This window comes from Condylostylus longicornis, unplaced genomic scaffold (assembly GCF_029603195.1).
Source record: "Condylostylus longicornis isolate FDR11 unplaced genomic scaffold, ASM2960319v2 ptg000031l, whole genome shotgun sequence".
Taxonomy (NCBI): Eukaryota; Metazoa; Arthropoda; class Insecta; order Diptera; family Dolichopodidae; genus Condylostylus; species Condylostylus longicornis.
The window spans coordinates 4,839,300-4,911,388 of NW_026578000.1; the positions used below are offsets into that span (position 1 = coordinate 4,839,300).

Sequence of the window (72,089 nt, forward strand, 5' to 3'; positions counted from 1 at the left end):
ACTTAAAGTATATACGGCAGAGAAAATTTTCTTAAATTGAGTCGTTTAAATAATGTTGAAAATTTGTTTTCAACATAACAACATTTTGTGGGCGTACTATATTATAACACTAGACTAGACTACTTAGACAACTAATACAATATTATGAATTATAAACAACCATATTAGATCGGAAATTTAAATTACGAGAGATTTGCGACATGAACGTTATTGGATTTCATATTTTTTTCTTTTGAGTAATAAAATTCTATTTAGGGTACTATTTTTTTTTTCTATTACAGACATTTTTCCGACTTAATCTACAAGTATGAGGTGTGTACAATATTAGAGTAAAATTAATACTTTTTTTATTTTATTTGTTAAAAAAAATTATTTAAAGTTTTGGGATACTGCAGAGATTTCAAATCTTTTTCTGTATTTTTGTTTTTTTGTTGATTGTAAAACAAGTTATTCAATTTGCTGTGATTTTTTACTTTAAAATTGCATTCTTTGGATTATCTAATGGACAAAGAATTAATAAATTTTTTTCAAATTTTTTTTCACCTTCGACAATATAATTTTGGAATGGAATTTTTTAAGTAAATTTTTCATGTCAATCATTTGTGGCATTATTATTGTTGCTATAAAAAAAAATATTTAAAAGTTTTAAATTGAAAATACATGTCTTGGGCTCTGGAATTTTGTGTGTGCAATTTATTTGAAGATAAAACTTGATTTATTAAAAAATTTTTTAATTAATTTACATTTTTAATACATGTAGATTCACAACATTTAAACATTTAAAATTCCAAATTAATTTTTTTTGAAAAAAACTTTTTTTCAATTTTAACAAATTAAAATTTTCATCCTTTATGCTATGGGGACTCACGCTGTGGTAATGAACTTAATTTCAATTATACTGCTGAATATGTTACCGTAAATATATCGGAATTTTCCTACATTTAACAATTATTGTTATGAAGAAGCATTGTGTTATTATTGTTTTTTAGCTAAATTATAAGAGATCGTGTATGCCAAGTCAATTTTAAAATGTGACATCTAGGAGACAATATAAAATATGTAAGAACGGTAGAGTCTAAAATTTCTACGTCCAGGGCGGTTTAAAGTTATAGATCGTCTCATCCCGTGATATGAACTTGAGAGACATGAGAAAAGAGAATCTGGCCATGTCTCTATGTATATTGGTGCGAGTTCTTAGAGTAAACCAACCTCAAATGGACCATGTAAAATACAGTAAACAAATTGTGACGAAAATTAGATTTATATTAGATAACTAAATAGGCGATCCTAACACGGCAAATACGTCGAGTTGATGGCCCACCCGGTAAACTTAAGATATGGTCAAGTAAAAGCACTATTTTATTGATTGTAATCAAATGAATCGCTTCGAATTCATCTAACGTCCTAGCAATTTATAATAAATTATTTATAACTTAACTAAACTAACGCAATAATGAAAATATTTTGTTCTTTTTTGAAAACTAAATATTACTTTCCCAATTTACGATTACAAATTTTCCAATTTACTGAATCACTTTCTTAAAAGTTGTTAATATTCTTTCGAATATTTTACAGAATGGAATCAAAATTAATGGGAAAATTAATGCTCTATAAAAATTAATATTTTTTGAATTTTTTGAATACTTAATCGAAATATTAAGACTATCATTAAGAATATGGCATTGACATGATACATCTTAATAATTTAATGATTTACCTATAATTTTCCCAAAAAATATTTTTAATAATAAATTAGACAGGTGCTAAGTAATGATTTTTGCTCTTTTCTTCACTAACATCCATACAAATATCATAAAAGCAGTATGAGAACACACTTTATATATCGTTAGATTATTTGATTGATTTTTCTTTGATAAGAAAAATATTTTTTCTTTTGTTTAATTTTTGGTCTACTCTGGATTCAAATGTAGCTACTTTATTAATACTTTGTTATACATTCTAGATGAATATAAAAGTTTGTTGAAAGACTAAACATAACTAATTATAATTACAAATTGATCGATTGATTTTTGTTTATTTCATAATAAAAATATCGGGGTGAAAGGAGAGAGAGAAATCGGGAAACTGAGGAATACCGAAGTATTAGAATCCTAATCAGAAATTTTGTCAATGAAGAATGAAGTAAATTTTTGAAGCATTTGGAACCTACTTAATTTGAAAGAAATTTTAATGTGATTTAATTTTGTGTTGAAGGCAATTTTTAAAAAGTTTATGGCCAATTTTTCAATCTAATTCCGACATTTTATTCGGAATAAAAATTTTCAGACTGCCGGAATTTTTCAAAAAAAAAGTGATTTGGAAAGTTGAGAGTTATAGTGTTAAGATTCTGGGTGTAAAGAGAAATTGACAGATATGGTGTTAAGATTCTGGGTGTAAGTAAGATGAGTTAGTCAAGTAGGAGTGAAATATAAACGTCACTCGGAAATATAGTCATATATTAGGGTGGTAGACGTACTGTGGAGTAGGATTTGTTATCAATAAGGACTTGCAAAAGCATCATAGAGTGGTGGGTTATATCTGATAGAATAAGAATAGAATGGAATGACCGTCCCTGACGACAACGGTGAAAACTAGGAGAAATATGTGAAGAACGTGGTATGATAATTGGCGGAACCATCGTCTATCACAAAACAATACATAAATATACATGAGTGTCATCGCACGGTAGAACCAAAAATCAAATAGAGCACTTTTGTATTGGTCGTAAATGGAGACACTCGCTTCTTGACTGCAGGACCTGGCGGGGAAGTTCCTGGCCGATGTATCCGCAAGAAGAAAAATATTGAAACTCACAAATTAAACAACGCGGATATAAAGCAAAAATTTATATCAAAAATAAGAGAACAAGCCAGTAATATAAATACAAACAACATGAGTGGAATAGTCCACTTTACTGCACCTTAGTCGATTTCGAAAGGGCATTCGACAATATAAAACATGAAGCCATCTGGAATGCGTTGAACTATAAAGATATTCCTAGAAAAATTGTGAACATGATTAAGGCCATGAACGAGAACACATCCTCCAGTGTGTTACACGGCGGCCAGAAGTATCCAGGTGGGTTTGACTAGCCGTCTGTAAGACTTTGAGTACGCTATCTGCCTCTTATCCCACACATATGTAGATATGCAGGACAGAAGGAAGCTGCGCAAGTCGGTCTCAGAATCAACAACAACAAAACACTATGAATAACACGCCCGTTCAACTGGACGACAAGCAACTTGAGGGCATGCCACAATTCAACTACCTGTGCAACATCGTGGCAGGTGATGGAGAAACAAAACAAGACATCGGTCAGAGACTGTAGAAAGCGAAAGTAGCCTTTGACACACGCTGCGGAAACCAAGTGCTATAGCCAAGGCTTAGACTGGAAACCAAATCGAAAAATCTTTAGGCCTGAAAACAAAAAAAACTTAGTTCAGAATTTTAGAAATAATTGACATTGAATTAAATTAACGGTAACTCACCTCACTTCATCTCCGATAACACCACGAAATAACACAAAGAGTAATAATAATAATCTTAAAAAAAAAATAATAATTTAGAAATCCCTTTAATCCATTTCGCAAATTTGATTTTCATCAAAAATTTCCATTTTCTGTTCACCTTATTTTGTAGATAAAGCAAAATTTAAGAAAACTTATCGATATTTAGTTATTAATTTTCTTCTTTTATGCTTGAATATTGATCGATATTATATAGAAATTTTTGGTAATTAGATTCAATTAATTATCCATTTTCGGAACATTTATTTAATAATATAATAATGTTAATAATAAAAATATAAGAGCAATATTATTGCCAATAAAAAAAAACAAGAGGAAAAAACGAACAAAACAAAAAAAGTAATATGAAAATCGATGAAAATGATTCATTCAATTTTTTGTTTTTTGGAACGTAACAGTACCTACACTACCATTTTCACGAAAGTTAAATCCCATTATCACTAAGATTTACGTGGTAATAAGATTGATGGCCATTCTTATGCCATACTTTAGTATTTATAATCACAACTCACAAGAAGAAAAAAAAGTAAAAAACCGGAAGAGGAGAAGAAAATTGGAAAATGTTTTCATAAAAAAAAAATTAAAGAATAACAAGAAAATTACGAAATCATCAAGGACTTTACAACAGGAGATAAAGAAAAAAAACAAGTTATTTGTTTTGAGTTTTTTTTTCTTGAATTTTGATGAAAAAAAAGTTATTTTAATGTAAGCAAAAGAGAAATTAAATAAAATTTCCCTTCATTACAAGGAATTATAACTGTAAAGCTCTGGCAAACTTAAATATATTTTCGAAAAGTAAATTTTATATGTGTAGGTACATAAAAAGAATTTCTTTAGTGGGATTCCAATTTCTTGTTACCAATTTGTTCGCAATAATGCACCACACAAACATGAAGATCTCTAAACTGAGATTTTGCACTTGAACTGTGAAAAGCAACTAAAGAATATTCGAATCAATACGAAATTTTAAACTTTTCAAGAAATAAAAGATTGAATATCTGTGAGAATTGGGATGTTGATTTCGAAAACTTTCAAATGGCTATTCTTAAACTTGATAGAATAGAAGTTTCTTTAACTTCCAGACAGCACAACACAAGATGAGAGTGAGAAAATAAAATGAGTTGACAGTATACTCAGCGGATTTTACATGAAGATCTCTAAAATTAGTGTTTCATGAAGAATATTTTCACCGAACATCAAAAGAATTTTAAATTTATTTTACTTAAAACGGTAACACTTTTTCTTACATAAATAAGGATTTAAAACTATACATAGTTGTTATTATTAAGGTAAAGAACTATAAGGTTTAAGGTGCATTAGGCAAAAAAGAGAAATAATGTGTTTAATGGTACAATTAGAATGAAAAATTTCTCTTCAAAATGGTTGTTACTATAGTTGTATAGAAATATAGAAAATTTCTACCGCATATTTTAAATTAGTTTCAGTTTTACATTCATTACAATGGTTAAACACATACATTATTAGTTAAAATATAAATTATAAATTTTGTTGTTCTCTTTAGTGAGAAAATTCACATCTGGGATTTTTCATGATTTTTATATTCGTATACCTAATTATTATTGTTGGGATGGTTATTTTTGCTGCTTACACTTCTATTAGCTAAGCTCGATTCCTCTAATTTTGTGAATTTTGGTTTAGTAGTAAGAGAGATGGTGGACCCACCTGAACATTCACGTAAAGTCCATGCACTAGGGCCTAGGCCAACAAAAAGGCCCGTCAAAATACCCTTAAAAACCTTATCCGACAATTCCCATGCAATCCAATTCGAAGAATTTCAAAATTTTAATTAGTATTTGAAAATAAGGTGAATTAGTGAAGGAGTAATATGCCAGTTTTGTATGTAAAAAAACTGCAACCTTTTACTATCCGAGTATAGAATTACGGATTAATTATTTGTCGAAATGAGAATTTAAAAAGACGTAATGGGAAAATGATGAACAATTCTCATTCTCCAGGACCGCTGTCCTGGGACCAGAATGAGAACGAAGCAATTTGAAGAGAGAGAGAGATCGCGGTACGTCAGCCAATTTATTACAGTATTATCAAGGGTAAAACAATTCCTGGTAATTAAACAGTGACGATTGTATTACGATTTGATAAAAATGCAACTTTGGCAGGATATGGAGCTTTAATAAATTCTGACAAATTAAACTACCAATTGCTGAGTTTGGATTATATTGTTATGGTAATGTGAAGAACTGCTGTTATGCGCCTAATAGAACATTCGGAATTACATTCCCAAAATGAATTCTAATTTTAATAATCTAAATCTTTGATTCCTATTAATTATAACAAGTCATTAGATTATTAACCTTTTGAAATGCAGATAATTTCATGTTAAGTGAAAAATTCAAGAAAGTTAGTTTTGTAAGAGCATTTAGTAAGTATGTAAATACAGTTGTTTAAAAATTTATTAATTTAATTTTATAAAATATTCTAAATATAGACAACTTTTTTTTCTTCTACTTTGTTCCACTTTAACAACTTGCATTTTACTACACCCTATTTTTTACGTATTGCAAATTAATTTTATTACAAATTGTTAAGAGCTAGGTGAGTAAAATATAAAAATAGAACAGGATCAACAAACTAGAATCAACTTGGTAGGATTTATTTAATGATAATGATTATATTGGTGGGTGAGTGTTTTTTTCATGAGAGAAAGGGAAAAAGAGAAAAATTTAATTTGTTTGTTGAAATACTCTTGTTACTTACCTGGGAACTTTTCTTATATATCCAACATTTTTTAATTGATTTTTATTTACAATGTTAAGGAAAATTTTAATATTTTATTTTTGAATAGGTGTACCTATTACATTGGAAGGATTTTTGCTCTAATTATTCTCAGATTTCAATAGAAATTAAAAACTAACTTGATTTCACATAAAAATATAACAGTTTTACATGATGTGGGAAAAAAGTTGATTGAAAATAAAATTTTCATTTACCATGCCAGTATAATGGTGTTGGAAAATTAAAAAAAAACGCATTCACTACTGTTATTACGGCTAGCCTATCCTTTACCCTTTGTGTGCTCCTCCTTAACCCTTGCAACTTTTGAATTGAATTTTGTCCTACCCAAAGGTTAATTCCAAAAATATAGGAACAATTAAATTTTTTTAATGTTTCAATTTGTATTAAGTATACGGTATGAAAGTATCACAGAGGCAGAAGTGCAGCTAAACACGCCAGTTTCGTGTATTCACTGGGTAGGAGAATATTTTGTATTTGTTATCCATATAATCCTTTAAGTTCTTCTATAAGATGTCGTTGCATATTTATAAGTTTTAGTTTCTATCACATGTTTGGACTAAATCAGCGAACAATTAAGTAGCTTTTGAATTCAGAATTATAATTTATAAAATTCGGATTAATTTGGTCTTCTAAGAGTGAAGTTATTGATACGGCAACATGTTGAAACTCATCTCTTCCTCTAAGCTAAATATGAAGTGATTTGCAAAGTAAAATATTCAAATATTATAATAATATCTACCTTATAAAATCTTCTTCACTTATTTCGGAGAAATTCTGCATTGGAATTATTATTACATATTCCACTGAATTTTAGATATCATTGAATTGCATAAGTATTAAAATTCTAGTAATCTTATCGCTTAACATTATTCTGACACAAAATAAATTATGGTGTTAATGTGTCAAATTTTAAGGTTATTCTGAGAAAAGAAGAAAAAAAATCACCCCCAAGGTGTTAGCTTATTTTTTTTTTCCGTTGAATGCCAGACATCTTTTATAAATCTTATGTTTTTCTTTCATTTTACTTAAAATCTCTTTGATAACAGCATAGAACAGACGAAAAATTTAAATATTGTAAATATGAAATAATTTATTGGAAATTTTCTAATGTTTATAAAAAAAAAAAATGTTTTCTTGGTTAGCATAAAAAACAAGCCCATAAAAATTCCATTTTTTTTTCTCTAATTATGTAGCAATTTAGAGAAAATCTCTTTAAAAATATCAGTGTTTACACTATTCAATGTAATTGATAGAGTACATTATCATTTGGAATGCACTTTAAAAAAAAAGAACAAGAAAAACGGAAAAGGAATTTTATCTTGAGTTTTTTTTTCACTTGAATATTTTTATGAAAGTCACGTCCGATGTTGTTCATTTTAGATTTTTATAACCAGCTGGTTTTTATTTATTCCTCTTTATCGAGATCAATTATTTTAAAAATTAAAAATACAAGATAACGTTAGAGCATGTTTGCATACTAAATTTTATATACTTATAAAGCTTGTGGTTACATTGAATAACACGAAAATAAAAAATTCTACTGAATCTAATCCATTAATAATTTTAAAACTTAACTGTTCCTGATTCGACCTGTTCTGCGGGAACCGAAAAAGTGATCACTTACACATATTAAATTGTAAATTAACTTTTAGTTTCCCGTGGTTTATAAAGCGCCGGGCTAGGGCTCTATAATCCTCACATAATTACAGATTGACCGTTTCATCTTCATAATGGCAAAATTTACAAAACGGTCCCAGTGCCCGAATTTGCGTAAACGATAACCCAGTCTTGAATGTCCAGTGAGAAGACCTCCCATCAACTAGCTCCGAAAAACTTACTGGTCTTCTATGAGAAAAATCAGCAATGAAGATATTCGTGGCATCATTTCTGACACCCGATCGTAAAAGTAATACTCCGACCGCTTCGGGTTCGGTCTGTTATGTTTAATGTATTTACATATCAAATAATTGAAATATAATTTTTTGTCATTCACTGTATAAATTTCTTAAAATCGATTGAAAATATTATTATTATATAGCCTATGCACATAACGTATATATACTTATGTGAACACCAAATTATTTGTTCCAATTTTTTTTAACAAGAATATTTTTTTAGTTCGAAATCAGATCCAATATCACAAAAAAAGGCAAAAATCCAAAAAAAGCACATAAATAAAATTAGCACTTAATAAAGTAAACATAGACCTACATACGCTTACACTTATACCAAATTATACACATATGTAGACAATTTAATGTACCTATAGCATAAATAGACTCCCTTATTCTACTGAAACCAAATGCACATTTGTTTTTATAAAATTTTGTTAGAAATTCGTTAAACACCAAAAAAAAAAAATTAAGCAAATAAATTTTTTATTTCTTCCCCCGATCTTGTTTCTCCATCCTTTTCATAATGCATCGCTATTATGAAAATTTTTGGAGCATTTTCAATAACACTTACAACTCATTTGAAAATATTCAAACTAATTAGTTAATAAAAAAAAAAAAAAAAAAAACAAAAAAGGAAAAACTTCAGCTACTGCATAACATCAGCTGCATCATAAAATTTTCTCTAAAGAAAATTATGCTCAGTTCCAATAAAATCAATTGAATTTCATTTGTTCTTTTCAGTTGCTTTCAAATGAAAATTCCAAAATTTAAGGGAGACTGAAGTCGTTTTTTACCGACCATATTGTGTAAAACAATCGAGGTTATGTGATGGAATCAAATTCCGGATGTTGAGTTTTCGAAATGAATGTATACTTCTCCATGGTAGGAGAGCGCAAATAAACACTTTTTTAAAGGAGCCCATGTGTCTGTTTGTCTGTCTGTCTGTCGATTTGTGTGTGCACGTATGTACCTCCAGTTTGGCTGAACTGATTTTAACGAAATTTTATATGTGAGTTTATTTCGACTGTATCAAGGATACAAACTACGGTAGGTTCGTCACCTACCTCGTAAACTCATTGACGTTAGAAAGTGGTTTATGGTTATTTACAGTAATCATGCACTCGCCCTATGCTACTCCTAGGAGCAAAGTAGTATAAAAAATAAATTAATCAGGTTTCCGGGATTGAAACTTTTTGGGGGTCGATTTTACGATTTTGCGTATATAAAGAGAGATAGCCTTGAAATTTTATACTTATATTCGAGGTGCTAAAACTATGAGCCTATAATTTTTTTGGAAAAATCAAGGCTCGGAAACCGAACTGGGGGTCGATTTTAAATTTTGTACTGTATCTACGGATCGGATAAATTAAATTTCTTGAAATTTGATATTTGGGTTCTGATGGTTACTAACTGGTGGAATTGATGTGGCACAAAACCGAACTAAGAGCCAATTTTTCATTTTTTTATGTATGTTAACTATAAGCTTACTAATTTCCTTAAAATTCGAAAGAAGTGTTTAAAAGGCATTTTCATAACCTTCTGTAATCACTAAACTTGGCAATATACATTGTGATCGGTTATGTGCTGATCACATCAGATTTTTTTTTTAATAATAATTAATTTTTCATATTTACAAAGAAAATTCAAGAGTAAAATTGAAGGCAAAAATTTCCTCGTTTAATTTTCGTTTCAATATTTTACTTAAAGAACTTTGGATCCGTTTATGAAATTGAATGAATTCAAGTATGAAATTTAATGTAATTTGGTTGTGATTGAAAATCAATTATTGAAGAAATAAAAAAAATATTTTGAAAAAAAAAAATTAACAATCAAAAATTCTCTAAAAAACCTTTGTTTAACTTCAATATACTGTATTTTACGTTTAACCTTATTGTAGAACCTTATTGTATATAAGGAGCCTAAACTAAATGGAAAAATTATTTAGCATACTTCAATATTGAACCATAGAACTGATTGATCACACCTAATTTGATATAATTATTATGGAACCATGTTCCAGACCAAATGACCGCTTAGAAATTGCAAAAAAACATTGAAAAGAGCTTCATCCCTAAATATAAGATTTGTATACAATCTTGACAGCTCAAAGAATTTCTAAAAATATTCGAAACTTACAAATTTAAATGTTTTTGTTTTCCTGTACAAATTACATCTTTCTCGTAGGAAAAGAAAATTCACTCAAACTATACAATTTTTACCCAATCATATGCAAAAATTTAAAATTTTTTACACTATTTCTTTTCATAACCTTCCGAAAAGGTTCTTACAACTTGAAAAATAGTTAAATGAAGCCAAAAATAAATCGATTTATATTAATAAATTAGACCTGCTCATCATTTTTATGAGAAAAAAATAACATTTTCCTAAAATTTTTCTTTTCAAAAACTTTGGATGACCAATTTTTCCTAAAGATTAATTTCATTTTTCAAATTGAATAATTCGTTTCGTACCATTAACAAATTATCTAAAAAAAAAACTGGAAAGCAAAGCTGTTTCAAACTTTTAATGTTATCAATTTTCCTTTTTTTTTAAAGAAAATTAATTTTTTGTGCTTGTATTACGGAAGAAAGAAGAGAAAGCGATTACAAGACTTAAAAAAACAAGAAAAAAAAAAAGAACAAGAACTCATAATTCTTCTCCCATTAATAATTTTTCTTTTGATTTAAAGAGAAAATGATTTTCCATTAATTCCCAAGAACGAAAAACAAAAATTAAAAAAAGTTTTCGATTGATTTTTTTTACTGTTTGTCCTTTTTTTTCACAATTGAATTGCAGTCAAAAAATATGAAAAAGTATGGTTAATAAGTCTAAAAACAAAAAGAAAATTTTATATTATGTACTCCTCATGCTATCGAATTTTCGCAAAGTTTTTTGAGAAATTTTTTAACGTTACTTGAAATCAATGTTTGATTTGTAACAATCTTTACAACATGTTTGATTACAAAATAATTGTACACAATTTGATATAAGCGAATGTTGTAAGCATTTGAAATCAAACTGGTTGTTCACATTACATTTAAAATTCTCTTTCGAACATGTTTGATTACAATATATTATTCACAATGCAACATGTTTGATTTACAGTAATATTTACAACAATTTTCACACATATATGCAAATCTTTTACGATTACTCAATATTTTCTTGTTTTTATTTTCAATTTTTTATTTTTAATATCCTTTTATTTAAATATAAAAAGCTAAATAGAAAAAAATTAATTTTAATAATGGCCGACATCAGAATTATAGCCAATATCAGAATTAGGAAAAATTAAGAAAATTTATTGGAAATTGAAGAAAAAAAACTATTTAATTTTTGTTTAAATTGGCATGAAATAAAGGATTTTTTTGTTACAACAGGAACTAAAAAAAAAAATAAAAAAATAGAAAAGAAAACAATTTATTAGAACAAACCCCTAATAAAATATTCATTTGAATCTTAGTCAAGAAATTTTTTCTATTTATATTGGATCATTTATCGTAATTATATTAATGGAAGAAAATTTTTTTTTTTGAGACACTCTCGTTTTAGACACTCCGATTGAAATGAATATAATATACTCAAAGTTCCTAAAAGTACTTAGGTGCTTGCCCATCCCTATAATTTTCTTAAATCGCTTCTGATCATAATCTCCCAGGAACTCCTTGGCTTGCCGCAGCCCCGAAAGACTTCTCCAGCGCTCCGACCTCCTTCTTTCTGATTCCTTCCTTGCTAGCGCATCAGCGGCCTCATTTCCTTTCACGCGCACATGGCCCGGCACCCAACACAGTGTGACCCGGTTGCATCTGCCTAACTCATTGAGTTTCTCAAGACAGTCCCATACTGCCGCAGAGGATGCTGAAAACGTGTTCAGCGCTCCGATCGCAGCCCGGCTATCCGACATAATCATTATTTCCTGTCTATAAGGATACATAAAAATATAACAATCTCATGGTTGACTGTTATATTTTCATGTATCCTTATTTGCAATATTCTTGTGTTTTAAATTCCATTTCCGTTGTAAATAATTGAGGGGGGAAATTAATGTCATAATATTGAATAAATTATTTATTCAATATTTTTTTCTTCAATTTGGAAAATGGGGATCTTATTGAACATTTTTATAATTAGGAAATGATGGAGAAAATTTTGTGTTTTATTCTTCTTCTTCTTTTTTTTTCTGTATATAGCTATTTAAATTGGAATAATTTAAATATTAGAAATAATTTTTGTAATTGAATTAAAAATTTATACACCACTTTAAAAAAATTACTTTTTTTTTCTCGTTTTTGTTTTTTGAAAAAAGGATAAATAAATTGGCTGATTAGTTTATTTTACAAAATTTTTTTATCATTAATATTTAAAATTCAAAAATTTCTCAGGAAATTTTATAAATTTTTTTTTTTAATTTATTAAATTGAAAAATAAATATTTAAGTTTATGTTTATAGAATTTTGTCGAAAAAATAAAACCTTTGCCTTTTAGATATTCAACATTTTAAAAAATAAATGGAATTGAAATAAAAATTAAAAAATTTTCAGTTAATCAAGTCAAATGTCACAAATCCAGAGCCATTAGAGGCTCTCAGCTCAAATTGTTTCGCGGAATCACGAGTTTAATAGCGACTATAGATTTACACTAATTTTATTTATGTGGGAACCATCTGAAACTTTGAAAACATTAAAATCAAAACTTTTTATCTTAAACTTTACAAATATTTGAAAATAATTAATAAAAAACAGAGTAACTCTCTATTTTCAATTGGCATAGTTAAGTGTTCAGCTCAAGTTCACTTTCTAGTAGGCGACTCTCTATTCACAATAATCGTGATTAACAAATTCATAAAATTGCAATAAAATAGCCATTTTTTTTTTTCGTTTGTTAAAAGTCATTGCTTTTGATTTAAATGTTTTTCTAAATTGCTATAAAAGAAAATTATTTTGAGTACATTTAATGAGTATGTTATGTGCTTGTAAGTATGAACAATCACAGCATAGTAAAGTTGTTTATCGTATGTCTTTCAATGTGTTGAATATATGCACATCAAATTGCTTATTTAGAAGTTACTACTTGTCGATAATATTGAAATATTGTGTGTACATAATAAAAATGTTAATAATTTTTGAAATTTATTCATTGCATTCACATTTAATTTTCATTTAGCATAATATCACCTATTCTGACATCTTTTCAAAATAAATTACTACAAATTAACCATGTTAACGAGTTTTTATTGTACAAGCGTACAATTTTTAACTTTCGAATTTTAATTTATGTATGCGAGCATATTGTAATCACATTAAGCATTAAGAGTACTGAAATAACCGAATGAAAAATTATTATTAATGCTATTGGAAATAAGTGAAAAAAAATTTCTGGCAAATATCCAAAATATAAACGTGAGTGTTTCTTTAATAAACTCAATTTTACCCGAATAGGCAATTTGTTGTTAGTGGAAATGGTTAATTTAATTACTGTTATTCTTGCAATTTTCGGAAGAAATTCTTCCCTAATTGGGCAATATATTTCAGAAAAATCACATTTTAAATATAATTGTATGATTAATCAGTTTAATTTCAATAAAATTCTTGTGATTCCCTCATATTTTGACAATAAACCAAAAATTTCGTTTTGTTGTGAATTGAATTTTCTCTCCAAAAGAATAAAAATGAGAGAATATTATTTCGGCAAATTAAAGAAATAATTAATTAAGTTGTGCGAAAAGCAACCACTCTAAAAATTCTATAAAATTCAATATCGGTTAAACTCAAATTAATCATCAAAATTGCACATACCCACTTATCATTAATACAAAAATTCAATGTAAATATTTAAAGAAAAAAAAAGCCAAAAATTTAAAATAATTTTTTAATTTACAAAAAAAAAAAATATTAAATAGAATTTTGTGGTCATCTTTATTGGTTAAATTAATTTTTACAATTTCAAATAAAATGTGTAAAGCTGCAGCTGTAAAATGAAGAGCACAGACCACATTATAAAACCAAATTATATTTTAATTCATTATTTTTATAAGAGCATATTATTATTATAGTATGTATGTGAGTATTTCATTATTAAATACAATGAATTGATTAAAAAAGAAAATTTTATAATATTTCACTTCAGTTGTAGTGCCTTTCATATAGCCTGTATTGTATATAATAAGAGAGGTAATGTGATGGCATCAAATTTGAGACGGCGAATTTTCAATAGAAATACAATTCTTATGAAAATATAAAAAGATTGTTAATTATTTAAATTAAATTTTTTATCTAAAGCCTGCATCTGACAATAAGGCGAGCAAACTAAATTTTGAAAGACATGAGTTACCAGAAACTGGTAAAAGTACGGTTCGAATTCACATATTTGATTAAATTTTGGGAAATAGATTCCGGATTTTTTAAAAATTGAATATTTGATTTCTGGTTGTTACCCAAACTAATTCCTGAACTTTCGAGGAAATTCGGCCGGCATAAACTAAACCTTTACTAGCTTCCTTAAAATTTAAGAGTATTCCTAATGTTGTGTAATACTTTCGACAAACGAAAAAACCGGTAATGTGTCAGATTTTTCAATTTTCCTATCTTTTTTTTTCTCCATTTTAAAAGCTACTCTCAATTCTTATTTAAAAAAAATACAAAAAATTCCAAACATTTTTCAAAATAAATTTTTCATTCTTGCAACTTGTCATTTAGTCAGTCAATTAATATAAATTAAAATTTTTTAATTCCATTATTATTGTGAATTTGTATGTAAGTACTTGTATAATTATTGTAGTATGGTATTATGAATAAAATTTTAATAGTGTATAGAAATTGCAATTGACAGATGACAATTTGATTGAAATTATTTATTTATATACAAAATATTATATACATATGACGCGTGTTATATGGTGCACATACATTCATCCATAAAATATTTTACTATTTCATTTTATGTACATATATTTTATTAATAGTTTAATACCAGAAAACCATTGCCATCAAATTGAATTCAATACTATCGTATATGCATACTGTAATTTATCAAATATCAATCACTTTAAAATGTCAATTGCAAAATCAATAACTATAAATTTTATTTATAAAATATATAAATTGTAGATTGAACGTACATAGCACGTTCTATACATAATATTATTGCAAGGGTATGATAGAAAGTGGAAAAATCATATAAATATGATTTTCATTGTAATATAGCAGCTCTCTATAGCTAAGACGATAAATTTTCATTTATTACATTGTACACACATCACCACGATTGTACTATTGTAAATAAATGACTTTGGCAACGTCAGCTTTAATTCAATATGTTAATTTATGATTTTTCTCGAAATTTGATCATGATTTCAAAAATAATGTTTGCGTATAAAAATATTATGAATAGTGTGTTGTTTTTTATGAAGACTGTAAGAAAGGCATTCCAGATGTATAAGGCAATTATAAGAAAAATGAAGAAAATAAATTAATGTTTGGTTTCATATTTAATAGTTCATGGAGCATTTTAATAAAAAAAATAAAAATAATTATTATATGTGCTTTTTAAATCCAAAACTATGTAAGGGTTAGGAGTGGCGCTAAAATTCATTTGTTAATATTTCTTGTTTTATTTTAATTGTAATGATACGTTCAGCGAAGGCAGATATTTTTATGTGAAATTTTAATCCGTGGAAACGCAATATTTTAATGTGTTTTATACAAGTATAACAACAAAACTGTGATTAATATAGGAAAAATATTTGAGTATAACAAACCTCTTTCGTCATAATCGACTAAATGTAATTTAATTACTAAATGTAAGTTTTATTAAGTGTTATATGTATGTATTTTGTTCAAAATATCTCACGTCAAATTTGGCAAATTTATTTTTATAATATAATGAAAGTTTGTTATTCTAAAACTCTCGGTTAATCTCAAAATTTCATTAATATAATTTTAAAAACGGAATACCGGCTAAAATTGGCGTACATGAACTTTGCGTCCTCTTGAGTGCGAGGCGCGACCTTACAGCATCCGCTCGAGATTCATTGCCCTGATGTACTCGAGCAATTTGTCCACCCAGTATTTCCATTCATCGCGCGAGCTCTGCAACACTCTCTTCCAGATGATGTACTGAAGTTTCCCATCGTCCTTACAGAACCTGCAAGTATCTTCACTTTTCAGGCCCAGCCTGTTGAGGTGCCACTTAAGTCTACAATGAACCGACAAGACCTAGGCGAGGATCCTCATGTGATTCTTACTCATCCCTGTAGTTTTCTGAAAACGTTTTTGGTCATAATCTCCCAGAAGCTCCTTGCCTGCCGCAGCCCGGGAAGTTTTCTCCAGCACTCTGACTGCCTCTTCTCTGCCTTTTTTCTTAGTTCGCAATGAATAGTGTGTGACGCAACCCCGCAGAAGGCCTTCTGCCGTAGGAGGGGTGTGGAAGCCTCTCTCCACTCCGACGTATTAGCTTCTTCAAAATAGAATGACTTAGTAAGGAATAAAATTTCGAAATGACAATGTGAAATTTTTAATGCGGAACTTTATATAATTTCGGAACAAATTATATAAAAACGAAATTCTAATAATGATATAAGTATATACAAGTATTCAACGAAAAAAATTTTGACCCGGAAAACTATGTTTTCTATCAATTTTTAAGGATTTCAGTCTTATGAATTCGATATGAAATTGTCAGAGTATAAGACACTAATACATTATATATGAGCCTTTTAAGTCATATCATGTGCATTTACATTTATGCATGTACCTCTCTCCTCTACTCTAAAAATTTCAAAAACCTTGTATCGCTTTTCCTATAAGTATTTTAAAATTTTTATCTTTTTTTATAGTTGTGATTTCGAATTTATTGTTATCTGATCACTAAAATGGAAGTGTTCCTAAGTTGTTCTGAATGGCATATAACAAAGAAAAAAATAAATAGAATAAAATTTAGTAGATATCATATTAGATGGAACGAAATAAAAAAAAAAAAGGATTTTAAAAAATTTATGGAAAAAATAAAGTGAAAGCAACAATATGCGATAACGTGCAAGGATATAAAATAGAAAAAGGATTTACTATGTTTCCATTATTGTACAAATTTTATTATTTTTGTATTGAATTTTTATAATAGTAAAATTAATTTCGTGACTCCTTTGTGTACACAAAATAAGTATGTAATTGTGTGAAATATGTTTAAAATTTTTGAAATCGTTTTGTAATAGAATAATAAAATATTTTGTATTTAGGTGAATAATGATGGTATGCATGTAGAAATTTATTAAGCAGAGTTTTGATATCTCTAATAAAATTTGGACAATTTTGTGAATGTTTGTGAGGTGATGGCTAAGATATGCGATATTTTGAATATTTTAATCAAAATTGTGAATAGTTGTATTTACGACTGGAAGCATTATTTTTAATAATGATTGTGGAATAAAATAACTTAATGAAATCCGAGATCCTTCGGTTCCTTTACCATTGGTAAATTTATCGCTACATATACTTACGTTATATGCGTATAAGTTTCAGTAAGAGTAAATGAAAAATTTGAAAAATGGAAAAACGAAGAGGCATAAAATGAAACTTGAACATTTTATATTAAAAACAAAAAATAATCATCAATATTGTTCAATATTGTTAGGAGGTTTGGTACACAACACACAATAAAGAATTCAATTCTGCCTAAATATATGCAAAAATATTCTTATATACAACAAACACATTCAATAAAAATTCAGTTTGAAAAAAAAAACAAAGTTTTATTTTCAAATATTAGTGAAATGTTATTTTTCAATTTTCCATGAGGACCATTTGTCCTTCAAACCGCATACATGTGTCTTATGAAGAAATAGAAAAAAAAAACACACCAAAAAATAAAATGAAAAGTTGCTTTTTTTTTTGTGTTACTTTGAATGTTACAAAAAAGACATTTTGGTTACCACAATTGAAAATTTTACATGAAAAAGGATGTTCAGTTCTTCTTTAATTCTGTTGTTGTCCTCTTTTTGTTGCTCTCGTTCATTTTTCTTTTGTGTTTTCATATTGTCTACCACAATTTTCATAAAAGAAAAACCTTTTTTTTTTTTTTGTTGTTGTCGAGAATGATGCCGTTTTTGTAGCTGTTTCAAACCAAACAATTTTTTTTTTTTAAATATTTATACACTTTATTTTTTAAAACATTTAATAGGATTTTGATGAACGTGATCAGCCTTGCACCCCGAGCCTTTATATAGCCATATACATAGATCCTTTTAGCCACACAGCAAAAAAAAGGCGAAATATTAAAATTGAATCAGATTAATTTTTAAAATTGGAAATTTTTGTAACAAAAAGGGGAAAGAAGAAAAGCTGAAGCTAAAAAATTTGTTATTAAAACGAGGCAATCGTAAAAGAAGGCAAAACGAAAAATGAACAAAATTTATAGGTTTTTGTATCTTTTAATCGAGAGAGAAAGGAAAATTTATATAAAAAAAAAACAAAAAAATGAAACAGAAATGTAAAATGGGAGTGAGAAAGAAAACAAGATTGTTATTGTTACCCACAAGATTTTTTAATTTCCTTAAAAAAATTTTTTTTTTTGTGTATTGTTAAATTTTAATTTATATGGTTTGCAACGAAGGATTTCTGACTAACTTATAGGGGACGAAAAAGGGTCTATAATATTTTGTTATATTGCGGAGTTAATTTTTCGGACTACATATCAAATTAATCGATCCGAACTATTCCCTTTATTAGAAATATTTCCAATACATCGAAAAAAAGTATTTGAATTTTAAGGCTGTAATTTTTAGATTTTAATAATAAATTATTTAAATTACCTATGATTCGGCTATTTGACTTTGGATTTACATAGATTACAACCTAAAATTTCAATTAGTATGAAATCTGCAAAACAGGACCCATCCTAATCTGTAAAGAAATTAGGTCTCTCTTGTTAACTCAGTATTATGGAGAGAATCTAAATCTCTTCATAATGAAAGTTGGTGGAATAAATGAAATTAATTAATTATATTACATTTATTTTGACATCATCCAGGCTATTAATTACTTTATCTCGGTCTCGGTCTATATGGTGTTAATTATAGTGTTAATCTTTGTCACATAAATTGAATACCAATATCTTTGTTAAGAAGTTGAATATATTATTAATTGAATTCAATATTAAATTTTATGTTAATAAAAATGATTTTAAATATAGTCAGAAATAATTAACAATAGATTTTTTCTAACATACTCGAACATGCGTATATGTATTTATAAATGTGTGCCCCTAAATAAATTTTGTTATAACAAAACATTTTCTCATCTCATTTTAATTTCCGTTGATAAGCAAGAAAAAAAAGTTATATTTTATTTCTTTTTAGTTTTTTTCATAGCTTTGAGTAAGATTTATAGCTTTAAATACGCATCCTTACTGAAAGCATACCTATACAAATGTTTATTCCGTATGCTATATACTTATATATTATGACATTCATTTTAATAAAGTTTTAAAACTAGAAAAATCCAAAGTGGTTAATTCAATAATGTTAATACTCGGCACTAACCTTGGGAGTCGAACCACAATGCTGTTGGTTTTTATAATACTCAATTTATTACTGGCAATATTTTTAGTAAATGAAGGAAAATATTCGGCTTATTGATAGATTAAAATGTTTGCCAGATTATTATAACTCATATTTCTATTTTACCCTATTTCGCCTAAAAATATGCAACTAAAATTTTTATTTCAAATTTTATTCTATTAAACTTTTCTAAAAACTAATTTTCTAAAATATAAAATATTAAATATTTTTTATAATAAATTTTTGTTAAAATAAATATTATTTAAAAATGAAATTTTAAATAGATTATTTTTTTAAGAAAAAAAAAGATAAATTAATAAGCTTTGAGAAAGTGTGCTATAAAACACAATTATTGTTTTCTATTTTTTTATAATTTCTAAAACCAATATTAAATTTTCAACATTTTCAACTTGCTTATTTTATTTTAGAATAAAATGCATAAAAAATAATTTCATTAAAATTTCAAATTATTTATTTTATAAATAAAATAGTAAAATCTAACATAAATAAAAGAAAAGTATTATTTAAATATTTCTATACTGGTGTTGTAGATTATAGATTATAGTTTGCAAAGAAGTGGCCAGGCCTTCGAAGCCCTGGCCCCTTCAGCGCTTTGAACATCACTTCTTCATTTCTTTCTTTAATTCTCGTCAAATCGTATGTGGTCCGATTCCGTAGAAGGGCTCCGACCAAAAAGGTGTACTTACCCTTCTTCTCGCCAATGAGCCGGACGCCTCGTTTCTTTCTACACTCACATGTTCACCCAGCGCACTGTGACCGGTTTCATATACCTAATTTGTTGAGCTCCACAAGACAGCCCCATACTACCTTGGAAGATAGTGAGAAAGAATTCAGCGCTCCGATAGCAGACTGACTGTCCGATTTGATCATCATTGTCCGTGGTATCGTCTTTCAAGGTTGAACTGCAAACACATATCAATGGCATGCCTCTTCACTGATCTTTGATCCATCCGTGTACCACACGATGGCATGTGAACCGACCGGGTAGCCCGCAAATTCTTTCTTCCAGTTGTTTGTGTTGCTCAGCAACAAGGGAAAGTTTTTCTCGAAGCTATATCTTCTAACCATATCATCGCTAGGAAGTGTGAGGAGCAGAACTTGGCTTGTGAGACGTTCCCGATCCCTCCATCCTCCCGATCCATTCTTCTCAACCTCAACTTGGCCACCTTCGCCGGCATTTAAACAACGAAATGTAGACAGGTTAGTTCCAAAATCACCTCATTCCCGCGGTTGGGCATGTTCTCATAGTCTCAGTGGTTCAGACACATGTAAGTCTCTGCAAACGTTTAAGGTTGCTTCTTGTTGCCTTAAGTACAACCCTTCTGCCGCAAACAACCACCCCGTATGTAAGGAGCGGCACCACCATCATGTTATACATCCACCTCATGATAGAAAGAAAATATCCCCACGTTCTATCTGAAATGTCTCTGCACACCTTGAAGGCTCGGGTAAACTTTGCCCTTTGTCTTCGTGAAAGAAGCTCACTGTCAAATACCACACCAAAGTATTTCATCTCCGTTTTTCTTTTTACTGTTTCTCTGCACACCTGTATATTGCGCAGATGTTCCAGCTTTCTTCTCCTACAGCAGTGCTGGTGATATTCCATGCAACCTTGGAGCCTTAGAAGGCTGCAAGGTGCCAATAGCCCATTTCACCTTCAGATACGTAAAATTAATCTTTCCACAAAGTTCATGGTAGTTCATTTGAAAAAAAAATAGCAAAATTTGCTCAACTTTCTAATTTCTGGAATGAAATTTTTAAAAAAGTATATTTTTTGGACCTTTTGATATAACCATATTTATAACCATATTTATTAAATTATTACGAGCATACAAGAAGTCTTAGTGTTTTACTTTTTTCTCTCAAAAATGAATTTATAAAATCTCTTTCAACCAAAAATATTTGGGTAGATTAAATTTAATTTAGAATAAGATCTTATTTAAATGACATTTTTGGGCAAAAAATTAAGTAGTTGGCATCATATTTAAAAAAGACTGCATATGTGTTTAAGAATGATAAGCACGTGCTGCTGTTGTTTTAGTAGTTGCTAAGACAAGTTTTATATTTTTAATATTGTATATTTGACTGTTGTGTATTAAAAATAAAAATTAAGCATGATAAAATATTTTGGAATAAACTTTTTTTTATATATAATTGTGAATAAGTTATTAAGGATATTATGTGCAATGTGTACAAGGTTCTATGCTTAAAATATCTTAATACTCGTATATGCCTCAAGAAATTTATTTATTTAAGTAGTACACTTACCAGAAACAAAAATATATAAATTTTTTATTTTTTTAAATAAACATTTTAAAATTTTTAATAATTTAGAAAGAATGAGAACTGAACCATAAATTTCTTTTATTTTTTTTCCCATAATATTTTAAAACTAAAATTTAAATTCGAGTGAAAACCATAATTGAATTTTATAAAATTTCATCTTAATACAAAATGTGAATTTCAATTTATAATATTTTTTCTAAGATATTTTTAGGAGCACATTTGGTATATTCCCGTTTTCTTGATATGACTTGTGTGACTAAAAATAATTTTTGTTAGAAGAATTACAAGATTATGTTCCTGAACACAATATTAGACACCTAGTGAAATATAAATTTTTGTTGAATAGTAATTGTGAGTTTTTGTTTGACTCGTATCCTCTAATTCCTTGCAAAGCTATTCATTTCACCATGGGTCATATAGGACTGGTTTTCAAGCATGTTTTCAATTGAAATGGCAGTACGGCTATATTTGTTAAGTTTTATTAAACAGCCTTCTGCGATAATTTCCCGAGATCTCAGGTATCGCAGAACTGATTTCCACATCATGTTCATAAAATCAAAGTTTTAAAGCTCTTCAAGATCAATTCAATAGTGCTTCATATAACAATCTATGGTAAACAACGGATTAATAGAGCTGTTATTGAAGAAAAATTTGCCTACCTGAAGATCCTGCCAATTTCTCGTTACTCAAATTTACCTCTAGAACCAAAAAGAGAAAAAGAAAAGAACACAGCAAACAATATACACTAATTTTTCGATATAAAATCAATAGTTTGTTATTTATTAAAGGATTGCTTTTCTTAGGAAATAGGTAAAGAATTGAATTATTTTAAAAATTTTTGGGAATATTTTTCAATGTTCAGTTCCCTTGTGACATACCTAATAATTTCTAATTCTTCTTCTTTTAAATAATGTTGTTAAAATCCAATTCTTTCTTCTGAATTTTTCGAATTATCCATTAGTTGTCAATTGTAAAGATTATTTTCCTTTTTGGCTATTAACATTAAGGCAACAGAGTTCTCCTTTTGTTCTCCTTAATTTTGACCTGCTTTTTATTGAGTATTTATATTAAGCAACTGGAACACAATTATATTTAATATAACTCAGCATTTTGTTTTTTGGATATAAATATATGTTAATCCCTTATGGGCAAGACAAAGTTAGTTATCTCGTAATTTTCTTCTTTTCATTTATTTCGTTTTTAAAGAAAAGTCTGAAAAGTTTATTTTTTTTTTCTTTTAGTTTTCCTTTATTAAAATACGGAAAATGAAAACTTTTTTTTTAGGAAAAATTTCTATATAATATATTCTATGGAATATGTTGATGTGTGTTTGTGGATTTGCTAATATTCCATTTTTTTTTTCCTTCCTTCATTGCAAATTTCAACACCGCAATGAAACTATTGCTTTTTGAGAGGAAAATGTACTAAGGTTTAAAGAATTTGGGTATATGCGGGATTGACCGAAAAAAAAAGAAAAAATGGCAAAGAATTAGATGAAGGAAGGAAGGAATAGAGGCACAAAATAAAAATTTTTTGGAAAACAAAAAACAAAGGAGGAATCTTTAACGAACCTAAAACTAACAAGAAGTTTTATAAAAAAAAAAATTAAAACTACAAAATTTTCGTTTTTCTTTCAAATTATTTTTGGAAAAATTAAATTTAAATTTTCTTGGAAAAGTTTACTTTAAGAAAAATTTTTCATCTTATTTATTAATATTCTTTATGTAGGCGGTTCACAGGATATGAAATTGGTTTTATGAAAATTCTTCTAAAGAACAGTTATTCATAACTTTTGTTTATAGTAATTTAGAGACAATCATAATTTGAGTGTAATTTTGGATTTAATATTGCGAGATCTCAAGTGTACTAAAATTTAGTAATGAACTTAATATATATTCCGTCATTTTATGAAATCGTGCTTTCTTTCATCTGAGAAATCGTTTTCATTACAGTATATGTTTCATTGGTAGTAGAAGTAATGAAGGCCATAGTAGTTGGGAAAATGTTTCAACTCCTCAAATAAGTAAAAACTTCGTTTACTGTTAACAAAAATAATTTTAACATTTTTAAAAATAATGTCAATTTTTCTAATAAAGCCCCATGTCCTAATTTATTTGTGAAAAAAAAAAGCTAAATTTGTTCCCACTGTTGTACCCAACTGTAATATTTTAGATTTGTTACGCGAATATTGATTTATAAATTACCCCTAAATAATGTTATCATCATCCCTAATAAATTCTAAAGTATGTCACTGACCATTTCTTTTCCTAATTCTTTAAAACAATAAATCTGACATTTTATTTGATAAAGAAAGAGAGAGATAGAGAAAGAAACCTAATGAATATAAATAAAACAGTTAATAAAAAAAATAATAAATAAAAAAAAATTATTTTATCGTTGTATTCCATACAAAAAATATATTTACGAATTTAAAACAAGGATTCATTACAAAATATCGTAAATAAGATAGAATAGAAAAAAAATACAGAAACTGAAAAAAAAACACAATTAGGTCAACTTTATCTGGAAGCTATGTGATAGTTTGAAAGAAGAATTTTATAAAAAGAAAATATAGGGGTACTCGACACATTAAAAACATGGTAAAAAAGGAAGAAGACAAGAGAAATAGTGAAATCTTTAAAGAAAAGAAAAATATCAAGGAACACAACTGAAGATTGTATCGAAATTTTGAAATTTTCATTGAATTTTATTAAAAATATTTTCATTATTGCTAGAAAGCAATTTTGTACACTCTGCTTATATCTAGAGTAACTAGTTGTCATGTTCGGGCGCCATCTCGTACTTTTGATATCTTGCATTTAGTTTTTTGAGTTTTAAGTTAGATAGTTTATAGATTTACAAGAATGGAGTACATCCATATAGGTGAGTGCCAATTCATTGAATCAACATGGTGTTTATGTGACACAGTTAGAAAAGCAGAGTTTGTTGCCCCTTAACTATTTTTTATAATTGATTTAAGTTCCGAGATGACAAATTGTTTTCTATGTATCGGCATACCTTTTGAGACCTTCTGTTCATTGATTTATTAAGGTAGTTCTCAACGTGTCTTAATACAACATTATCGTGCAAACATAATAATGTGTTGATGCAGATGTGGTAATAGCACATGTGGTAATGGTACATTTTTATCAACAGAGCTAATAGTGGCTATCTCAATTTAAAATTTTAATTTATTCTATTTAATCAGGTAGATTTATTCGATTGGCAAATTGCAATTCCTTTATTGTAATTTCCGTATTCATTATATGAAATTTTAATTTACAAAATCAAAACAGGAAGCTTATATGTTATTTATTTTGCTCCCTCATATCTACATAATATCCACATACTTGTAGAGGTTGTTTACAATTTTGTATATCTTTGCCATAGAATTTATTTTAGAATTTTAATTAGTAACATTATATAAGTTTAAAAATCAGGAACAATTTCGAAACAACTAGAATTCTTTTAATTCTAATATCCTTTTGTTTTATTTACGGGCATTGTTTATACTATTTTTAAACACAAAACAAAAATCTCAAATGGAATTTCAAATTATATCATTAAAAGTGATTCGGGTTTAAGTTCTTTTTTTTCCATATTGTTTTTAATTTCTTGTTTTAGTAAAATAAATGGAAATTTTGTATCCAATTTCTTTTAAAATAATTTCCATTAAATGAAATAGAAAATAATATGGAGTAAGCAATGTCAGGATAAAAAATTTTGAAATTTGAAAAAAATTTATGTGTATAAGGTGCATCATATCTTGTATCCTTTGTCTTTAAAAACAAACAAGACATTAAATATGTTCTCATTAATATTTTGAGTATTTCGAATAGTTTTTAAATCAGTTTTTAAGTAATTATTTAAGGTATGTAAGGTCCTGCTCAAAAGATTATCATTGAATAATATGTAATATACAAATTCATATTTTGGAAGCTGTGATCACAATTACGCCCCATTTACAAAATCACAGTATTCGTCAAAATGCAATTGTCCTCCTATTAAAAAAATTACCTCTCCTAGTATAATTGTTTTTTGAATTTTCGCAACGAATACGCTAATACACGATTTTTTTTTTGTACGATCTTCATCGTAAATCTTGAAAATGAATATATTATTCGTCCATTATCATGAAATGGTCATCTCTTGTGGTACATATGTGGTCTGTCCAGATTTTGTGTCCCACTTTAGTGGAAAATATTCTGTGTGTCAGGACGCGACTAATATATCTGCTATACTTTGTATGTCTAAACGTTATAGTAGCATTTTTGTCTATAAGGAATCACATTTCTCTTTAGATACTCCTTTTTTCCTTTTAGATGTGTCAATTATTGTCTTGATACCCTATACCAATTAAAATTCTTATATTTGCCTATCATTCTTCCTCTATGTGGTATTCCGAAAATAATTTTGTATTAAATTGTAGCGCTTGTTTGTGCTATTCTTTATATGTTCCTGTTTCATTGTGCTGTGAACTTTAATAAGAAACCTTAGTGGTAATATAAAAACTAATTGAATAAATTGTTTTAACACAATCATCTGAAAATACAAACACATATTCTAGAATTCTAAAGCCTGAATTTTATGTTATTATAATGAGTTTTTTTTTTTCCATACAAGTGTTGTGGCAGTTTGATTTTATATATGCTATTTTAAATAATATTAATTATTGCATCACGTCATCACTAATTGAAATTAATTTTAAGCATATTAATATTCAAAACATACTGAATAATATTAATAATAGAGCGTGAATTCAACGGAGAAACTAAGGAATTTTAGCCATGTGAAAATCTGTAATTTACTGTGTTAAGCAATGTAATTTTAGAATTTCTTGGAAATAACAATTTTGTTATGAGAGTAATTTGTAAGTGCTGGCTGAGAATCTTCTTTTTCTAAGTATAATGTCAAGAGAATATTCTTTGAAGATCATTTCAATTTTATTTTAAAAATTTTTGTTTAAAATTATTCTATAATTTCAAAGAATTTCCTTTTTTTGATACAAAAATTGAGAGTGTTGACTTCTTTCTTACCCTTAATAATTCTTCTTTATTATTTTTACATCTCTGTGTTGTACATAACCTCACAGAATGATAATCACCTCAAACGTCAGTTCTTTTTTCTCTTTGTATATTTGGTAAAGTAAAAGAGAAAAATTTTCATTTGTTTATTAAAAGAATAATGTTAGAAAGTTACTTTGAAAAATCTTCAACTTTTTTTCTCGTTTCCTCAAAAATAATTCAAAAGAACTTTTTTTCTACCCTTACACAAATTTTATAATTATTTTATTTTATAATTTTTTTGTTTAAAATTATTATTATTGTTTTGTAAAGTTTTATTTTTTTATATAAAATAAAATATTTTTCATATTACATAGGAAGTAACTGGTACGGTATAGGTACACCTACTTTTCTTAAAAATCTAATTAAAATTTTCACTTTTTATTTACTTTTATAATTATTATTATTTTTATTTCATCTTTATTCTACTTTTAATAAGTTTAATAATAAAAAGTTCTTATATTTTTTTAAGTTTAGCTATTTTTATCTTAATTTATTAATGCTATCATTAATATAACATTAAAATTTTTCCCTTATAATTTTTATATACTTAATATAGAGTAGTAAATATCAGTCTATTCATTCTATGAATACGAAAAGTATTTTAAGAAAAATATTGTTCTATTTTTAATAAAAATAAATAAAAATGAGAAAAGGTAAAGTTGACCGTCTCAACTCTGTGATACCCTGCACGAATAAGTTTAATTGATTGCCAAACTGTTCGATACGTTCTCTGGTTTTTTATTCGTCTGTGTAATTCAACAGTTTGCATAATATTATATGTGCAATTAAAATGATTTTCGAAATTGCATGGCAGGTACAAGTCAAGGGATTCCAAATACTTTTAGAAAATATAGGAGCCATAATAAAATATATGCTTGTGGGAAATTTCAATACGGTAGATTCTGAGATTTCTGAAATATAGTGAAATAACTTTTGAAGCTGTAGGGTAGCAACACAAAACCAGTACCTCCCCTACATTCAATTTAAATAGGGTTCCGAGATTCACTATTATGTTATATCATATGAGAAAATTTGGTGCAAAATGTGAAACAAACAAACATGGTTAAATTGACTCGGAATTCGACGCTGATCAAAAACATATACTTGAGTCTACACCTTAAACCATTATTTTTTAGCGTTGAAAATGGTAAGATAAATTTAGTATACCCTTCGAACATACGTTCGTACAAGAATAATAAAAAAAGCAAGTAGGTATTTTACCTCAGTAATAATATTTTTTATCATTTAAATCCCACTAAGTGTAAATAAGAGAGGAGAAAAAAAATAAAAAAAAGTCTTTTATTTACAAAATAATAAAAAAGTTCTAATTACTTTCGTCGTATTAAAGAAAAAAAATAAAAGTCTAGTGTCAACATTTCTTAAATTCATCTGAAAACCGAATATCAACGTCGTCGCATCGTTTATGTACTACTTTTTCTTTCTTCTTTTACTGTATTAAATATTTGTTGTTCTTTATAGTTATTAAGTTATTTATAATTATTATAATTTAAGGCTACCAGACCTGTCTTTTTAGAGGCTCGAAATTTTGTTGTACATTTGAATATTTTCGTTAGATATTGAGCTTTTTTTTTTCTTTGTTCAATCCTATGAGGAATATAGGGCTAGTGATATCATAGACAGTCATGTCTCAGTTTCATTGCGTCATAGAGGTTTTTACAAAGGTACGTGACTTAACCACTGCAGCACTGGTCAGATATTAACCTTTACTTAGGTAATAAAAACAATTTCAATGTCCATTAAATTAAAGTTGACAACAACTGTATAACAGGCATTGCATTTAGAAACTGGTGGTGTTCGTTCAAACCCCGGTCAAATCACTAACTCCTTCAATAATTTCCCATCGCTTCCCTCTGAAATAAAATTGGTTATTCCGTATTGTGGCTTTTTGTTAAATCAAAAATCTATTACGGAAATTCGAAAAGAGGAAGCATGACCGTTGCTTTTTTGGATGTAAAAAAATTCCATTTTTCCACTTTGGCCTTTCGCAATATTCGATTTCTTTTTGGTTGAAAAAAATGTGTAAATCAAACATTTGGAAGTCATATTTTAAAATAAATTGTCTCGAGAAAAAATTATCATGTAAGAGGTCGACATTCAAATGTCTCAGTCGGGAAATAATTTTGTAATTATTTTGGCTTTTACAGGTAACGCTGTCAAGTAATAGTGTCCTCGAAAAAAAGTTGAGTTCGATATGGGTCATCATTTTCCAACTCCTTGCCAATTCCATTTTTTCTTTGTTTATCATGGCAATCCTAATAGATTTCACTATTTCATTATTAATATATCTTATTTGCACGAACAATTTTATTTTTCTGCCAAAATGTTTTTATTTACTTTCTAAAAAACTTTAAGTTGAAAACAATAAACCGAACAAAATCCACCTGCTGTCAAGTTGGTCAGACTCGCTTATGTACTTAGTGAAAATTTTTTGCCTCTTTATAATATTATTTTGACTAAAGTTCTTTGGCGGTAAAATTAATTTTGTTACTTTTGGCTTTTTGTCTCTTGTTTTTTTTTCTTTTTCGAAATGTCTGAATTCTAAATGAAATGAATGAAAAAAATATTTTGAATTTTTTTCTTTTCCCTCTTAGCTTGAGTAATGATACAAAAAAAACAAAATAGAAAATGAAACAGATAATAATGTTAAGTATGGAAAATTGTACACTTGTACAAATTATATACCAACATTACATACATATATGTATAAGTCAATTATAATATAAGTATGTAAAACTAGTAGATGGCGCTATATGCAATCATATTTAGAACAAAACAGAAAATGAAAATGTTTATATAATATGGAAGGAAGCCAAAGCAAGGGAATGAAATACTTGGATCTTTTCCAAAAGTTAAGATGAAGAAAAAAAGAATAAAACAGAAAAAAATGTCTGGAACAGAAAAATGTTGTACACAAGCAGACAACATCATACGTGAAAAAAAAGCAAATCAAAATGGAAAAATGAAAGAAAAAGAAAACTGAATGAAGATTTTTTCTTTTTCGACTTCCTTATGAGAAGAATTTATGCTTTGATTTTTATAATTTTTTTTTACATCATTTTTTAGCTTCATAGCTGAAAAATTTAGGTCTATTTAAGTTTCACACAAAAAAAAAAGGAGATTGCGCCAGTTGCATTTCGAAGCACGAATGGAAACGTGTAAAAAGTGTAAAGGACAAAAAAAAATTTTTTTTTTGTAACTCTTTTACAGCAATTTTTTATTATGTGCATTGTATGCCGTCTATATCTATATAATATTATGAAAATGCTTGTAACCTATCTGTATAAACACACACATCCGAACACAAAAATTCACAAATGTGTCTATGAAATTATACTAACGGAATTTGTTTTAAGAATTCTAGGATACTTGCGAAAATTAGATACTTAAATTTCGCTTCAAATTTTAAAACCACAATGTTTACGTTACTCCTCCATTTAGAGTGTCGCAACTTCTATTCTAAGAAATGACGCGATGAATAAAATTGCTGTAAACCAAATTCAATTTGGGTGCTCTACTTCTCAAAATTCGTAAGATTTTGTAGCATCAAACATTTTGTATGAATCTTGTTTGATATGATGAAAGTTTGATTAAAGTTTGCTGTGTGTAAAGGTACTATAATGGTGTTCGACAAAATATTTCGTTTGATAGAAAATTTGGAATGTCACTGAAAACTTCACATAAAACATACTATAAACTTCACAGTATTGGCCATCTGTATAGTAATCACTGTACTTATTCTATTCAAAAACCAGGCATGAATAAATTTAGCAAACCGTGAGCTTTCTCTAGATTCCATCGCAGTTGACTGATATTTTTATATATTTCATGAAACCGGTAAGTTTTGGAGTGAAAATGAAAACGTTCTTATTTTTATATTTTACTTAATCTGTAACACCATATACATTTTGAGTTTAATAATGTGTCTAGAATCATATAAGCAAAAACAAAGTGAATAAGTGAATATTTTATGTAAATAAAATTTACATACTGAAAATTACAACTTTTCCATACATGAACACAAAAAAAATTATTCCAATTTCTATAATTTCTTTATCCATAACATATTTTCACTCTGCAATATAGAAAAATAAATTTTATTGGATTTTAGGATTTGCAATAAATTTTTATGCACAAGCCTATAAGTATAATTTTAATAAACATCAGAGTAACTCTACGTACACAGCAAATATAGAAACGTATAGTAAATACATAAATGCAGTGGGATCATGTAGAGCTCAGGACTTTTGTATATTCATAATTTAAAATAAAATAATAAAGATAGGTGGATCCATATTTACTCCTTACAATTTTCAAATTAATGTTATTATTGTAGAGGATAACAGTGTGAAAATTATGCTTTTAAACAATTTCAACAATTGCATAAATTTTATATATAAATTTGTTACTTATAAAGCATTTTATAGATATTGAGAATGTTATAGAGTTGCAGCAAGTCAATTAAATAAAATTTTTTTGTTTTCCTATATGAAAATTTTTAAAATTTTTTAATCAATTATTTTATTTAAAAAAAATAGCAATATTAATAAATTTTAATTTTTTTTTCTCATTTATTTCTTCTTTGTAGGATGTTGACATTTATTCAAGATCATATAACCCTGGGACACTTACAAAACAAAAATTTGAATTACTTGGAACCCATGAAGCAGTTAAAGAATCGCATCGATCATATTTTGTTAATCAAAAACATCATAAAGGTATTTATAGAAAGAAATTCATTAAAAATGTTTAAAATTTTCAGTATTTGAATAAAGAGGAAAATAATTGACTATAATGTTATAGTCAGGCGCCACTTCACTAATACACTATTTCGGGCTTCAATTTAGTATCAATTAGTCAGTGGGAATGTTCACATATCTTTTTAATGTATAGAGAAATTTTATATTACTGCAATGTGCTCGGTATATTTTACGGCAGGCATTTTTTGAACCAAACTTGCATTCTAAACATTCAGTTTAGGATCATTTTTCTCTTTCAACCGTGTATTCACTTAAAATACTAACTATATCAGACTTGAAAGTTTAAAAATGTTTGCTACATTATAGCATAAATCAATGACTTATGTAGGATATGATAATTATATAAATTATAAAAGATAGGGATTATTTTGGAGGGCTTTATTGCCTTTTGACATATTGATTTCTCGCCGACAACAATTTGCCGACATTTAAATAAGTCAATATTTTGAGTCAACGTATGCAGTGTAGTGCAAACTTTTGACTTTTGACATTTTCAAAGAAAATGTTATATATTATTATGGTATGATGTATATGTATGTTGACTTCATTCTACAGGCACCAATTTTGCTTGTTAGTCAACTGTTTAAGGGTAAAATGAGCATTTTTACTGAGCACAGTTTTGCGAGCACTATATGAATTGCGTTCACCCGCTAAGGGCATTATGCTGGTGTGAATTTGTTCATGATGATACTCCAGAGAATGCTGTTCATAAATTTTAAAATGTAATTGCACTATAGAGCTGGTCATTTTACAGATAACAGTTAAATATTCGCGTGTCTTTAAAATTCCATCAAACTTATGTCAAAATGTGAGTTTTTCTTATATTTTAAATTTTCTATGGCCGAGCTATCGAATTTAATGTGTTTTTTTAAAGTTTAATGTGGCAAATTCAATTTTACAAAATTTATACTGCATTTTTTTGTTAAGTCATACACCTGTACAATATAATAATTATAATATATATATATAAATATATATATATATATATATATATATTTATATATATAATGTAATTAAGCATAAAAAAATTCAATTAAATTTACAATTAATCTTTGTTTAGTTTAGAAAATGAAAACAAAATTATCTACCATTTTATTATACACCGAACATTATTATGCTAATTAAAGTAACATGAACCACTTAGAAAAAACAAAATCATAAAACGTAAGAAAAAATGCAATGATAACCGACTGATTTTCATTTTAAAATTTTAATTTCATTATACAAGCTCAATAGTTTTTGCAATGCTTGTGTTCATGATACCAAAATGATAAAAAGTTCACCTATTATAATGGTATACACTAGTCTATTATATTAATTAAAATGTAAAAATTCTGTACCTTGTTACATACTTACCATACATAACAACATGTGTGAGATAATTGAATATTGGTTGGTAGCAAAAACATAACATTACAAGTTTCTCCCCCTCCCACTCCTTTCTCTTCCTCTTCGTTTAAATTTAAATTATGTTTTTTTCTTTTTTTCTCTCTTTCTCTCTCTTTCTCTGTCTTTTCACGGATTAATTTATTCATTTCAATTCATTTCAGTTTCCACAATGTAAAATATATTTATGGTTTGATTATATCTCGGATATTATAGTTGTGGTTAACATTAGTTTAAAACGAGAAAAAAAATAGAGTTAACCTTGTCAACTCTGTGATACCCGTACGAATTTGTTATCCTATTTGCGAATAACTAATGTGCCATAACTAACTATGGGGCAGACTATGACTTTAAGTTGCCGTATTACCATATTAATTTATGCAAAATTTCAGTACTATGTGTTATTCAAAATACTGGTTGTGCCAAACTACTAATGATGTTGTATGGCAGCTACCAGAAAGAGCCAAGAAATTTTAGCGAATTTTATCAAGCACATCGGCCCTACTAATATACTCACTTGTGTGAAATCTCAATATCACAGCTTTTATAGTTTCTGAAATATAGTCAAATAACTTTTGAAGTTGTATGGCAGGTACCAGAAGGAGCCAAGTAATTTCAACGACTTTTATGTGGCATATTGGCCCTACTAATATATTCACATGTGTGAAATCTCAATATCACAGCTTTTATAGTTTCTGAGATATAGCCAAATAACTTTTGAAGTTGTATGGCAGGTACCAGAAGGAACCAAGTAATTTCAACGACTTTTATGGGGCATACTGGCCCTACTAATATATTCGTTTGTGTGAAATTTCAATACCATAACTTTTATAGTTTCTGAGATATAGCCAAATAAATTTTGAAGTTGTATGGCAGCTACCCGAACCGGTAACCCGATCATGTCCAATTTAAATAGGGTTCTGGCACTTACTACAATAAATCATTTGTGAAAATTTGTTGAGCTTAGCTCAATTAGTTTTTGAGTTATCGTTCGGACGGACGGACGGACGGACGGACAGACAAAGCTAAATCAACTCAGAATTTGACGCTGATCAAAAACATACACTTGAGTCTATATCTAACACCGTTATTTCTTAGCGTTACAAACGGTAAGGCAAATTTAGTATACCCTTCGAACATACGTTCGTACGGGTATAAAAATTTTTTTTTTAAATCATTCATTATGGTACATACATTATGTACATACATGAACTAAATCTCATAAAATATTGTGTATTTGCAAAATTATATTGAATACCGATGTTATTTAACCAGTAATGTCTAATAAATTTAATCTATTTGAATTTTCCATAGTATGCAAACTTTACGGATGTGCTGATTTTTATAGATACAAAAATAACAAAAAATTAAAATCGGATATAGTCGTCTAATTGAATTATTGGTTAATTTTTAGAAAAACATGGAAAATATGAAAAAATTTTAATTTCCTTTTATTGGAAAAGAAATCCTCCGGATTATGGAGGTACTCATTGCATAATATAATGTTCGACATAAACTTGACGAGAGTAGGCAGACTAACCGTATCAGTTCGTAGATGTTCGACTGAGTTATTTTTTTTAAGGGTGTGGCACGAGTTTAAAACTATTCGTTTCTGAATGTTGGCCCCATTGTTACATTTTCCTAAGCAAAACATTTTTTTTTGTTCCTGCTTTATTCCTCTTGGGAGCATACGGCTTCCACAAAGCTTCTCCAATGAACTCTGTTAGAGGCTATTCTTTTTACTTCTGCCCATGTCACATTAGCCGTGGCGATTTCTTTCTTTATTGTTCTTTGTCACGTATTCTTTGGCCGTCCAGCACTTCTTCTACCCTGCGGACTCCGCTCCAATACCTGTCTTGCGATGGTTTCAGGCGGACGTCGCAATGTATGGCCTATCATCCCCATTTTTTCTTCCTTATAACCCTTGCGATTGGTTCTTGGTGGGTTAAAGCCCAGAGGTCTGTGTTGCTGATTCGTTTGGGCCGGAATACATGGCAGATAATCCTTAGGCTCCTATTTATGAATACCTGCATTTTATTTGTGTATTCATTTTTCACTAGCCATGTTTCAGAGCCATACAACAGGACCGGCTTCACACATGTATTGAATATTTTCAGTTTTGTATTTCTGGATAAGTTTAAGGATTTCCATATGGTCCAAAATCTGCCGAATGCCGCCTTAGCAAGCTTTAGTCTATTTTCAACATCTTCTTTGACCCCTCCGGTTGTCGATATTATACTGCCGAGGTAGTTAAATTGTTCGACATCTTGTGTAGCGGTTGTATTTATGACGAAGGGGATAGTGTTTGCTGCGTTGATTCAGAGTGATTTGGTTTTTCTTTTATTTATTTTCAGATCGATATTCAATTTTGCTTGTATGTCTGAATGCGTGTGGGATAGCAGAGCGATTTCCGTGTCCAAAGCTCTCTCAAAGTCGACGAATGTTATGTATAGTGGGGATTTCCATTTAATCGATTGCTCCACAATTAATCTCAGGGTGGTTTGAGTGGTCAGCTTGCTCTTTCCATATAGTGTCTTCAATTTTCTGTTCAATTCTGGACAGAATTATAAGTTCCAGGACCTTGTTGGCTCTGGTCACGACAGCTATATCCCTCCAGTTGCCGCACTCTCTGAGGTTGTCATTCTTCGGGATTTTGATAATTATCCCTTACTTCCAGGATTCCGGGATTCTTTCACTCTCTCGCATATTTTGCAATATGGGCTGAAGAATCCAAGCAATACTTCTTATATCGACTTGTAGTAATTCTGCGGGGATACCATCGGGGCCCTTTGCTTTGTTGTTCTTAAGTTTCTTTAGTGCGTCCATGATTTCTTGCTGAGTGGGAGGGCCTGTGTTTATTTGAGGATTCTGACCCTGGGGGGTTCGGGCGCATCTTGTCTTTGTTGTTTCCCAACTTCTTTGGGATGCCAACTTCTTCAAAGTATTCTCTCCATCGTTGCAATTGTTCAGGTGTGGAAGTTAGTAGATTGCCATTTTTATCTTTGACTGGCCAATTTATCTTGGTGTTGTTCTTGGCGGGCGTTTTTACGCAAAGAATATTAATACGGTTATTTCAACAGAAGAGCGAATACAGTCATTTGATCTGTCACCAGGAAATACTCATGAACATACGAACCGATTACCGGATAATAATACCTATTTCAACTCAAATTTCAACCCTGAATTTCAACACCTGTTATTTCACACCCCTACTTTAATACTCTGTATGATATTCTAGCAATTCTTAAAATTATTCTAGATATATTTTATTTTTAAAATTTAAATTATTTTCAACAAATAATTTATTGATTTTTCTTAATTCTTTCATATATTTATAACCATTTTTTTTTGTTTTTTTGTAGATTTAGCTACAGCACATGTTACAAAAATAAATCGTGAAGCTAGTTGTTCAATACCAAAACCACGTATCGAAAGAATACAAGGTGATGCATCAAAAAAATATGTTCCACATTGTACAATATTACATCGATGTAGCGATGATACCGGTTGCTGTTCATCTGATTTAAAAACTTGTGTTGCAAAGAAAACACAAGAAGTGGATTTATTCTTTTATGTAAGTATTTAATTAGAATTCAGTAATCGTATATTGTAAATAACAACTTGTGGACCACTTTATATTTATTTAACTTGATTAAATTCAACTGTATATGAGTTTTAGTCATATTCATATTGTAAACTATAGCACAATTTTTTCAAATATATTAATATACTTCATATGGAACCCCTATTAATGTATTTATGATAATAACCATTATTCATAAATCATTTGGATTATACTAGGGTATTAAAGTGAGTTTTTAATTAAAATTTTAATAGAAAATTTGTTTTTTCATTCACAAAATTTTAATCTTGTAATTTGAAATATTTGAAAAGGAAAAAAACAAAAAATGATTTTATTATTCATAACAAGATATTAAATCAAATTATTCTATTCATATTTTCAAATTATTATTATTGACAAAATTATTTTTATAATAATTACTTTATTAATTAAATAATAAAATAATTCAAAAATTTTATTCAAACATGATAATTACAAATTAAGGTTTTTTGCTTCTCTTAGTAAATTTTTAATTATTTCAACATTTTTTTAAAAAATTAAAAGGGTGTTAATCACTCACAAAATTCCGTGTTTGAATTAAATTCAATCAATGAAGCATTTTTGGCGCTAATTCTATATCACTTCGTATAACATTCTATTATGCGGGTTATTTAAGTATGATACATAATGTGTTATACTATTATAAAATAATACACGCCTTACTGAGCATTTACATAAAATAATTAAAAATAAATTAATAAAATCACAAAAAGCTAGATAAAAAAAAATTTTTAGTTTTATTTTAATATTTTTGAATTTATCTTAAAAAATTATGCAATTTTTATAAATTTTAAGGCTTAATATTATAATTTAATTATGATTAGTTTAATAAAATGTCATTTGAAATAATTTATCTATGTCATATAAATTAATTAATTTTATAATGATATTATTTAAAGACAATATGGTTTTTAGTATAGAACAGATTTTTATTTATTAATAATTTAAAATTTTGTCAGCATTTTGATTAGTTTTTATCTAAAGATTAACAAAATTTTAAAAAAGATTTTCATATTTTTTTATAATAATTAATATTTAATGTTATTTGAAATATTTAAAGTTTGGTATTAAGAGATAATTTGATATTATAATAAATTATATTAAAATTTACATTACTAACCAAAATTTAGGTCAAATTGTCATGATTTAAAAATTTGAATTCTGTTGAATAATAAGATTTTGTTTAAATTAAATTTAGACTGAAGATGAATTATTAAATTTAGTATTCCAAAGCATATTTCTGAATCTAATTTAATAATCTTATTATGAAAAAAAAGCCCTAAAGTTCAACGCGTTAAATGTATAAAAAATTTTAATTTATTTTATAAGATTTAAAACAATTTCAGGTTGGTTTTATGTCAACAATTTTTTTTAGAATTTATTTCTTTAACTGTCCACTCTTATTTTGATTAATAGTGTCTGATATCAATGAACTTGAATACTCAATTTCCAAAGGGAGTACCTCTCTAATTCCTATTTGTAACAATGTTATTGTAAACGGGCTACAATAAAATAAAAATTGTTAGGAAGCCAATATAAGGACTTATAACATTATCTTGTGTTTGTTTTATCTCTAAAATTTCAAAACAGTGCAATCCATACCGCTTCTAATTAATTTAATATTATTGTTTAATTATATTTTTTTTTTAAATTGCATACTTTTCGGGGCAATTTCAAATAATTTATATTTTTATTCTATTAAATACAATTCACCATCATTATTACATTTGATTAATAAATTATTTTGAAATCCTCAAATTTTTCTCAAATCGTTGGTCCACAATAATCCAAATTTTTTACGTAATTTTAACAAAAATAATAAAAATTATTGAAATAATTTTCAATTTGTATAATGCAAGTGGCTAGGTTATTTCCACCATATTAATCTGCCACTTGTGTTTAGTAAATTTAAAATACTAAATAGGTTATTAGGCCAAAGTTAAAACCGGAATTAATCACTGAAATATGATTTGTGTAGTTGTTTTTTACTTAATATAGAAATAGGGTCAATAAATCTGAAAATATCACTTTTATAATATCACCTCTTAAAAATCAATTTTATAAAATGCACATATTTATAGCTCATATTCATATTCTACTCTTCTTATTATATTAGAGTTCAAATTTTTAATTCACGGCAATTTATCATTTTAAAAAGAAAAATTGAATGCATCTTGATCACTCACATATTTTCAATGGCTGTGTGAAGTTGAAAGAAAATCTTATTTAAATGTCCAAAAACAAACAAAAAGTAGATTTTAACTTTTGACTTAAGATGAAATTTATCACTTGCATTTTTTTTTTTAACTCATCTTCTTTTTTAACAACATCTTTATATCTAATTTACATAATCTTAAAGAGTTACTTTTGCTTCTTCTTCTGTCACTTTAACACTTTTTCAAATGAAACGAGTTTTTCACGTCATACCACATGACCTATCTATTTTCATTTTTTCTTTTTTTTTTCGTATTTTTATTTTAATTTCGTTTTTTAATACAAGGTCTTCTGTCATTTACACATACTACAACTCAGTATAGATATAAACGTAAATATTTACATGTTTGAATGCATGTTTGTTGTACACACATATTCTACGATGATAAATAATCGAACTGAACTTAATGAAACTCTTTATAACGATAATGATGACGAGTGAATATTGTACTTAACATAAGAATTTTTCATCATTAGCAAAGAGTCATTTAAATATTTTTTTACACCCATACAATCCACTGGTAATTAATTTTAATAAAAAAAAAAAACAATTTTTTTTGTTCATATAACAGTATAGAGGGAAATAGAGAGAGAGAGAGTGACAGAGGATAATATCGGTATGGTATCATGTTACGTTGCAATTACAACCATTTTCAACAACATATTATAAGTACATAATGTGTCATTGAATATTTTATTTATTATGCTTATATGCGTACATATATTGTGTGTATTACTGTACTTACACATGTGTTACTTACTCGTTCTACTCGTATAATATTATGAGTAGAGTACGTGCAGAAGAGTAATAATATTTTGCAAAAAAATAACTAAAATGAAAGAGAATAATTTTTTTTTCGTTTTTTTTTTTATTTTTAACGTTGATCTTTAATTACAATGTTTTTTTTTTTTTAATAGAATATGAGTACAAGTACACATACATTGGAAAATAAAAAATTAAAAAAAGGAAAACAAGAAACTCATCATCAATATTATGACAGATATGTCAAAAAAAGAAAAGAAAATAAACAAAAACGTGTACCAAGGAGAGTAGTTGAACCGGTTAATATTAAGATAATTTAGATTTTTGAAAAGGAAATTTTCAGCATTAAAATTTATGCAATGCAAAAATTTATGCAATGAGTTCAGACGTACTGAAATGATTTCCATTTAAATCAAATAGATGGCGTATTTGGATTCCGAATAATTTTTTAAAATTTCAGAATTCATCAAAATTCAAATTATTTATTGTGTTAAATAGTGTTTATAATAATCTCTCTATACAATACCGGTTTTGTATAGAGACTCTCTATACGGTCTGCATAATAAGAAAAATTTGTGTACTAATAGTAATAAATTCCGACGCTGTATCATATCGTTAGTAAATTCACTCGTGTACCTCTATTTGCCTGCTTCATTCGGTCGTTCGTTATATCGGTCTTTCGGGAAAGCGGGTTTTTATTTTATACGAGCAAGTGACACTTGGTTTCTGGCACAAACACTTATTTTTACTGAAATTAAATTTGTTATTTGTGCAAATTATTTAAATCTTCTTACCAAAAAAGAAATTTACAAACTGTTTTCATGCGCTGTTCTATTGTTTTAAGGAGAATATTTCAAATTCAAAATCTTTTTTTGGTTTTGTAAAGTCTGCCGTAGATTGTTTGAAAAAAAATTTAGCAAATCTACTAATTTACTCATTTAGTGGGAATAAAATTGATTCATGGGAAGTACGAGTTTTTCATGTATATCGGGCTTATTAATCTCATATATTTCATCTATACCGGACTTTTAATTCAATACAAGAATTCAATTAATTTTATATATACAATTCACATAATCAAGCACAAAATGTTTTCAATAATAATGGTTATTATTCTATTAGTGTTAAATAAAATCCTTGAAAATTTCATATAATAAAATATTTTGAGGCCATATTTATTTTTAAAAATTACCCTCCAATCATTCATATTGAATATCTTTGATTTTATTCAAGTATCATTTTTGTTCTTCGTTTATTTTAATTAATATTATTACTAAAACTGAATAAAATTCATTGAAATAAATGGAAAAAAAAATATTTCACAAAATTTAATTACACTGAAAAGAACTTTTGTTTTTTTTTTTTTATAAATTGCTTAAAAAAAATATTGTAATTAAAAAATTAAGAATAATGATTGAAAATTTTCATGACTAATGTTACCATTTTTTGATTTTCTTTGTGTGTCTGCCAGCATGAAAATCATTGAATTTTTTAAATGAAATGAATAAAGCTATGTGGTGTCTAAAATAATGTTAAAAACTTTTCATTATTTTTCTTTGTTGTTTTTGAATTATTTTAGGATTAATGAAATTTAATAAAGAATTTATTAACGATTAAGAACAAATTAACAAACTACATGGTACACAACACTTACATGACAAAAGTGATTATTATGACTAATCTCGCCAAAGGCAACTAATATTCACTTAATCATGTTAGGTACTGACTTTTAAATTATAATCTAATTTTTCAACTCTGATATCGAAAGATTGGAATCCGATTTTACATAAAAATTTTTACATAAAAAATTTTTATTTATAGTTGCCATTATACGAGTTTGCCGGTAATTTCTTAATACCTCTGTAATTCCCAGTCTCTGTCCAGAAAGCGGTAGTGTACTGGCTCGAATCTAGTTTGAAGAGAAATTTTTTTTTTATTTTTCTGCCTTGACCCGTTTTTTTGATTACGTTTTTCATCTGTTTTGCAGTTTGTATGAAGGAACTTCCATTAATTAAACCCAAAACTTCAACGTGAACTCTTATTATCGTACAGATATATAATTCTTAATTAATGAAAGGTTTCCTGTAACAAATAGATGGTGTTGCATCATTAACATTTACGATACTACTTGTAATTTGCAACAGAAAATTAGTTTTTTTCTCCCGCATAATCAGCGCTCCTAAAGTTTTTTTTATTTATATGCGACTGCTGATACAATCCTCTGTTAAATTGCATAATATGTAAGTATATAAGCACTTTTATAACACACCATTTCTATTGCAATTTTACAATAAATAAAATGACATTAATTAGTTATCGTTTATTATACGGGCAATAAATTTCGTCTACGTCTATTATGCGTTCTATATTATTGCAATTTACAAAAGAAAACGCCTCAAAAATTCATTTAAATTTAAAGACAAAAAAATAAAACAATTTTTTTTCAAAACTATTTTGTAATTTTATGCCTTTGATTTTCCGCCATTTAAAATTTAAACTTTCGTTCTCATTTTTTTTCATGTTTTTTTTTTTTTGTCAAATATTTCTATTGATAAATTTAATATAAAAAAAAATTTCTCTATTATTATTTTAAGCTATTGATGTCAATGTGGAGATTTATTAAGAGGAGGCCTTCAGCTCTCATATTTAAAAGAAAAATAATACAAAAGAAAATTCATAATTCATTATTAATATGCTAAAGATTTTGTTTTTTATTATTATCACATTTTTTTTCTCTGTGAACATTGCTCTGGAGCGTTTTTTGTCATAAAGTACAAGACAAAATTTTCATATTCGAAAAGAATTAAAAAAAAAAAATTAACGGATTTGAAAATTAATTCATTTAATTTTAAATTTTTTTTTTTGCGTTACTTTTGATTTTATTCAACAATTTTAAAATTTTGGGCTTGGAAGAGAATTTTAAAAATCAAAGAAAAACAAACGAGGCAAATGCTGTTAGACAGGAAAGCGCATAAAAAAATATTTTTTAAAAAGATCTCTTAAGTTTTCTAAAACAATTTTTTCGTATTCGCTTTCATTTGATTTCGAACATTTTAAATTTACCGCGGAAATGAAATTGAAAGTTTTAAATCAAAACACTTGAAAAAAATGAGAGGGTTACCCAACCAACCTACTTTTGATTTTTTCGTTTTTATCACAAAATAAAAATTGGTGATCATTTCTGTCACTTAAACAAAAAAAAAATTTCTTTTTTACAATTTTAAGTAGATCAGCACGATTTGTAACAATTATTTAAAAAAATAACTTTGAAAGAACGAAAGAAAATTTTAAAAATTAAATAAATTAAAATAAAGTTTTTGATATAAAGAAAAAATTGTTGAAATTCATTAAAACTATAACATTGTCTCTGGAGCAAACAGAAAAAAGAGAAATAAAAAACGAGAGAAAAAATCCTGCACCCATAATTTTAATGTCCAAAAAAGGAAAAAAAAAATTTTTTTATTTGTCTTTCTTTCCTTTAAAATTATTCTTTAATTTCTTATTATCTTATTAATTGGATCTCATTTTCTTAATTGGAACGCTTATTTGCAATGAAAATAATTACTGAAGAAGAATAATGTGTGACGGACAAAAAAACAAAAGTTGGAACAAGCTAAGGGTTTGTGATAAAGAATTTTTACTTGAACAAATGAAAATACTGCTTAAAATATCTACATCATTATTATAATTACTTTCATTTAAAATATTTCAAGTTATTGCATACATTCAGGATGAAAAAAAAATTAAAAATTATAGTTTCCGATTCAACATATAATGCCAAGAGATGACATTCTCAGGATTTTTAAAGTATATATCTTTTAGAAGGAGGGGGACGGAGAGGAAAATTGATAAGAAGTTTTTTTTCTAGTTTTTAAAAAAGTTACTTAATAGAAGTTAATTAGTAAGTTAGTTAGTTAGAGAGGAGTGATGACACCCTCAACGCTGCTTTCCAGCACTAGGAGAATAGAAACCCATCGTCATTTCACGCAACACACCTCTTCCAACAAAATCCATTGAAGCCCCTTGAAAAAGTTTAGCCGATCAGCGAGAACTCTTCAAATCCGTCGAAACGATATCCTCAAAAACGTGTTTCCCCCTTCTAATCAAATCGGGGTGTTCGCAGAGCATGTGCCCGCACATAATTCGCATAACAGATAACTTCAGCCCCATTTATTTACACAACACTTTCACTCCAGTCTTAGAGATACCAGCGTAGATATAGAGGCTCCTGGCTTACTGGGGGCGCCATTCACTTTTTTTCCTTCTTAGCCAATATGTCGTAAGCCATAGGGATATCGTTTACTGGAACCGAATAATCAATCCGCGGATCCCCCGCAGCTAAGCCGTACTCCTCCAAAATACTACTGTGAGTGTAGCTCCTGATTCTCAGAAGGCCCGCCGCAAAAAATCTCAAAGCACTTTTTGCAGCCCAATTCCCACCAATTCTTATACCGTTTCCAAGTCAAGCAAAATCTCCAAACTCGAGATTGTCGTCCTGAGTGCCCCTGTCACCGTAAGACATGCCAACATCTACACCTCCTCGTGATTTTTGGGCTCATCGAAGCAACACACCTAGGGCCACTACTCCAATGCCCCATTAGTGAGAATAGGTCTCACAAAACATTTATATAACCAGTATGACAGCCGCGAACTAATACCCCGATTGCCGCCCACAATGTTTCAACAAATAAACGCCGTAGACGTAACGTACCTTGCTCTTTTCTCCGTCAGCCAAGCGCAAACCTACACCATTCGAATAGGGCAGCCGGAAATCCCGCAATTACCTTCTTCTCGTAAAAAGAATCAACTTCAATTTCAAAAAAATCATAAATAAGCCATAACCTCTTGCCTACACAACTAATTACTTCAAGCCTTGAAATATAAGTAATCTTGAACGCTATGTTGTACCAAAATCTATGTGTATCTCATATTTCCTTCCACTTGAGAGTAAATTATATTTTATTTTTTAATTTGCAATACATTTTTTTAAAGTAATAAAATCATATTGAAATTCAAAAACTTGTTCAACAAAAAAAAATTATTTTTTTCTTCAAACTTATTAAAAACTTTACAGCTCGCACTTCCGATCCAGTTTAACATTAAAGCAACTTACAGATATTTGTAAAAATTTTTGAAACGTGATCCTTTAGAACAAATTTTTCATGTGGAGATTTTCTTTTCGATGATTTTCTTCAACAGTTAACAATTTCAAACATCCTTAGGTGATTTCTTGAGAATTGGTTGATAATATCTCTTTTACCCAGGCGGTATACCCAGGAATTTTTCGGTTTACAGAAGGAACAAGGAAATTAGAAATTGTGTTCCAGAAATACAACTACGGAGGTATTGAAGCCCTTCTAAGCTTATCTGTATTAGTATTGTGAAATTTGAATGCATAATTTGAGAATACTCCTGTTATTATGTAAAAGGTTTTATTCAATACTCAACTATTTCAAATATCTGACGAAATTCCTTGTATTGTTAAACTTCTCAACGTTTTTTGCTTTTATTTTTAATTTCCATGAATCAATTTCGTAGTAAATTTTAAATACTCTTCAATAAAATATAATAATAGGGTCTCGTTATGTTCCAAATACATAAAAATTTTGTAATAATTTTGTCTTAGCTTTAAGCAGTAAGTCCTTTTTAGTTGGTTTTGCGGTTAATTTTACTGAATTTCCCGATGTAAACAATAATAAAAGAGATTTTTCAATTATCCTTTCTACTTAAAGATATTGACTGTGATATGGAAGTCCTATGCGGATTATGGAATGTAAGGCTACAAGTTAAAGTAAGAAAAGTTAGAATTTACAAAATAGTTGACATTTACAGATTTGTACAACCGCGGTAACAGATTTGCGCCCTCCTCTGAGAGTGGGGCGTTTTCCACAGGACGCGGTCGAGAAACACCACCTTTATGAGCTCAAGAAGCTTATGAGGCACTGAAGGTTGCAATACAACTCTGTGAGAGCAAAGTCTCCCACTATTTCCCTTCTCTTGCAAGCGAGAGCAGTACACTCTCTCAGAAAGTGTATTAAACTACATCTCACTTTTTCCACAAAATTTGCTGATGTTTTCAAGGCTTAGTCTACTGAAGATAGATGATTTCTTTCCCTTTTTTAGCACTCTTCGAAAAAATTTTTGAAACAAATTGCTTATTAGTTTCACTCTGTCCGTCCTTAGTTCTCTCTGTCCAGAAGTATTGGACAATAGAAATTGGTGGAGTTATCACAAATGTTCTCTATTTATATTCAAATGTATTAGTTACGGAGAATGTGAAAGCTTTATGTGAACTACACGCTAGTGTCAATCAACTATGGAAACTCAATTATTAATGACTTCGATTTATATTTATTTGATAAAAATTTGTTTCTGAGTAAATATCTCCAACTCTTTAACCGCAATTATAATAATGATCCCATAATATCATTATTATTTCACATCATTTTCTTTTTTATCGCGCATACAAGTGAACGTGTCATAATGGTTTTCGTTAAGGGTTTAATTCCCCGTAAATGGTTTGAGGGTTTCTTGCTTTTTTTTCCCTAAAATCGTATGTAATGAGTTTTATAAATCCTAATGATATTAGGTACTTAATGGGTGCACGTAATATTTACTTTGTAGAAATTTTGTTTTTTTCATAACAAAAAAAATTCAAATATTCCCTTTGAGATTATTGAAGTAGTTTAAGATATCCCTGCGAGAGGATAAAATGATAATGATGAAGAAAACAAAAACAAGAAAAATATAAAATAATGAAAGGGAAAATGGTGGAAAACGTGAGATAAAGGTAAAAATCGAATATCGTTATTATGAGTTTTTTTATTTAATTTATACTTTTTAAAGAAAATTTTTGGAAGGTTCGTTGTGCAGAAGAAAATAATGGATGCTGATCTGCTGACATCATTAGTGAAATGATTTTAGAATTTGATTTTATTTTTTTTTTTTTGAAACAAAATCATTATCCAAAATTTGTAATACAAAAATGCGAATGAAATTAAATGCTTTAACATTAAAATGGAAACTTTGTTTAAAATTTTGTAAAAGAGCCAATTGAGAGGAGGAATAAAAAAATTTATGGAAATCTTAATGATAAATATTTTTTTAATGAGAACTAATAAAAATTTTGAAATTTAAAAATAATGTGCTCATTATAACAAACAGTTAACATGCTTATTATTGTACGGCGAATTCGCGAAGAAATCTGGCGAAAGAAAATATGATGTGAATAGAAGAACTTATCATATAAAAGTATGGATAATTCTATTGTACTAGTTTACTTTACAATTATAAATGTTGTACAATGCTGCCATGGTGTAAAAAATTTGGAATAAATGCCATTTATATGCCGGCGAATTCACAACTCAAAATCAATCGGATTTTCGCTTTTTTGCCTAGCATTGTCGTTAATCTATTTGTTATCTCATTTGAATTTATTTTACTACTACACTCTTTTTTTCATCATATTTTGTTATGGCGGGTTCTTAATTCCTTCTTCAATTCCCGTTTTCCTTAGCGCGGATATACGAGTAGATTGCACGTCTTCCGCTTAAAACTAAAGTATCGTATTTAAAAAACATCACTTCCACAAGTGTTTAAGAATGAAAATTCATAAGTTAAAAAATTTAAAAAAATATTTTCAATGTTAAATTTAGCTTTTAAAATGAAATTTACTTAAGGAAAACTTTTAAAAATTAAAAAAGTTTCTTCGAAATCAATATGAGAAAATGGATCTTATTACTTGCTTTCATAGTTGTAGTTTTGTTTTTGTATTCAAAAAACGTTATAAAATTAAATTTAAATTTTAAAACAATTGTTATTTGCTAAAGGAAATAAAATTTTCAAGTTAAGTTGCTAAAATTTGCTGAGTTTTAAAAGCATATCAAGCAGATGTTTGCATATTCTGGCAACATGATTGATTGAAATTGAAAAGACTGCAGAAAATGACGATTTCCAAAATCAGCTGAACTAAACTGAACGTCGTACTTTACGAAAACGGAAAAATAGTACAACAGACGGCGGTCTAAAAATTTTGCATGGTATACTGAAAGTGCGATAGTGAACTGTTCAGGTACGTAACTTGAGACAAAACGTTAAAACGGAGCGGATATGATATATGGCGGAAAGGAAAACCACATCTAAGAAAGTATAACAAGAAGGAAGCTAGAATCTGGCTTGTGCAGACTTGAAAAATTAGATTTGTAAAATTAAAGTATAGGAAGAACAGTTTTTGATCCTTGAGAATTAAGAACAAATTTAATGATTTTCCATTCAATTTATAAGCCCGAATAACTCCTTTATACCTGTTTTAAACCTTAAAACTGGTCAAATAATTAATTTAAAGAGCCAAGTAGCCGCGTTATCTTCGTCCGTGTTCAGTAGGCAGTCCTTGTTTGATTTGTATATCTGCATGCTTTCATGAACTTCTCTCCTGTGTTTTCCTTTTACCTCTTTTAATACCCTTAAGTTATCTTCCGTGATTGCGTGATCCGTTTCATAAATGTGTTTTGCAACCATAGAATCGAAAATTAAATCCTGTTAAATCCTACTCTCCTTGCACGTTTTATTTCACTTAAATGTTCTTTAAGTGTTGTAATAACGGGTCTCTTCTTTTGTCCTATGTAAAATTTATCGCAATTATTACAATTGATTTTGTACACACCGCATCTTTTATGTATCTTCAATTTATCCTTAGTCGAATTTAACAAACTCCTAAGTTGATATTTACTATTGGTTTCCGATGTCCGAATATTGTGTTTCCTCAGTTGTTTATTTATCAATTATTATGCTTGTACAGTGACGATCATAACTCAAAGATGCCCATGTTGTTCTTTGTTCTTCCAATATCTTGTTCTGTTTAAACAATGTGCTCATATTCTCCTGCTCAATTTTTCGTTTTTTCTTCCTAATGAGTTTGTTAATTCGTTCAGTAGAATAACCGTTCTTCACAGCCGTGTCCAAAATGAAGTTTAATTCTAATCTATAGTCGTGTCTGTCCATCGGTGTGGTTAGCATTCTATGGATCATAGAGTTGAACGCCGCCATTTTATGTTTCGTTGAATAGTACTAATCCTTTGGAATGCATCTTTGTGTTGTTGTTTTCTTCCTATATATCTTGAATCCAATTTTTTCAGATTTTCTTTTCACCAGTGTGTCTAAAAAAGGTAACACTCCATTTTCCTCAATTTCGAATGTAAATTCGATGTTTCTATGTAATTTGTTGATGCATCTGTTTATATTCTCCAGTTCTTCCTTGTCCACTATCGTGAAGACGTCATCAACATACCGCATCCATACCCTAGGCATCAGACAATCCTCCTCCATTCTTTTTTCATTTTCTCCTTTTTGCTTCCCTGCTACTTCAGCATAGAATGTATACTTTTATTGAAAATATTTCATAACGCTCACTAAATTTTGTCTATTTGAAAATTAGTGGAACATTATTACCTTGTATTACGTAATTTTTTATTAATTGAATCTTACAAATAAAAAATCAATTTGCATAATTTATTATCATTTTTTCTCATTACAACATTTTTGATTTATTTCAAATTACAGGTGAAATCCATTAATTCAAAACAAGGTACAATAGAACGTCTCACATTCCAAAATCATACAGAATGTCATTGTGTTCGTAAAACAAGAGAAAAATCATCATTACAAAATTTATTATTAGAACCGGCATTATTAAGGCGTGCAACAGTTTTGGATTGTAACTGTCCAAAATTATTTGAAAAAGTTTTACAAGATGATGGTTATTGTAGATGTGATTGTTCATCTGGTAACAGTGATTGTGATTGGTTAAAACGTGGTATGGAACATTTTTCAATGGTGGATAGAAAGTAAGTTAATTAAAAAGGAATTTTACTTTAATTACACAAAAAAATTCTATTTTCATATAAGTTCAAATATTATTATTTGAATGAGGCAATGTTTCTCGGAATCGTGCACAAGCAAATAGTGCTACGGCTACCCATCCACAATTCTGACAAACATTAGAATTAGAAAGAATTTACCCCTTTTATTTGGAAAATTTTTAGTATTTTAATCATTAATAATGAAAATTCTCAATTATACAAGCCAAATCTGGTTGTAGGGACCGATATTGTGTTGCCGTTCCTATGACTCTGCTTTCAGTTTGAAAAATAAGAAGAAACGTACACAATAATTGCGTTTTATGCACCATAAATTTTTTATAAAAACTTGAATAAAAAGTTTAAAATTTTCAATGCTTCACCTACAATATTTTTTAAATGCAATTTAAAATTTTTTTTTCATAATTCGTTCTTCATGCTTACCTTTTTCATTTTAAACTTAAAAGTCTTTAAATCCTTTTAACACAAATAACATTTCTTTGGAGTGTCATTTTAATAAAATGAAAATCTCAAGTTTATTCTCAAAAATTTTTCATAAAAGAGAAAAAAAGGAAAGTGTGTAAAACTATTAAAAGCGTTTTATGGAAAAAAAAATAATGAAGAATTCTACAGAAAACTTTTTAAACGCTTGTAAACATTCGATACTCACAAAAATAATGATAAAATTTATAGAAACACCAGTTTTCAAATGAATTGTTACACAAAATTTTTCTAAAGAATTTTTGTTTTCTCCATTGAAACTTTAAAATTTTTTGGTGCACTTTATAGTTTCACACTATTTTATTGATTTCAAATATTTATAATAGGAGTTGAGTGCGGTAAAATGCAGAAAAATTTTGCTTTCATTTAGTAAGAATGCAGTTGAACCTGAATGAAAAACGAAAAGTTTAATAAACGAAGCAATTTTAGTGGTTAATTGAGTAAATGAAGTGTAACGTAATATGGTACAATCCTTCCAATCTACCATCTACAATGGTTCTCCTTAAGAATTCATTTATTAAGTTCTAAACTGTATATTTACTAAATAGTAGGGTGTTAGTTTGAGATTGATAAGTATCTGAAAGACAACATTTTTGTGTCCAACTTAAACCAATATTATGGAATGGCAATAATTTCATCAATAGATGAAACCATTCAAGTTTAGTGTACAAAGCCTTATACTTTCCCTATTGTTCACTCAAATTTTTGAAATTTTTGAAATTAAATTATCTTTTCTGTCAGTATTCTCTCCCAGTATAATTGTTTAATATTCGAACAGATTTCTGGAGTGAAATTTGACAATTGACAGGAATTTTAAAAATTTACGTGAATGTAAGAAAAATCTTATATTTGAATGACATTCCAATATGGTTGAAGAAATAGGCTACAATAAAATTTTTAATTTTACACAAAAATTAATTACAATTTTCAATTAATTAAATTTTTTTTCTCTTCTTCTTATAAAATATAGATGCATTTTGGAAGGACGATGTAAGCCACCAACATGTGAATTTGGTAGTTATGATAAAAAACATGGAAGATGTCCTAGAAAAGATGACAAATTATTTTCCCGTAGCTTTGATTAGAATTATTTACAAATTTTTAGTTGAAATGATAAAATTTATGATATTTTTAAAATTTCTTTAAAAAATTTAATTTTTTTTTATAATTTTATTTTTATATTTTTTTTAATAATTTTTTAACTTTTTGAAATGGAAAAATAATAATTTTGTTGAAGAAAATTGATCAAATTACAAAAAAATTTAAAAAAGTCTCAAAATATGAAGAGAGAACTCCTGTAAGGAATTGATGAAAATATTTCTGCATTGCCGCCTTAATTAGGACCTTAAAAGACCATTTTAGTCATTTAAGGTCCTAATTAGGGCAACCACTTTTATTTGCTCTTTCTTAAGCTTCTTTACTCTTCTTAATATTGGAAACTTATCTTTGTTTTTTTGAAGGGAAATGATTTTTCACCATGTCTTATTAGTGCATTTACTTTCACACGCAGCCCTTGCATTGTTTAATTTTCGATTCAAAATTTTACGATAATTAACCCCCCAGGGGGCTAATACTAAAACTATAACCTAATAAGCTTTCTAAACTAAATTAATAAAAAAATTCAATAATATTCTTTCCAATTTCTTTTATCTTTCAATGGTTTTCAACAATGAAATATTTTGGATTACAAAGGAAAACTATAAAAAAACAAGAAATTGACTTTACAATTACATTTTAATAAACATAAAAAGAAAATCTAAGAAAATTAAATTTTCTGAAAAAAAATTAAAAAAAAAAATGAGATTCTCCTTCTCTTGCTCTCAATTAAATTCAATCGATAAAATTTTCCAAAGACAGAATAATTTTTATGAAATCATTAAAGAAAAATCCTCTAAAAAAGCAACAAATTTAAAATTCACCTTGAAACTATCAAAAGAAAAACATTAAAAGAGAGAAAAATAATTTCCTACATTTGCAATTTTTTTCATTTTTTAAAAAAATTTCTTCCTTTCGGCGTTTCGGATTAAAGAGAAAAAATTCCATTAAGAAGTCGACAAAAAATTTCAATATAAAAGAAAAGCCGAAATTCCAATTTTATGGTAGGTAATAAAATTACAAAAATAAAATTTTTTTTATGTCATTCGGACTTTAAGCGAAAAATACAAAAAATTTTTAAGAATAAACAAAAAAAAATTTTATTTTGTCATCATCTATTCTCTACCCAGTCGTCGTCAAGCTCACCATGTCATCGTAATTATGAGAACGTTTCAGCGCAAAATTTTATGTATTTTTTTTCTTCTTTTTTAATTTTCTTATTATTTTATTGCTTTTAACTTCAATTAGCAAATATAAAGTCTACTAAAATCAAAACATACCTATACCATAAAGAAAAGATAAAACACAAAGTCTGATGTAATCAGACCATAATCCATCGGCTTGTTTCTCTGGAATAATATTCCGAAATTTTAATCAATCTTTTTTTTGCTGAGTGCTGCCCGAAAGTGTGAAAATCCTTTATCAATCCATTTATATATATTTTAAATTTCAAGAGACTAGTAAGCTTTAAAATCTGAGAATTCCGTATATCTGACACCTTACATTATGTTCCATTGATTCAGTCGAAATCAGGATTAAGGAGGTATAATAGACTAACTAGCTGATCAATATGTTGTTGAAAATAATTTTATTCACTTTTCTCTAACTTTCGCCAATACATTTTCAATTCAAAATTCGGCATGTTGTGAAATATGCTACAATCACAACATAATACCTGTCGTATTGCTATGATAAACCAGGGTTTACGGTGTGAAATATTACGAAAACTGGAAAAACAACACAGGAACAAAAAAAAAATAATAAAATTATGGAAAAAAACGAAAAGCTTGTAGTTATACGTTGATGATGGTGCGAATAAGGATAGGCTGGTGCAATACTGTATGTATACAAATATATTATGACAAAAGAATAGAGAATAAAATGAAGAAAAAAATTTTGTTTTTGAAAAATACTAAAATTTCTAAATTTTATTTCCTAGTTCTTTTATCACTTTATATGTGCACCAAGGTATCGTATAGAATTTTATGAGAACCAGGAAATCCTTTTATATCTCTGTTGAATGGACGTGATCTCCCATTTTGAATGGGAAATATGTATGAGTATTCCATGCTCTAGTAAGCTACCATATTTATTTTTTTCTCTCTTTTTCTCTTTCTGTTTCATTTTGTTTTTTTATTTTTTTTTGTCACCGTTCTATTTTTATTCATCGTAGTATTCTTTAGCTTTATAATATTTTGGTAATACTCTTAGTCATCATGTGAGGTTATGATATTTTTACTGTAAATGCAATAATGGGAAAAGTCAAAATAGTATTAAAATGTAATTTTATAAAGAGGTGTTATGTACTAGGATTTGGAAGTAAATGAATTTTTCGTTTTAAAAATTGAATTACTAGTCGTTAAGAAACTCCGTTATTTTATTTACTACACCATTATGGATTTTTACAGTAACAACTTTCCGTACTCTAAAATTCACCATAAAATTTGGAACGTTTCATACAGTGTCAAAAGTTCCAATGTAGAATCCTTCATTCAATACGAATTGTCCTTATTATGTTACAACAATTTGTTCAAATATAAAACATATTGTTTGATGAAAAATTTGATGTAAGTCTATGTAAGAATGGTCCTTGTTTGACCTCAGACCAAACAACATTGATGCCAGTAAATTCGAGTGGGGACATTGTAGCCTCATTATATCTTAACAAATTATACACTTTTCCATCTGTCTTATTCTAGCCTGAAAACGAATCCTTTAAAAATTTCACATAAACATTCAAAGACTTTCAGATTAATGATCAAATAAAATCAATTTGAAAATAATAAATAAATTTTCTGTACATTCTCCATTTCAAATTAACAAAAAAATACGAGTATTCCAACAAGTTTCTACAAAAGTAAATTTTATTCATAAATAAAAGTACAATTTAAAAAGTAAATACTTTTATTTCCTTTTTGATGTCAGAGCTGTACACGTTTCTTTCTACCTTTTAATTTATTGTATTCCCTTGTGTTTCAAGTTGCAATACGAGTAATATTCAACATATTACCGATGGATTTTTGTCCAATATTGCTTTAACATCATTTTTCAGTACAACTTTTATTTTTTCGATTATTCTTTTCAACTTTTATATTATTACTTTTTCCGTTTCATATCAATGAAAAGTTTTAATGTATAATGTTTGATCTTTAAAATTGAATTTTTGAAATCGTTAGTCATGCCGCTCGAAGGATATTTTTGAACGTTTTGACAATGGAATGCCGAAAATTCTATTAAAGATTTTTATTCTTGCATTTAATACTGGTAAACTATTATAAATTAAAATCTGTTTTTGCTTTGAGAGTGCTCACAACTCACATTGATTTTACGTAGACACATACTGAAACGACATCTACATGCTACAAAAACAAGCCGCATTATGTTTATATAATAATGGCCGTCAAATCTGTTAAAGTTGCCACCATGTTGACAAAGAGAGTACCTTCCAAAATCTTCTCATAATTTGTGAATAACTGAATAGGTGCTGAGTACCCTATAATTGCTATAATTTTTTTTCTACTTTGTGACTTTTCGAAAATAAATAAAAAAGAAAACAAAACAAATCTAATTTTTACTTCTCGTTGTCGTTGTTTACTGTTGTGCAACGTACATTTGAAAAAACAAGAAAAAAAAAATAAGGTGCTTTTCACCATCATCAGCTTGATTACAATTCGCGTATATTAAATTTTATAACGTAAAAAATGTAAACAAAAAAAAAAAATGAATTCAAATATTGAAAATGCTTTTTGGACTAACAGTTACGTGTGCACAAAAATAAGTAAATATTTCTGTACGTGTGTATGTGTTTATGGCCCTACACATAGGTGCACATAAAATCATTGTCCTTGATGCTGCTTTAAAAGAAAAATATTTTCCTTTTTCTCACTTTGTTTTTCAATGATTTTTCCATATAAAAAGAAAAAATTATAATAAAAAAGATAAGAAAATAAAAGAAATTTAAATGATAAAATAAAAAAAAAAATGTTCTTCTTATAAAGGAGAACTTTTAGCACCTACTATACACCATCCTAATGGCAGTATACAAAATCAGTCAACAAATATAAGATTAAAGTTTTTGTTTGATTTCATTTAATACAAGTTGTCCCAAAGGTAATTTTGTATTAAAGAGAGTGTAAAATTTTTGATTCTTAACTCAAAAGGGTAAGGGTAAATTTCCTTATTCGTTTAAACAAAAATAAAATTTGGTTCATGGTCATATTATAAAATGTGAATTTGTAAATGAATTAAGTGCATTTTGAGATCATGTAAAATTTCTATAAAATCAAATCCATTTATGGTGTATGAGGTTAAATGTTTGATAACTTGTAAAGGGAAAATTATTCGAAAACCGGGGTTTTTTACTTCTATACCCTAAGCAATATGAACTTGACAAATAAGTAATTTTTAAAACTTGAATACGGAAATGTAATTTGACTTGAAAACTGAAAATGTGGTAAATATCATCAAACATTTTGGCGTACGAACTATTTTCATCCATAATTCAATTAAAATTTAATGGAACTATTAAATTTAATTCAATAACTTCTCAGTATAAATTTTTTTTTTTTTCCTTCTTCACTCCTAGGAGGATTATAGGGCTAGTGCATGATATCTATCATGCCCTAGTTTCTATAGTCATAGAGAGTTAGCTAGGTATGTGACTAGCCTACCGTAGTTTTTTTTATTTATATTAAATATTTCAGTTTATCAATATTTACTGTTTATTTTTCTTAGTCTTTAGTATCGAATATTATGAATATTTGAAAATTACTTCTATAATATTTATTAGTATTGCATATTCAGTTATATAATATTGAATATAATTTTTATAGCGACCTGACCGCGGTTTGAACCCGAGACCCTTCGGTTAAAGGGCCGGTGCCATAACCACTGCACCAATAGTCAGATCTCAGTATAAATATCTATCCAAAATTTACAATATTGTCAAAATCATGACAGCTATCAATTTTCGAATTTGTTGTCAAAAATTATGACAGATGTCAAATACTCACAATTTATTTATTATTGAATTTGACCACTTATACACTTTGTTTCAGTCAATAATATTAAAATATAAAATTAAGAAAATATTTCAAAAGTGTTTCAAGAAACAAAAGAAAAAAATAATTTTTTTCAATGTTGTTAGTCCGCACCCAAAACTTTACACACTACTTATAAGTAAACACATTGAATTTTGCTAAGGAATGAAAACTGTTATACCTGCTGTAGAACTATATTAGCGTTACAGAACTAAAATGTTGTTTTAATAAAACTTAAATGGCATGCAGAAAATAGAAACAATTTTACAGGATAATGAATGGCTCTTCACGCCCAATACCTAGGTATTATTTTCGTTTTATCCTTATTTTCAATTCTATTTTGAGAAAAAATAATAAAAAAGCACACAAACTACTTATAAAAGAAATAAAATTTTAAATTTAAATTTAAAAAATAAAATTGAAAATAATTAAAAAAAAAAAATTGTATTTTTTATGCTATAAACGTAAATTAAATTTTTTTTTTTTTTTTCTATTCTATTTTTGTATTTTCTTCAACAATTTATTATTAAAATTGTGATGGAATTTGAAAAAAAAAAAAACAAAAAAAAATTTTTTTTTAATTTTTTTTTTTTTAGTTTTTTAAGGAATGAAAGTATGATAGACAAAAAAAAATAAGAAAAAAATAAAAACAAAAAATTTATAATAGAAAATAATGGAATAGAAAGAAGTTATTGTTATTCGCGCGTCTTCAAAAAAAAAAAAAAATTGTTAAGGATATTAAGAGAGAAATTATTTTCAGTTCAAGACAAAAAAAAAATCATAATAATAATGAAATGAGTAAAATAATAATGAAGTAATAATGGAATTTAATCTAAAAATTAAATTAAAACAGAAAAATAGAAAAAAAAATTTCTAATTGATTTTTTTTTTTTTGGGAATAAAAAACGAAAATTTTCTTCTGTTTTTTTTCCATAATTAAAAAAAATTTCTTTCCAAATTTTATTATAATAGGTTCTAATTTTTTTAAAGTGATTTTTGACTTAATATAACTTATTTAAAAAAATTAACTTTTAACAAATAAAAATTTCAGTCAATTTTATAAAAGTGAGTCGGTAATACCTTGGTCATTTAACTGAAAAACGCTAGTTCTTGAAAAATTTCAAATTATCTATTGGACTTGAATGGCACATATCTGAACTTAATAACACATTTGACGAAAACTTCCATGATATTATAATATTTTAGCTATACCTGATTGTCAAGTATGAAAAGCAGCTTTAGAATTGTTATAGGGCAGTTATCGAACTCTTTGACAAAAAAAAAAACAATTTGTGAAATTTTGCGATTGCTTGTTATATTTATTTTTTGAGTTATCGTGCAATAGAACAGACATTGGCAAACTTCTAAATCAACGCAGAATTTTTCAATGTAGACCAGGGGTCTACATCATATAGTTAATAAACTTTCTTGGGCGTCAGACCATTTTCAAAATAAAATTTTTTATGTGGGCCGCACATTTTTGTAAAAGTATTATAGTAGCAAATTGGCAAATTGAAATAAATAAAATATGTTTTCCGCTATGCTTCCCTTAATGTACATTTTTATTATTGGCCATATTGCAGCACGCTTCACGTCTAACGTTGTCGATTTTTCCTACAATGTTTCAAACACTCGCACGTTATCGACACCCTGGTGTATACAGTTGGGTATTAAAATTATAAAAATATTACCGCGTTTTACATACAGATTATGCCGTAATTTTAAACGGCAAATTTATATTTATAATCAGCAGTGAGATTATAAAATTTATTAGTATTTAATTAAATATAAGAAATTATTAAATTAATATAAAAATACAAAAATGGAATCAGAATTAATTTTCATAATTAAATTTTATAAATATAAACCTACTGCCATTTTCTCAATAAAATATTAGTCATTATCATACTAAATAATAATAATGAAATTATATTAATATAATAAAAATCTTTTATAAAATTTTATAATTTTTTTTTTTAATTCATATTCAAAATAATTAATTCTTATATACCAATATTTTCATAAAAAAATAAATTTTGCATAATCATAATTTGTAAAATCTTAATAATCTCATTACAATAATAATAACACTTATACATTAATATCATTATGAAAATTAAATACCAATATTTATTAGTCAAAAATCACTATAATCTAGTCAATATAATAATTAATTCATTTAAAATAAAATTTACAAAAATATTATAATTTGTATAGTAGTTAAATATTGTAATTGAAAGTCAATAATCACGTTTTTTTTTTTTTTTTTGTTATTTATAATTTGTATTATATAATATAAAATAATAATTAAACAATTTATATATACACAAACATAATTTTAATTTTTAAATATATTAGTTACAATATTTTTAGAATTAAATTTACCTGCATACTTTTAATGTATATCTTATTTGTTATAATTAAATTTTAAATAATTATTAGAAACAATATTAATAATGATTAATTTTATATAATTATAATATTAAAGAAAGAAGAAAAATTAATTATTGCAAAACGCATTAAATATATGTTATATAATATTTTAAATTTTAAGATGAAATGAATTTTATATTAAAAACCATTTCAATTATTAATATACATAAATATATATTGTTTTTCTAATTAATATTATTAAAATTATGTAATTATTACCTTTCTTATATTATACAAAATTTTTTAATATAATTAATATAATTTATATTGTATACATTTTATATTAATTTTTATTAATATTATTTATAAATTCTTATATCTATTGTAATTATTATTCAAAATGAAAAATAAAAATTTTTATTTTAATCTTAATTCTATATTATTATAATGGATAACATATCTTCTATACATTTTAATATACTATATCTATATACTTTAAATATAATAAAATATATTAATAATAAATTTATATTTACATAATATAGAAGAGTAATTTTTTTAAATATAAAATCAATAAAGAAAACGAAAAAAAAATACATTGAAGAAATAAATACATATTATATATATATATATAATTAAAATATTATATAACATTATGTAAAATAAAGTCATAGATTGAATAAGTTTTAAAAAAAAAAAAATTAATTAAAAGAATATTAAAATTACAAAACAAAAAAAAAATTAATTTTAAAAACTATAAACAAAATAAAATTATATAAAATTAAATACAATGTACATATATAAATAATATATATATATAAATATATCTATATATATACACAAAAATAATAAAATTTTTAAATCAAATATTTACTAATATACTTACCTATATAAAATGATAAATTGAAAAACTCAATCAAATAATACAAAATCCAAAAATATTTAAAAAAAAAAAACTTAATATCTTTTTTCAATGTCTCATATAAAAATATTATATTTCTACATCAATAAACAAACACACACGTATATATATTCATACTACAATTATAAAAACTATTTATAACACAAAATGAACTAGAACAAGAAAAGGACACAATAATGAAAAATCAACTGTAATAATAATAATAACAATAATAATAATAATGATAACAGTAATTATTTTTTTTTTCTTATATATTACTATATACTTTCACCTATAATTAAAATAATATAATTATTATTATTAGAATGAAAATTACGGTAAAAAAAAAAATTAACACGTTAATTATTATTTATTTGTCTTTAATAATTATAATAATTATTAACATTAAATTATTCAATAATAATTATTATTGATTATATTATAATTAAATTAATTATTAAAATAGTTTGAGTAACTCTTTTGTGTTCCACATGGTAATGATTTTCAAAATAATTTATTAATTAATTGCATGATTTCAATAATAATTATTATTTTAGATAATAATAATAATTAATTTATGGGGCTATTAAAGTGCAACATAATATTATTGTTTATAATAATGACAGAGACAGTCTTAAAATTTTTAAATCAAAATCCTTTACTATAATTATTTCCAATAAATTTTCACATTCTCTTTTTTCATAACAATTCATAATAATAATCTAGTATTTATAATAATTATTATTCTGGGAATAAATTATCAATTATTATAAATGAAATTTTAAATATTGGATGTAGTCTAACTATAAATTAATTAAATTGCTTGTAATTATATGAATTTACATTGCATTGTTTGTAATAAAGAAGATAATTATTTTTATAGGAAAAATTTTTGAAATCTTAACCGGAATTCATTCGGAGAATTTTTGTTTCGTCTATACAATATAACATATTGTATCTTCAATTAGTTTAGAGTTTCTGAATTTTCTTCGAAATAAAATTAACTGCGGTTTAGATATACATTCATTATTATTTTGTTATACATTATTATTAAAAAAATTTAATAAGAATGGAAATTAGGTACATGCATTAAAAATGTAATAATAACCCCATGTATTCATATTATAAATAAACTCATAAATATTGTCATAAAATCCCAACATAAAAAGTTTTTGTCGAATTTCCTTTACAATTATATTTTTTAATTAATAATTTGTTTAAAATATTAATTATTATTTACATTAATTTTAAATAATATTATGATTTATTTTTTAACATTATAGTCACCTTTAAATATTTACATATTATTTATTATGATATTTTAACGTGTTAATTTAATAAAAACAAATAAAATTTTATATAATATATAAAAAATTCAATAATTAATATGAAAATAAAAAAGCAAAAATTTATTTATTCAATAAGCAATTGACATACAGTATTATTGTTAATAATAATTGTAATTACGATAATTATTATAAAAAAAAATGAACGAAAGAAATAAAGAAAAATTCGAAAAAAAATAAAAATCTATAATCTGTTACAGAAAACATATATACATATATATTATATACATATAAATTATACATAGGTACATAATATGTAATTATTTATATACATGCATTATTTACCATTTTTATTATCATTATTAAAAAAATATTATGTACACAAAATATTTTAATTTTAATTAAAATTTCAATAATCATTTAAATATATTTATACACAATACTCTTTATAATTATAAAATATATATACAAAATATATATATACATAATAATTATTATATTGTATGCATATTTAAAGTATAAAAATGAAAAAAAAGAAGCATAAAATTTGGCGCTACATTTTATTAAATTGTGAATTTCAATTCAAACTGTAATAATAATAATAATAATGATAATAATAACATTAATAATAAAAAATGATAAAACAATAAAAATGAACGAAGATGATGATAACGATGATGATTATGATGATTATGATGATAATGATGATTATAATTACATTTAATGTTTGTTATATCACACAATAATTTTATTAGAATTTAATAAAAAGAGAACAAAAAAAAAACAAAAATTTAATTAATTTTAAAAACATAAAACAAAATAAAACAATATAAAAATTATTATACGTATTTAAAAATGAGAGAAAAATGTAAACGATAACAGTAAAAAGGAAATTTAAAATACCTAATGATTGTATGAAAGGAAATTTTATTGGTACAGAAAAGAAAGAAACAAAAGAAAAGTAAAATTATTAAAAAAAAAAAACTGTTATAAATTTTGTTTTGTTATACTCGTATAAATATTCAATGTGTATTAATATAAAATATAATAATTATGATTCATTTTAAAAATTCGACATAATTAAATAGAAGAATTTTTTATTTTTCTCTTTAATTCAATTGAGAGCAAGTTTTTGAAATTGTTATTATTTTTTGTTTTTTCTTTTTCGAAAATATTGCATTTTAAAATTTTGACACTTACAATCAAAAAGTGTTATATGAAATGTACTAAAAATGTGAATAAAGTACGATTGCCATTCAACTCTTTACGCAATGTTTGGAAAACTGAATCAATTATCAATTCTGAACGGGACTCCTTCTTTAACATACAGATTTCCAAAAAAAAAAAAATTCTTGTCAATGTCAATGTTTTTAATTGTCAAACTATTAATGTTTTCTCATTTATTCGTCATTAATTTGTTGAAATTGAAATTTTATAAAATGCATATATTGTTATACAAATTGTTATACAAAATTGCTATATTGTTATACAAATTGTTATACAACATTGCTATATTGTTATACAAAATGTTATATTGTTATACAAAATTAAAAGAGATTTTTAAAATTTCACAAAATAAAATTAAATAAATGGAGTATATCAATCGTAACCGTTAAGAGGCAAATGTGGTCTAATAGACCTTCTAAGGGAACCGAGTGGGGTAGGAATATCTTTCGGGCCACCGCAGCCATTCGCGACTTATTGTAGCCTCCTCAAGCCCCCGCCTACAATATTCTCGTTTCCAATATGAAAATGGAAACATTCCTAATATAGTTGGACATCTTTCGATCTTAGAATACACTGTTTTAATCCGTCTCTTCAATAATATGATAACATCAACCAACCACTTTCAGTTTTGTATAACAAATTAAAATTTAAAATTTTGCGAGCTAAAAAATTTAATTTAAACAGTTTACTATGTATGAATGGTCGAATTCTATTTCACTTTTTATGAAAACTGCTTTAGTTAAGATCTCTATAACATTGATGAATAAATATTGCCAATTTAATCACAATTGAATTTTTCAATTCCAAAATCATTAATTTGCTCTTAAATATCCAAAATTATTGTATAGTTGAATTATTTTTGTGTCTTTTAACTATTGTTTGAACAAAATATAAAAAAAATACTTTAAACATTCTTTTTAGTTATTAAGAGTGTAAACATTTTATTTTTTTTTATAAAACTAATTTACATTTTTTTTTCTTTATATTTTAAAAATTTTTAAAAATTTTTTTTAATTAAGTATTTAATTTTTTTTTTGTATTATTATGAAAATCTTTTTATAACGCAAATTTACTTTTAAAAATTAAGATCCACTCTAAGAATATTAAAACCAAATTATAAAAAAAAAAATAATAATAAAAATTAAAAAAAAAAAACAGGCAATTAAAAAATATAAAAATTAATAAAAAAAAAAAACAAAAAATAATGAAAAAAAAAAAAGAACAAAAATTAACAATAAAAATTAGATGATATACCTAAAAATTGTGAATTTTTTTTTTATTTAATTTCAAATTGTCTATTGTGAATTAAATTTTATTCTATTGTGCGATATAAGCTTACCAGGGACTTAATATTACATACCACTTTTAAATTGCTGTGAGTGCTATTATCTGCTTAGAACAGTATGTAAAACTAGAGGATTAAAATCTAAATGGAATGAGTTACTCAAAATTTTATGCATTTCACAAAGATCGTTACACTAATTGACCCCAATATAACACAATTACTTCTAATTTTTATTATTTACTAATTCACACTATTGCTCGTAAGTGTATTAAAATTTGCAAACTGTAATATTATTTAGAGAGAGAGTAAGTTTATTATTGAAAGAGATCAATATAATTATTAATTAAAAATTGATATACGGGAACCTACTTGGCTGTATTATAAAATTCATATTGTTATAAATATATAACAGTATATAAATGTATGTACATATACTGAAAATTATGAATAAATTTAATATTAAATTTAAAATAAAAATTACAAAAAAAATTAAAATATTAAAAATATTTCCATCTGATTAAATTGATTACACCTGCTGTAAATCCTTTAAAATAACTTAAATGTTATACACATATAAAACAGAATTGTGCTGCCAGGTAAATTATCACGTAATTCTTTTAAATTAAAAATTATTTTTTTTTTTTGTTCTTTATGATAATAAATAGCTAAATAAATAGGAGCTAAAGGAAATATCTTAAAGCAAATTTTCGAAAATAAAATTTATAAATAACATTATTAAATGTTATATATTAAAAGGATTATAATAAATATAGGTATATATAACTCATATACACTGAATGAGTTGTATATGAATGTAGTTGTGTGGGGGATATTATATAGATTAAAATAAAAGTATTGTTATTCAGAAATAAAATTTCGCATTTATTGTTCCCACAAACAATAATTATTTTGAGAAATTCAAATTTCCTTATTTTTCACCTTATTTATCGAATAAAAGTAATAAAGGGTCGTGTTGAGTAAATATTAATAGGGATAAAACTACTTCTATAATTTTCTCTTAAACAATTTGAAATGTCAAAAATTTGTAGTTTTTGATAAAAACAACCGGATATTAAAATTATTCTTGTGTTATGGATAAATTCTTATTGCACATATTTATAGGGGCAATTTATATTCAGTGTAGAATTATATTAGAGGTAACTTTAAAAAAGAAGAGTAATATAATTCAAAATTTAATATATAAAATTGAATTTCATAACATTTTCATTTTATATACGAACACTTTAATTTTCCAAAATTCTTTTTAAGAAAACTATTTGCATTTGAAGAAGTTTGGAAAGAATAGAAAAATAAAGTTCATGCATAACACATATCATTACATAGTCGTAGGAGTTTCTAATAAGCACAGCAAAATAATAAATATTTTACTCTATTAACCCATCTTGGGTCATATAGTCCCCTTAGAGGGATTTATGGGATTTATGCTCAATAAAACTGTATTTTTTCAGTTAGCTTAATAATTTCCGTTATACTAATTCTCTTTTCACTACCACAAATGTATATCCGTTTATAGGTAGACTATGACGTGTTGAATAAAATAAAATGTGACTGTGTGTGGTTAAAAATGTTTTTTCCTTATAAATATTGACAATAAAATGCTTATATGTTTAATGTTTATAATATACTAAATGTTTAACGTATTGTGAATGTATTTGAGAGTTCACAATAATGCATAAACTGCATAATATATTTTAAATGTATACATATGAATTTTTAGTATGTTCCGTTTCTATATCGTTCTTATGTTAAAAGTTTTAAAACAAATTTTTGTTTCTTAAACAAATGTTTGGATGTGCACATATTGTGTATTACATTTTTATATGTTGTTCTATTTGTATATGTATTTTTGTTTTGAAATAATAATAAAAGAAAATATTATGCACTTAATGTTTAACTTTAGCACTTAGCATAATTAAAACTTTTCTAACGTCCTCATCATTATTTTTTTCTCTCACTCTCTTTTATTTTATTCATTATTTTGTATACTTTAATTTATTGTTGCTTTTCTTTAATATTTTAATTTGTTTGTTTTGCAATAAAAACTTTATTTTTGTTAAAAAAATTTTCAATTACTTAAAGATGAATGTATTTATTAACCAAACAAAATAATATTATAATGTTCTTCAAGAATATATTATTTTCTGCCGGGGCACAAACGCACACACATGTTTATAATGTGCATTTAATTATAAATAAAAATAATATTTCAAAAAAGTTTTTTTTTATAAAAAACTTTTAACTTTTTATAGAGAATAAAGTTGTTTTTTTTTTGTTTTGTATAACATTAATTAAGAAATTTTATTTTTTTGTTTTAAAACTTAGGCTATTCTTAAAAATGTTCTTTTTTTAAGTTGTACAATTTCTGAAGAATATTTTTTTTTTAATACAAATAATATGGGAAAAATATTTTAAATTTCATAATAAATTTATTGTGATATAAAATAAAAAGAGAAATTAATTAAAAAGGAACAACAATAGAAGTGCGAGAGAAGAGCGATTTAAGAATAACAGGAGTGAGTTTTTCAATTAAGAGTATAACAATTTTTGTTATTTGAGAGTTAATTTTGAAAATTTATTTACTATTAAAATTTTCTTTCTTGTATGAACAAAATTTATTTTTTCAGAAAATAGCTTTAGAAACTATTTTGGATGAATATTTTGGTATTATCGAACAAAGTTATTTACAATATATTTGTTGCCTATTTCATATATGGATATGTGGTTAGAGGACCACCGCAATCAACCAAGACCTATTGTTGCCCTCCCATATTACCTTATTATATACTGGTCCTAAGCAAATACCCGAAGATATCCCTCGGTTGATCTGAGCTTCTCAAGATTTCAACATTCACAAAGCCTCGCTAAAACCATGTGTGCCTCCTAATGGCCAGAAGAAGGTTTGAAAAGAAAGATAGCCCATCTAATTCTGCCCATAGTAAAAACAGAACGAGGGCGCCTCCAGTGATCCCCTTGAATCAAAGATACCTTCGATTAATCTGGTCTTTAGTCTGAGCCATGGAAGCTCCTCACTCCAACATGAGCATTCCCTGTTGCTCTGTCTCGACTTAACAGTACAACTTCCATGATAGATATCGATAATAGCCACTCTGTGGACTGAGGCATCCGGTAGATTTCCCCGCTAAACCTCCTGAGATCGTTATGTTAAATCTGATATACCTGTGGCCGGACATAGATGTCTCAATTAAGACATGACATTCACCTACTATTGCTAATAAATTCAGTGCATAGACTGATGTCAAGGACTTCTTTCCTGATCGCGTTTACAAATGTCATTCTATTGCCGGCTTTCACAACTGATAGTTCACTACTGTACAGAAATTCAAGCAACCCTTTTTAATTTATATCAGTGCTCCCCCCGACAGTGTGGCGGGCATCATTTCCTATCATCAATTGGAAGTCCCCCTTTCTAAGGAAGTCCACTAGGTCCTTCAATTGCCGTGGTCATTGTCCTTTGGGAGATAGGATAAGCATACAACAAACTCTGTCCAGCCTCCTGGAGACTTCTCCTTAACCAATTCAATCACTTGATCGTTGAAGCAGATGTCTGAAATTAGATGATATTTTAGTCTTTTAATAAATAAGATACAAGCCTTGGCCCTGCGCCAGTTGTGTTGTCATATAGTAAGTCACCTGATAGCTTCTTCACGTGGTTCTCAACTAAACACTTGGATAACAAGTAGTCATACTACTTGTCATCGCTTTTGTCTATGTGCAGCCTTTATTCCTTTAAACATAGATTTATTAAAGGCTTTCCCCGGTTATTGGCAGGCGTCTGTTTTGCCACAATTTCTTTTGGTGCCGGGTTCCGAACTCGTTCCTTCAGCAATATTTGAGAAATTCCCGTAGACTACCTTGAGACTACAAACTCAAGGTATTGTGTTAGGTATTTTTTATTTCTCTTTTAGGCTGGTGTATCAAGTTTATTCTACAACAGCAACATAAAAGATAAATTTATCTCTTGTAATTAAATTGTTGCAGTACAATACAAAAGTATTATCATGTGCTTAAAATTTATTTTTAACTTTTTCTGTAAGTTTAAATTTTATTTTTTTATATAATAATAATGCATAAAAATTTAAAACACAAAGGTCTACTTAACATATCCAAATTTAGTTAAAAAAATGAAAAAACAAAAAGTTGAAAAAAAATTTTCTACCCTAACATTTTTTTTTTTCTTCCATCATCAAAATGAAAGATCAGATTTGATCCTGCTCAACTTTAAGGTATCAACATTTTGTTTTTTTTTTTTAATGAATTTTTTTTAATGAATTTTTCTGCCTTTAACTCGTTCCTTTGATTACGTCATCCATCTGTTCTGCAGTTGCATGAAGACATTTCCATTAAGATAAATCAACGTATTATTATTATAAAAGAGAGAGCTGTAATATGATTATGTGAGAGATTTCGAGAAAAGAAGTGAGAAACACAGATATGTTGGTTTCGTTATCCGAAACAGCTTGTACGAGTATGCATAGACAGTCTGAAATACTTTTTTAAGTTTCAATCGGTATGTTCGCACTGAAACTTTAACAAATTGTAGTTTGAAACGTAATTTGAAATGGTCTTGAAAGGAATTTAATTGTATTTGCTTACAGTAATAACTACTCATTCCAAACTGACCTAAGAAACTGACTATTAAAATTTATGATGATTGAAGACACATCAAATCAGGGAGAACATGTTAACTTTTCTTACACACAATAAATTTTTTGTATCATCACAGAGGGATTGGAAAATTTATGTGCAGTACAAAACTTTACACATCCATGCATACATGCGGACACATTTAGAAAATATTCACATAGATAGAAAAATATAATATTAAAAATAATGAAAAAAGGAAAAAAAAATTAGGTATCTCGAGACTGAATATTTTAATATCTTTGAAAAGTATATAAGAAAAAAAAAATACTAAAAAATTTTACATATTTTTTACTTACCTTTGCACAAGTACAGATGGCATCGTAGGTACATACACACATACATGAAATATACTTGACTATTTAATATTTTCTAGTTCAGTTATTAAATTAAAAAATAATTTTTTATACACAATATATGTACATCATTTATCCTCTATTATATTATGTTTTATTTTTAGTTAGACATGATTATATTCATAAACAAAATATTAATAGATTTTTATACATGCTGACTCCATTTTTAATTTTATAACACATTTTATAATTTGTTTTGAATTTTAACCAAATACTAGAATCGTTTTAAGATACCGTAAATAATGAGTATAAAATGACTTTTGTTTCATACAGTATGATGGGTTCTTGTAATGTTTGATTGGTTATAAAAATTAAAGAAAATTTAAATTATTAAAGAACTTCTGATATTAAAACTATTGAAAATTAAATTATTTTTAATGATTTCTTTTTGTCAAAACCTAAATTATTGCGATTATACTGGACTAATATATAATTTCATACGATTTGTGCGATCACACGTTCATGCGTACTAATACAAATCAGATGATATTTATGACAAACATCATTACCAAAATAGTTCACAATTATAAGGGAAATCATTTTGGTTCGAAATTGTATAAACTAAAATACGACTTTGAGTCCATCTATTTTATACTTTGTTTTGATACAAATTACTGACCTCATGACGTAAGTTGATAATTTTTAATAAAAGTTTATTAAAAAACAAAAATTCGAATTTAAGAAATTCAACAAAAACAAAAATTTATATAACTTTATAGTTTTGCTTTTTAAAATTCTGTTCTCAAGAAATTCATACGAGTTTGAAGTCCTTTGATAAAATTAAAATTCTCTTTTATATTTTCTAATTTTATGTGATGTTGTCAATTTTTATTGTGTGCTGTTGTTTATTTCTCAATTTGTCATTATTAATTTAAAAACTACAAAAAATTTTTTTCTGTGTATAAGAAAAACTCTGTCTTTCTGTTCGGGGATTATTGGAAATGCAAATCTTTTGAATAAATGCAAATATAATTTTCAGACAATATTTTTTGTTATACAACTCATAAGTACTTTTGTACAATAATCGCATACATTTGGAATAATTTTTTAAATTTACCTACACTCATGTAAGTAATGATTTTTTTTTTACAAATTGAAAAATTTCAGATATAAAGACTATGATTTGTATAAGTTAAAAAAAGTATCTTGTTAGTTTTGTTTTGTGTTTTTGTTCTTTTTAATACTTTGGTTAAAATCAAAACAACATTCAGGATGAAAGACATAAGTTTTGTTTTTACAAATACACTTCCAACCCCATATATAATGCGACTGTAAATAAATGTATGTTGCCTACTGTATACCATTGTCGAATTTTATATGTATGTTAAGTAAATATAACAACATGTTTATAGTAAACACGTTTCACATGAATAAATCCTTTGAGATTTTGTCATACTTTAACAAATTTTATCCTTTTTTTTTTTGTATACTATAAAAATAATGTTATACATATACATATATTTTTTATTTGTTATTACAAAATGATTAAATGCACTTATAAAGTAGTCTTTGAAAAGCAATGAACTATAGGAAAAACGTTGGAAACCATTTTTTTTTTTATTCTGGATTTATACTTTTAGATGCCCTTATACTTTTTCTACTTTAAGCATTTTTAATAATAATTTCTTTTTTTGTAAAATAATTCAAAATGTAAGCTAAAGTGCTTATATGTATAATTAGTTGCTATCATTTCGAGCTTACTTTTAAGTTTTAAAAATATATTTTTCAGATTAGATGCAACGTTGTCATTAATTTTTATAAGTACTTTTTTTTTCATAAAATAATAACTGAAATTTTTTCTAATTAGAACGATTCACTTTAATTTTGAGATATGTTTAGGTTATTTTTTGTAAAAACCTCATTAGAAACATAAAAAATGGCTCGAAAGAGATTAGGTCAGGAATAGATTAAGTGGTATCGCCGCAAATTTAAGCTTTGCAACCGTGTTTTTTGGATAAAGACCTCGAATGGACTCTTGAAATTAATGAAAGATGACGAAGGTAGGGTTACTGTGCACTCGGATGACGTGGGCCAGTGTTGATCTTTAGAAAATGTCCAGTTACTATAAGCATATTTATACCATGCACGATAATTAGATTACTACATTATTCTCAGCAGCATTTGAAGAGTTTATGTCAGGAACTTCATGTTATTCTTATATGAACCTAACCTAACCTAGCCTACTTACTTAAGGTGTTGTTACAGTAGGCAGGGTTTTACCAGTCAAGACAGGTGAAAAAATTCGAGAAAATCAAAGGTTCATGGAAGACTTACTTGGCTTCGATGCGATAATTGGTGAAATGTGTATTAAAAAAAATGTGGTATGAGATTTCATGCACAGAGCTGTATAAAAACAAGGTGCTATGCGCATAGTAAAATTTTAAACAAATATTATTTCGTTACTAGAAATTGATCGACTAGTAATCAATTCAGTAAGTTATATTTGAAGGGGATTGCGATGAATATTAATTTCAGAAGAATTTCCAAAGAATCGAAAATTGAGCTTTTGATAATCCCGAAATTTCTTTATTTACAGAAGTATTAGTGCCAGATTACAGCAGTGCTCTTCAAGTTGATATGCTTAAATTTTTAATAGTTATGAAGTTTAAGGTGCGTGCTTGTGTAGTGGCTTTAAGTTTTACAATTTATATTAGCGTTGGGTATACTTAGATAATGAGGTGATTCTAGGGTTTATAAATTTTTTTGACACGGGCTTATCACAACTATTAGATTTCCATAATGCGATTGTAGTTTGTAACTAAAACTCTTAATATTTCAAATTATTCTAAATAATTCAAACTATTATTGTAATAAAATAAATTATAATTTTAAATTACTTTACTTACAAATACAATGTACACATATGCAATCACATTACAGCTTATGATTTATTTAAGTTTCTTACATTGTAAATCGGATAATTTACTTTGTAAAAAAATTACATAAATACAATGTTTTAAATTAACTAAAAACTTTATCTACAGAAGTTTGAAAAGAATTTGTAATTTTTATAAAAAAAAAAAAATAAATTGAAAATTCCCAACGCGTATCTTGATTTTGACATTCTTCAAAAATAATTTCTCTCAATAAAATATATGAGAATGACAATGTAGCATACTACTACATTTAATAGTTTTATATATTATTCATGCTTACATGCAGCTTAATTTTAACTCATATAATTTATAAAATTTGAGGAAATATTAATGTACCCACTCTCGAATTTATGTTGACATTATAATATACATATGTATTGTGTTCGTGTAGTATGTTCTATTCATACATATATGAGAGAGTTTATAGAAGCCTCCAATGATTATATGAGATTTATAAATATTAAATAAGTATAAGAGAGAAGAAATAATATGAGTCTATTATTCCTTAGGTTCGTTCTAACAATAGAAATATTTGTTAGATAGGTTTCATAATAGGTTTTTGAGCTGTGTATAGTGTGGTATGATAATCATGACATTATTATAATGAATGTTGACAACTTTATTTTATATACAATAAACGAAATGCTAATTGGTTTTTTTGTTAATTATATGCTCTATATAGTAAGACACTATTTTACTAGTGTGTATAATTTAATAGAGATCTTATCT

The 72,089-nt window shown here is 26.7% G+C and overlaps 1 protein-coding gene across 1 annotated transcript; it reads left to right on the top strand.

The window, feature by feature from the left end:
* Positions 1-30,026: 30,026 nt before the first annotated feature.
* LOC129608408 (uncharacterized) lies at positions 30,027-56,777 on the top strand. Its single transcript, XM_055519895.1, has 5 exons — positions 30,027-30,083; positions 31,728-31,857; positions 36,648-36,859; positions 49,443-49,726; positions 51,210-56,777. The coding sequence occupies exons 1-5, from the start codon at positions 30,027-30,029 to the stop codon at positions 51,322-51,324; spliced, it is 798 nt and encodes a 265-aa protein (XP_055375870.1). The 3' UTR covers positions 51,325-56,777.
* The last annotated feature ends 15,312 nt before the right edge of the window (positions 56,778-72,089 follow it).

Coding starts and splice junctions, on each gene's coding strand:
- LOC129608408 (XM_055519895.1), top strand. CDS start 30,027: ATGTCTGGAACAGAAAAATGTTGTACACAAGCAGACAACATCATACGT. Junction 30,084..31,727: donor ACATCATACGTGAAAAAAAA/GCAAATCAAAAT, acceptor TCTTCTTTGTAG/GATGTTGACATTTATTCAAG. Junction 36,860..49,442: donor AAGTGGATTTATTCTTTTAT/GTAAGTATTTAA, acceptor TTCAAATTACAG/GTGAAATCCATTAATTCAAA.